The sequence below is a fragment of the Cervus elaphus genome, chromosome 25 (genome assembly GCF_910594005.1).
Source record: "Cervus elaphus chromosome 25, mCerEla1.1, whole genome shotgun sequence".
Taxonomy (NCBI): domain Eukaryota; kingdom Metazoa; phylum Chordata; class Mammalia; order Artiodactyla; family Cervidae; genus Cervus; species Cervus elaphus.
The window spans coordinates 33,633,092-33,705,180 of record NC_057839.1 but is presented as its reverse complement, the minus strand read 5'-3'; the positions used below and the strand labels follow the sequence as shown (position 1 = coordinate 33,705,180).

Below are 72,089 nucleotides of genomic sequence, written 5' to 3'. Positions count from 1 at the left end.
GTGTTGAAATATATTGTAAATCGACTATCATGAAGAGTTATCGTAGGGGCTTCCCTTATGTCTCAGCGGTAAAGAATCCGCCTGCCAACGCAGAAGACATAGGTTCCATCCCTGGTCCAGGACAATTTCACATGCTGTGGGTCAACTAAGCCCATGTCCCACGACTACTGAGCCTGTGCTCTCGAGCCCGGGAGCCAAAACTCCTGAGCCCACGCGCCGCAGCTACTGAAACACACCTGCCTAGAAGCCTGCGCTCCACGGGAGACGGCACCACAATGGGAAGCCCCCGCACCACAACTAGAGAAAAGTCCATGCGCAGCGAAGACCCAGCACAGCCAAAAGTAAGTAAATTAAACAAAAGAGATTGTAAAGAGTCAGAGCAGACACAAGACACCAGTGTATAAATCCAGAAAATAGAATGTTGTATGAATTTAACACATAGTAAAGTTAGCATTTTACTTCAGGAAAAACTGAATTACTCAATGAAATGTTTGCAGCAACTGGTTAACCATGTAGGAAAGATAAAGCCGAAGCTTTAGATTCCAGATGTACTATGTATTTAATGTAAATAGTTAAAACATAAAGGTATCCAAAGGAAATGTAAACTTTAAAAAAGTGGAGCAGCAAATGACTTTCTGAGCATTAAAAAAGACTCATAAAATAACACTCAAAAATAAGAAGAATGAAAAATTTTACTGTATAAAAAGTGAAATTCTTTCACAGAAAAATAAAACTCTGTAAAAGACAAGTGGCATAAAGGTGCATGTAGCGGGGGTGGGAGGTGTGACATTTGTAAGACAACAGACAAAGGGCTATTATGTAAAGAGATCTTGAGTATCAATAAGGGAGAGGCCAGTGACTTAATGGAAAATCTGGCTATGGATATGAACAGGTAGTTCATAGAAATAAGGCTTATAAACTTTACTCAGCATTATTCAACATTCAAAACTACTTACGCAAAAAAAAAGTAAAGTGAGATACATTTTTTCACCTATGAAAGTGGCAAATATCAAAGTGTGTAAGCTAGTATTTATCACCAGTGGTTAGGAATGTAATTTGGTGCAAAGTCTTAAGACATTAATTTGGTAATACTCATCAATTTAATGTGAAGCTATTCTTTGACATAAGATTTTCACCATCAGAGTTTATTCTATGATACAGACCACAAGTATGCAAAGATGGAAGCATAAGAATCTCATTTTAGCATTTTTAATAGCAAAATATTAAAGACAACCTACGCACCTATCAGTCATATCCATAGGGTATTAGAAAAATAAATTATGCCACACCACACAATGGACTACTGCAACAGTAAAGATAATGTATTGTAAGAAAAGACTTGGGATCCGTAAGTGAAAGGAAAAAAAAACTGCAAAGCAGTGGAAAATAGTCTTTCCTCTCTGTTTGATTTGGCAAACTGATGCTCAACCCCATCGCACATTTAATTACAGACTGTAAATCATGAAGCCACCAAAGCACTTAAAAGGACTTAGCCTGGCTCTCCTAAAAGCCATTTCAGCTGCAAGATGTTTTATACTGTTTCTAATGAATGCAGATTTCTGAGATAACACATATTCACTCACTGCCCTTAGCCTAGGCTTCAAGGATATTATAAATCTACATCTATAATATCTTGTATGTATATCTTGTATGAAATACAGATGCATGCAGACATTTTCACATGCATAGAAAATTTCTGGAATGAGGAGGGCCAAGTTCTTCCAAATGGTTGCCACTGAGGAAGGTGAATGTCTACAATGGCAGAAAAATCTACTTTTCATTGTATGTACTTTTTTATGGTTTGAATTTTTAATTATATTTGTTTTTTTAAATTTATTTTAAATCTTACTTATTTTTGGCCGTGCTGCACGGCATGTGGGATCTTAGCTTCCCAACTAGGGGTCGAACCCATACCCTCTGCAGTGGAAGCATAGAGTCTTAACCACTGGACCAGCAGGGAGGTCCTTAATTATGTGTATATATATATATATATTTTTTTAATTGCTGAGCAACATTAGCACAAGCTTAGTTTACTTAAGACAACATCTGTTTATTGGCTCACGGTTTCCATGGGTCAGGAGTCAGGTAGGACTTCCTACCTGGATCTTCTGCTCAGCTTCTGACTCCCATTAATATGTCAGCAGGGGCTGCACTTTCTCCTGAGTCTGCACTTCCTTTCCTCACTCACGTGGTAGCTGACTCATTTGCTCACAGTTGTTGCACTCCTTGTGGCTGGTTTCTTCAAGGCTAGCAAGAGGGTCTGATCTCTAGATTCTCTTTTAAAGAGCTCACCTCATTACGTGAGGTCCATCTAGAAGAATCTCCCTTTTGATTCACTTAAAGTTAGTTTTAGGGACTGCACATCTGCAAAATTTCTTTGTCTTTGCCATAGTTGACTAGAAGCAAATGACAGGATTCCAGGAAGCCAGAGTCACTGGGGTCTTAGAATTCTGTCGAACACACCAAGATTACCAACTATAAAACCATTATCACCACCACAGCAATATCTAATCCTTGTTGTTCAGTTGCTAAGTCGTGTCTGACTCTTTGCGACCCCATGGACTGCAGCACTCCAGGCTTCCCAGTCCTTCACTATCTCCCAGAGCTTGGTCAGACTCACATCCATCAAGTCGGTGATGCCATCCAACCATCTTCCCTCTGTCATTCTTCTCCTTTTGCCTTCAATCTTTCCCAGAATCAGGGTCTTTTCCAATGAGTTGGCTCTTCGCATCATGGCCAAAGGATTGGAGCTTCAGCTTCAGCATCAGTCCCTTCAATGAACATTCAGGGTTGACTTCCTTTAAGATTGACTGGTTGGATCTCTTTGCTGTCCAAGGGACTCTGAAGAGCCTTCAGCACCATAAATCGAAAGCATCAGTTTTTCAGCGCTCAGCCTTCTTTATGGTCCAACTCTCACATTCATACATAACTACTGGAAAAAAACCATAGCTTTGACTATATGAATCTTTGTTGGCAAAGTGGTATCTCTGCTTTTTTTTTTTTTTCAAAGTTTATTTCATGTGTGATTTCTTTTTTAAAATTAATTTGTTTATTTTAATTGGAGACTAATTACTTTACAGATTGTAGTGGTTTTTGCCATACATTGACGTTAATCAGCCATGGGTGTACATGTGTCTCCCTTCTTGAACCCCCCACCCACCCTCCCCATCCCATCCCTCAGATTGTCCCCGTGTACTGTCTCTGCTTTTTATTATGCTAAGTTTGTCATAGCTTTCCTTCCAAGGAGCAAGTGTCTTTTAATTTCATGGCTGCAGTCACTGTTTGCAGTGATTTTGGAGCCCAAGAAGATAAAATTTGCCACTGTTTCCACTTTTTGCCCATCTATTTGCCATGAAGTGATGGGACTGGATGCCATGATCTTAGTTTTATGAATGTTGAGTTTTAAGCCAGCTTTTGCACTCTCCTCTTTCACTTTCATCAAGAGGCTCTTTATTTTCTCTTCATTTTCTACCATTAGAGTGGTATCATCTGTATATCTGAGGTTGTTGATATTTCTCCTGACAATCATGATACCAGCTTGGGATTCATGCAGTCTGGCATTTTGCATGATGTACTCTGCATATAAGTTAAACAGGCAGGATGACAATATACAGACTTGACGTACTCCTTTCCCAATTTTGAATCAGTCTGTTCTTCCATGTCTGGTTCTAATTCTTGTTTCTTGACATGAATACAGGTTTTTCAGGAAGCAGGTAAGGTAGTCTAGTATTCTCATCGGTTTAAGAATTTTCTATAGTTTGTTGTGATCCACACAGTCAAAGGCTTTAGCATAGTCAAAGAAGCAGAAATAGATATTTTTCTGGAATTCCCTTGCCTTTTCTATGATGGAACAGGTGTTGGCAATTTGCCCTCTGGTTCCTCTGCCTTTTCTAAATCCAGCTTGTACATCTGGAAGTTCTCAGTTCAGGTACTGCTGAAGCTTAGCTTGAAAAATTTGGAGCCTTATCTTGCTAGCATGTGAAATGAGTGAAATTGTGCAGTAGTTTGAACATTCTCTGGCATTGCCTTTCTTTGGGATTGGAATGGAAACTGACCTTTTCTAGTCCTGTGGCCACTGCTAATATAATCCTTATTTAGAGCTTATTCCACAGTGGACACAGTTCCAAACACTTTGCACATCTTAAGTCCCCTAAATAATTAGCATCATCCCTATGAAGCAGGGACTCTTACTACCTCCATTTTACAGATAAGGAAACAGGTATGAGGTTAAGTAATTTATCCAAGGTTGACAGCTATTAAATATTGGAGCTAGCATTGGAACCCAGGCATTCTATGTTCAGAGTTCTGTGTTCCTTACTACACCATGTATATATTTTTCAAATGTTGTTATTTAGTCACTCAATTGTGTCCAACTCTTTGCGACCCCATCAACTGTAGCCCACCAGGCTCTTCTGTCCATGGGATTTTCCAGGCAAGAATACTGGAGTGAGCTGCCATTTTCAACTCAGGGATCAAACCTGTGTCTCCTGCATTTGGCAGACAGATTCTTTACCACTGAGCCACCCAGGAAGTCTCACATTTTTCAAATACAGTGTTAAAAAATATTTTTGGGTTGAGGCTGCATAACAAATATGCCAACACTGGTGGCTTAAACAACCACAGTATTGGGGAATTCCCTGGTGGAATTCATGCTTCCAGCTGCAAAGGGCATGGGTCGGATTCCTGGTTGGGGCATTAAGATCCCTATAGGCGGTATAGAGTTGCAAAACAAACAAAAGCCCACGCCAGCATTTTGTTTGCTCCTGAATCTGCATTTGAGGAAGAAGATGACTGACATCTGCTCCAGTTGGCATAATCTGGAGTAATTTGGAGGCTGGGAGCCTGAATGCTCTGGAGGGCTCACTCCCGTTACGGGGCAGTGGAGGCTGGCTGTCAGCTGGGGACCCGGTTGCTGTCTGCATGGGCCTCTCCACGTGACTGTCTTGTCTTTCCCACAGCCTGGGCGCTGGCTTCCAAGGCAAGTATCCCACGAGTGAGAGACTGAACCAGATGGAAGATGTATAGCCTTTTATGACTTGTCTTGGAAATGTATGCAGGCTCGTTTTCACTGCATTCCATTAGTTGGGGCAGCCACGAAGTTCTACACAGGATGAAAGAAGGAGAAACAGACTGTCCCTCTCAATGGAAAGTGGGAAGGTTCCGGAAGAGCATGAAAACCTGAGATATTGCTGTCAGCTGCCTCTAAAAGGGAAATTAATGTATTCCTCTGTCTCATAGCTAGCTTGTACCCAAACCACCCCAATAATTTAGCAATTATTTAAAAGCATCAAAAAAGACCCCACAATTTTAAATAATAAAAACATCAAAGTAATGTCCATCTTTCTTTTTCCTGTGTTTGGACTCCTTGATCACCTTTCCCCTTATGTTTTCCTTAGGGTGGAGAACAGATGAAATTTTAAGCTCCCATCAGGTCTTTGGTGCTGGCTTTGAAACTTTTAATTATATTTTCCTTTTTTTTTGGTTGACATTTCAGGAAAGAACCTTGAGTTACAGCCAAGACATGTCAATGCCTATCTTCTAAGAAGATAGTGGAAGGTAAAATTGATATAACCATTTAATCAACAAAAATGCACAGGCATACCTTGGAGATACTGAGGGTTTGGTTCCAGACTCTACAATAGAGCAAATACAACAATAAAGTGAGTCAAGCGAATTCTTCGGTTTCCTGGTGCATATAAAAGTTATGTTTATACTACAGTCTGCTAAGTGTGCAATAGCATTATATCTAGAAAAACAATGCACATACCTTAATTTTAAAATACGTTGTTGCTAAAAAATGCTAACCATCATCTGAGCATCCAGGGAGTTGTAGTAACAACAAAGACCACTGATCTCAGGCCACCATTGTTGTAGCCACGCATTCCAGGAAACAAACTCACTCAGAAGGACAATGCAGATAGTGGAGTGCAGTTTATTACACCGGCGGGCCCAAGGCAGAGTCTCCTCTTAGCCAAGGACCCCGACCAGTTTTTCTGAAAACCTTATATACCCTAAGTGTATGTGGCCAAACCCACCTCCCCAAATTCCCAGAAACTAGTCTGAACAAAGGAAAAGAAAGATACAATCAAAGTTAAACTGTGATTCATATGCCTTAAGCCTAGGTAGTTAACAGTGGACAATTATCAATAGGCCTGTGGTCATACCCCAATAAGCATAATAGAATTTATGATTCTATTCAGTTACACAGATAATGAGGGTATTCTTTTAGGCAACAGAGAGTCTAGGTATGAGCCCTGGGGCCCTTCCATCCAGGGGGCCTGGTTTTCCAGTTGGTATGTCGTTTCCATACATACTGGGCATCTAGCTCGAAGTCCACAGTCCAGCCCAGGACAGAGTCCTGCTTTCAAGATGGAGCCTGTTCTGTCTGTTTCCTCCTTCATTCCCGCCTCTTGATGCTCTTAACTCATAGTATGAGCATCATTCATAGGGATATATTGCACCCGGACTCTCTGACCTCCAATTTGAGAGAACGACATCAACCTTTGGGTTACAAAGTTCATAATACATTGTAAAATAAAGGGTCCACAAAGCAGAACTATCAAGGCAACTATAACAATGGTAAATATAGTTTTCCACCAATCACCCTTCACCCAAGATAGGACCAAAGTCCAAACAGGAAGATTATCATCAGACATAACTTTTACCTGACCTTTCATGTCATCCAGGGTGGCTGATATATAGCCAGACAAATCAGGAATATATACACAACATTCAACTTTAATTATAGCACAGGTCCGTCTCTGTTCTGAAACTATGGTTAGTCTCAGGATGATACCAGCAAGTTCTTTAGCAGCAGTTGATTGTAGAGCTTCATCCCTTTTTCTTCTTTAAGATGATCTTGGTTTCACGGGGATCAGTGGGGTCCTTTTGTGTAGTCCCCTTGGCGTCTTCCAGGTCTGCGTGGTATGAGCTCTTCACCCTCATGCAGTGAATCCAGGGAGTGACACCTGCAGTCAGGCTGGTTAGAACAGCAGTATACGGACCCTTCCAATGTGGGGCCAAGGAGTCGTGTTTCCAGTCCTTGACCACACCTGATCCCCAGGTACACATTCATGAATCTGTTTCCCAAGGGGAATGGCACCCTTTCTTGTACAAACTTAGTTACCTGATTTATTACCTTACCCAGTTGTTCTATCTGCTGTGAAATCTCACCTCCCCTTACCTGAGGCAGATTTGTTGACATCTGTTTTATTATGGGAGGGGGCCTCCCATACACAATTTTGTACAGAGAAGAGCCGTGGGACCGTGGGGTCATCCTGAGTCTGAGCAGCGCCGTCAGAAACAAATCCACCCAGGAGCAGTCAGTCTCTAAGATCCACCTGGAGAGTCTCTTCACGTGTCCGGTTGGTTCCTTCCACCATCCCAGAACTCTGGGGCCTATATGCTGGATGTAATTTCCACTTGATGTTTAACGTTTTGCTTACTTGTTAAACTAAATCAGCTATGAAAGCCAGGCCATTGTCTGATCCAATGCTGGTAGGAAATCCAAATCTGGGAACTATCTCTCTAAGCAGGCACCAGGCTACTTTTGATGCTCTTTCAGTCCGGGTAGGAAAAGCTTCTACCCATCCTGAGAATGTACATACCATGACCAGCAGGTAATGGTAGTGTTGGTGAGGTTTCATTTCAGTGAAGTCCATTTCCAGGTGTTCAAAGGGCAGCATGCCTTTTAGCTGAATCCCTGGAGGTTTCTGTCTGTGCCGAGAGGCAGCATTGACCTGTGAGCAGGCAGTGCAGTTTTGAGATTCTGTCCTACATAGGGAAGAGAGGCAGGGAACCAAGAAATATTTTCAAATGAGCTCTTCCAGTTTATCATGGCCTAGATGAGTCACTTGGTGTGTTTGGCTTACCAGCTTGGTTGCCAGCTCTTCTGGCACCAATAATGTGCCACTTGGCAATTCCCATCATCCCTTTTCAGTCTTGATGGCCCCTTCCGCTTTGGCTAGTTGGTTTTGGGCTTCAGTGTATTTTGGAGAGTCTACAGTTAGCTCAGGCAGCTCCGCCAATATGAGAGCTTTAATAGGGGCTTCACTTGTCACCCCCAAGCCCTTGGCTGCTTGTTTAGCAGTCTTATCTGCCAATCTGTTCCCTGAGCCCGGGGGATATCCTCTTTTTGATGTCCTCAGCAGTGTATGACTGCAACCCTTTCTGGTTCCCAGGCAGCATCTAATAGGGTCTTAATTTCTTCCTTATTTTTAATTGCCATTAATATTTTTCCCTTTCCCTTCTGGATACAGAACCTTGTCCAAGTAGGAGGGTCTTGAGCTAACCCTAACCATAAGTCAATATATGGATATGGATCCAGGTGTCCTGGCTCTCTTGTGACTACTGTTTAGACTGCTTCCACTATTTTTAAGTTCATAGTGTTCTCTGGTGGCCATCCTACTCCCATAGGGGGCCATTTGACCACAGAGTATGTGGAGGCAGTTAGGCTTCATCTTCACCCCATAGTCTCCTCCAAATCCCTTCTTTTAATTTTTAATCATGCACTCCAATACAGTTGCCTTAGATTCACTTCCCCCCATCTTGCTTACCTTCTTGGACCTTCTACTTTTCCTTTTCATTCTGTCTATGAAGTTCTCAGTACCCTGTGTATTTCTGATATTTCCACTCAATGACACTTAAATAGCCATTCTGCCTCCTTCCTAATTGGGGTGAGAACAGCCTTACCTGCCAGACCCCAGAAGGAGAAAGGGGATTGGCGTGTCTTCACCTGCCGGTCAGCACAGCCAAACCAGAACACCACGTGGTCCAAGACTGTTTCTCCCTTAACTTTTAAAGTCCATTCTGCCTTGGTGGGCTTGATCAGGTGCGGATGAAAATACAGATGGGTTAAATATTCCACGTCCCAGGCCATCTCCAGAAAAGCCAATTTGTACTCACTTATGTATCCCCCTCCTTCTAGCCTGACAGCTCCGAGGGGGTCAAGAATTTCATAGCAGATGGGACACCTCCTTGGGGAGGGCAGATTATGAGCACACAAAGACGTTTCTTCTCCTTACAATACCCTGGCAATGCTTGGTAATAATTTTCCCCAAGACGGCAAGACGGCGTGGACACCGCCTCCTAAATGACCTTCACAAATTTCCTTCCTAAGCCCTAACACGCTCATCAACCTGTGTACCAAGCAATCATCACCACCTGCCTATTCCAGGCTCCTGTGGGTCTGTGCCCCTTCTAATCCCTCCCAGGGGGGTGATCAGGCCCCCTCTTCCACCCTGCCGGGTGGGCTCCTCCTCACCTGAGCGCTCAGTTCCCCTGCTGCCGTCCACTACCTGCTAACATGAAAGGTCCAGCATTGAGAAGCAGAATCTTTCCAGAAGGGTGAGGCACCTTCCCCCCCAGAAGATTCGAGCTGCAAGGGCTCGGAGTAGTCCCAAATGGGACTTGTCTCCCCAAAGTGAGGAGTTTCCTGGGCCTCCCGTGTGGCAGGCGAGAATTCTACCACTGAACCACCCATGCCAATGCACCAAATGTTGTAGCCACGCGTTCCGGGAAACAAACTCACTCAGAAGGACAATGCAGATAGTTTATTACAATTTATTACAATTACAATGCAGAGTGCAGTTTATTACACCGGCGGGCCCAAGGCAGAGTCTCCTCTTAGCCAAGGACCCCGACCAGTTTTTCTGAAAACCTTATATACTCTAAGTGTACGTACCCAAACTCACCTCCCCAAACTAGTCTGAACAAAGGAAAAGAAAGATACAAGTTAACCTGTGATTCATATGCCTTAAGCCTAGGTAGTTAACAGTGGACAATTATCAATAGGCCTGTGGTCATACCCCAGTAAGCATAATAGAATTTATGATTCTATTCAGTTACACAGATAATGAGGGTATTCTTTTAGGCAACAGAGAGTCTAGGTATGAGCCCTGGGGCCCTTCCATCCAGGGGGCCTGGTTTTCCAGTTGGTATGTCGTTTCCATAGATACTGGGCATAGAGCTCAAAGTCCCCAGTCCGGCCTAAGATGGAGTCCTGCTTTCAAGATGGAGCCTGTTTTGTCTGTTTTCTCCTTCACCATAACATATAATGATGAAAAAGCTTGAAATGTTGCAAGAATTACCAAAATGTGACATGGAGATAGAGTGAGCAAATGCTGGTGGGAAAATGTCACCAAGTGACTTGCTCAACGCAGGGCTGCCACAAACCTTCCATTTGTAAAAATACACAATACGTATCTGCAAAGTGCGAGAAAGGGAGGTATGTCTGTACTGAGTCCCCACATTGCGCAGGTCACAGCTCTAGGGAGAGAGTAAGAGATGCAGATCGTGTCTTTGCCCTAAAGGAGTCCTTGCTGGTGGAGGGAGAAAGAAAACCAACAATTTCAATGTTAATTCCCAGGATAGGCTCGATCCTATTCTGTTCCTTGGAGCAAGCCCTTGGTTAACTCTGAAGTGAGGAAAATAAAAATCACCAGCCTTTCAGGGCTCGATGAATCTTTGTCCTATCTGGAATGGGTGTTTCAGAGAACCCAGGTCCTCCAAAAGAAGGCTGCTGTTGCATGGGTAATGTAGTCCCCAATGTGTGTGCCAAGGCCCACCCAGATGCTGAAACTAACTCTTAGGGATGGCGTGGGATATTCTGAATCATCAAGAGACACACAAGGACAACTCTCGCACATCACACAACTACTACTATTACAACTATTAAGTCATTTGGATCTAACCAAATAACAGGAACTATTTGGTGTTTCTTTTGGCCTAGTGGTATGTTTAAAAAATTACTGCAACATTAAGAACATCAACTGTAAGCCAATAAAGTTTGGGGACCTTGAGTACCTCATCTGTCAACTTTCCTGATACTTCCTGATATTTTTCTGCACAATGAACACATACCCTTTGAGCCATTCTTTCTCGGGGGCAAGCAGGGACTTCTCCCTGGACCTTGGGAGGGCATCTTCAGGTGGGCATCGTTTCCCATCTCAGAACCACCCACCCCAGCAGCCTTCTCCCCTCAGTGCTTTGCCATTTCAGTGTCCTCCACCCAGGCGATGGCACCTCAGATGGAAATAATCAACTCTCTCACCGGTGCCTTGTGACTTGCAAAGTTTGCATGCCTGTCGTTTCCTCCTCTGCCCAGTCACTGCCGCCTAGCAAAAGGTAAGTGTGAGGGAGAAACTGCAGGGTTATGGTAGGTTCAGAACCATTAATTCCCATGTGAACCTCTGATGAGATGAGAAAGTCCTATCCCTTTCACCGACATATCTTTGAACTGGTTTCTTGTTAATTAATACCCAGGGACTACTATACTAAGGGCTTCCCTGGTGGCTCAGACGGTAAAGCAGCCGTATGCACTGTGGGAGAGCCGGGTTGGATCCTTGGGTCAGGAAGATCCCTTGGAAAAGGAAATGGCAACCCACTCCGGTATACTTGCCTGGAGAATCCCATGGACAGAGAAGCCTGGTAGGCTCCAGTCCATGGGGTCGCACAGAGTTGGACATGACTGAGCGATTTCACTTTCTTTTCACTCTCACTGTACTAAGGTAGTGTTCGCCTTGCCGCGTATCCTGCATTGGTTATAAATGGTGCATATCCAGATCTAGTTTGCTTTTTGTTCTTTTTGGCCGCACCCTGTGGCATGTGGGGTCTTAGTTCCCCCATCAGGGATTGAACCTGCACTCCCTGCGCTGGCTAAGTGTGCAAGCCAGAGTCTTACCCACTGCACCACCAGGAAGTCCCCAGATCTGTGTAATTACAAGGCTTCTCTAGCCTTTGTAGTGGTGGTGGGTGGGGGAGGGCGAAGCACCTGAATAAGGATAGGAGAGCGTAATGTGATAACCGGGAAACAGAAGAATGCAGAACACTTCACTGAAGTGGAGCCCTTGCTCAACCTTGGAGGGTGCATTGAGAGGATTTAAAATGATTTACCAACAGGACACAGGGCTTCCCAGGTGACAGAGTGGTAAAGAATTTGCCTGCCCATGCAGGATGACACAAGATAACGTGGGTTCTGATCCCTGGGTCGGGAAGGTCCCCTGGAGGAGGGCATGGCAATCCACTCCAGTATTCTTGCTTGGAGAATCCCATGGACAGAGGAGCCTTGTGGGCTACAGTCCAAGGGGTGGCACAGAGTTGGACACGACTGAGCGTACACACGCAGGCACCTACTCGCACCTACGGGACACAATTGAGGTGAGTCTTGAAGGCAGAGTAAGAGCTACCCTGACACTTAAGTGGGGAAGGAAAAGGCTTCTAGTCCCGTGCACAAAGCTGACTAGAGCACGGTTCATTCTAGGCACTGCAGAGAATCCAGTGGTCCATGCAGAGAGCTCAGACCTGAACCAAAGGGCTGCAGTCAACTGGAGAGGGACCACATCCCTGGTCTGCTTAAGGTAGGGGTCATCTTGCTTACATGACATGGTATTTCTAGAGTTTTATTCTTAGATTATGAATAGCCAGATTCAGAGGCTAGTGGTACTGAGTACCTAAGCTTCTTCCTGCTGCTATGCCTCTACCTCCGAAGTTCTTCATGGAAAGGCCACACGATTACGTGATAGCCATCAAAACACAGGCGCTCTTGGATCGAGCTCCCAGTTAAGAGTCTCCAAGAAAAAAAGGCAAAGCTCATTATGCCAACTTCAGGCTTAAACATTTCAATGCTTCCACATTGCCCTCAGGATAAATTCCAGCTCCTTAACAGGTAAACAAGGTTTTCAGCTGACTGCCATCAACCCTCACCACCCTCTCCCCTCAAACACCCTGCTGCAGCAAATGCTGAAATTATCTACAATCCGCAATCCCTCTAGGCTTTTGTGAACACCGTTTGCTTGGGCTTTGGGGACCTTCCACCCCTCTCTCATCACCTCACTCTCACCTTCACTGGGGCCCTCCTGCTTTTCATTTGGTTTCAGGGAACTCCCCTTTCTTCCCTAGTGGGACATCAGAGACCCTGCACTTGCTCACAGCAGCACTTACCACGCTGTACTGAAAAGTCCTGTCTCCTGCATGCCCCACCACTAGCCTTGCTGTTCTTTTAGTATAGAGATAGTGTCCTTTTCACCATTAGAAGATTAGTTTTTAATGCAAGGCCTGCAATACAGCAGGGACACATTAAACATTTGTTCCACGGCTGACTGAACCAGTGTTATGTCAGGGCTGGTACAGTGTTCGTTTTCACCCAGAGGAATGATGAATGTTTAACTGGCCAAGACTTTTATGAATTAAACAGTTTTTTTTTTTTTTTTTCACGGAGAATACAGAAAGCATTTGTATGAAGATTCGGTAGTTCTACATGGAAAAAATAAAGAGAAATAACAATCAGAGGTGTTACTAGCTGGGGGAAAAAAAGGACATTATTATCCCAAGGTTAAACTTAACTCAGACAAGGCAAGTTGGAGGTCATTTCCCCCAGGCAGTGGATACCCACGATTAGGACAGGAGGTGAGGAGTAAGGGAAGTAAGAGCAGGGTTTCCCTGGTGGCTCAGGGTAAAGAATCCACCCGCCAGTGCAGGAGACACAGGTGTGATCCCTGGTCCAGGAAGATCCCAAATGCCACGGAGTAGTTAAGCTTATGTGCCACAACTATCAAGCCTGTGCTCTAGAGCCCAGGAGCCACAACTACTAAAGCCTTAGTGCTGAGAGCCTGTGCTCCACAACAAGAGAAGCCACTGCAATGCGAAGCCTGCGTACTGCAACTAGATAAAAGCCCACACAGCAAGGACGACCCAGCACAGCCAAACCATAATAGATAATGAGATCAGGCATTAAAAAAAAAAGAAAGAGCAGAAAGGGGGTCTTGGAAAATACCTGGCCTGTCACTGATTTTTAAAAAGGACGAATGGCTTGTTCAAAGACACCAGGGCTCAGTTCAAAGGGCAAGCAGAATAATGGCCCTGAAGATCTCTATGTCCTAATCCCTGGAACCCATGAGTGTTACCTTATGCAGCAAAAGAGACTTCATAATGTGATGAAGAACCTTGATGAGGAAGTTAGCCTGGATTATTTAGATGGATGCAATCTAATCCCTTGGGCCCTTAGATCAGAGAATCTTCCCCAGCTGTGGTCAGAGGGAGACATGACCATGGACAGAGGAGCAGAGAGGTGCAGCGTGAAAAGGAACCTAACCTGCCATTGCTGGCTTTGAAGACGGGTGGTGCCATGAGCCAAGGAGTGCAGGTGGAGCCTAGAAGCTGGAGGCAAGCGAACTGCTCCTCCCCTGGAGCCTCCAGGTGGAAGGCATCCAAGTCAGTGTCTGGGTTGCAGCCCAGTGAGACCATATGGGGTTTCTGACATACACAATTGTAAAGTAATACATTTGTCTGTTTTAAGTCACTGAGCTAATGGTAATTTGTTATAGCAGCAAGAGACAAGTAATACAGGCTACACATATCATACACAGGCCAGATAGGCAGGCTCCCCATCTCTACTTTCTTCTCACTCTTCTGCAATATTATTACCCTTTCAGAGAACTTTGGGGGTTATTTAATCCCATCTCACTTGGGTTGATCTGTCAAGATAGGAACATATGGTTTGTGGAGTGGTTTGCTCTGTCTCACACGCTAGAAATGGCAGAGCCATGACTCACCTGGGGATCCAGTAAGTGGTTAAGACTCCGAGATCCCAATGGAAGGGGCCTGGGTTCAATCCCTGGTCAGGGAACTAGATTCTGCATGCTACAACTAAGAGTTTGCATGCCACAACTTAAAAAAAAAAAAAAAAGATATGGCATAGCTGAATTCATTAATCAAAATACATTTGAAAACAGAAATGAGGCAGAGCCCTTCCCAGAAGGATTGGCCTGGGGCCTGTGCAATACTCTGTGAGGCCAGATTGACCAAGAGCAGCCCTGTGCCAATCAGTTTAGAATCTAGAGAAACGACATAGTCTTTGCTGGCCATGGGACAGGCCTAACACTGAGAGACTATTGTTATCGACTGGGCAAACAGCCATGAAGTCCGGGAAGAGGGAACTATGATATTTGCACATGGCTTTCCAAGAGCAGGGCCTCTGCAGCATGCATTGTGGTCCTGATAGGATATCTTATGAATGCTTTATATTACCCCTGTCTATCAGTTCAGTTCAGTTCAGTCGCTCAGTCATGTCCAACTCTTTGCGACCCCATGAACCACAGCACACCAGGCCTCCCTGTCCATCACCAACTCCTGGAGTCCACCCAAACCCATGTCCATTGAGTCAGTGATGCCATCCAACCATCTCATCCTCTGTTGTCCCCTTCTCCTCCTGCCCTCAATCTTTCCCAACATCAGGGTCTTTTCAAATGAGTCAGCTCTTCCCATCAGGTGGCCAAAGTATTGGAGTTGCAGCTTCAACATCAGTCCTTCCAATGAACACCCAGGACTGATCTCCTTGCAAAAGTCTTCTCCAACACCACAGTTCAAAAGCATCAATTCTTCGGTGCTCAGCTTTCTTTATAGTCCAACTCTCACATCCATACATGACCACTGGAAAAACCATAGCCTTGACTACACGGACCTTTGTTGACAAAGTAATGTCTCAGCTTATTAATATGCTGTCTAGGTTGGTCATAACTTTCCTTCCAAGGAGTAAGCGTCTTTTATTTTCATGGCTGCAATCACCATCTACAGTGAATTTGGAGGCCAGAAAAATGAAGTCAGACACTGTTTCCACTGTTTCCGCATCTATTTGCCATGAAGTGATGGGACCAGATGCCATGATCTTAGTTTTCTGAATGTTGAGCTTTAAGCTAACTTTTTCACTCTCCTCTTTCACTTTCATCAAGAGGCTCTTTAGTTCTTCTTCACTTTTCTGCCATAAGGGTGGTGTCATCTGCATATCTGAGGTTATTGATATTTCTCCCAGCAATCTTGATTCCAGCTTGCGCTTCCTCCAGCCCAGCATTTCTCATGATGTACTCTGCATATAAGTTAAATAAGCAGGGTGACAATGTACAGTCTTGACGTACTCCTTTTCCTATTTGGAACCAGTCTGTTTTTCCATGTCCAGTTCTAGCTGTTGCTTCCTGACCTGCATTCAGGTTTCTCAAGAGGCAGGTCAGGTGGTTTGGAATTCCCATCTCTTTCAGAATTTTCCACAGTTTATTGTGGTCCACACAGTCAAAGATTTTGGGTATGGTCTGTTATATAACCTTTATACCACACTTTATACTTTATCATCACCTAGATATTTATGGAAATTTCGTCTGACTTCCACTTTATGAGCATGGCATCAATACTGCTGATCTGAGAACCTGGACAGTGCTTAAGTCAAACGAATACTGAATGAGTAGGGATGTATGAATTCAGATGGGTGCTCTCTAGGTGAGCTCACACAGATGTCTGAAGAAGACTGGAGTGTTAGAGCCCTTATCTGACATTCCCCTCCTGTTCAGCCTTGGGGCTGATGGGATTTGAATGTTGCCAAGACCTTGAAGCAGCATTAATTGGTGCTGCTGGGTATGTAAGCTAAATAACTCCTTGCAAGGTCAGTCAAAAGGGTAAAACGCTTCAGAAACCCTTTGGTTATAATCATGATTCCTGGGAAGTAAAAAAATGCCAAGGGAGACATGTGGCAATACCTTGGATTTATGCAAAGTAACTGTGGAGATTGATTATTAACAAGAGTTTCTCAGATCAGTGGAATGCTTTGAGCCTGGCTTGTGGCTGCATCTAACATGGACAGACATTCTGAGCCTTGGCTTGTCCAGTACAATATTTTGGGGAAAAAACTGTTCAGCAGTGAGCAAAGTACTAAATACCCAGTTGAAGTTAGTTGGCATGAACTGTAGTCAGCGTGGTTCCATAACTACTTTAAAGACATGTGATCTTAAGGAGAAAGAACTGGGGAAAGCAGACTAAGGATTATTCTGGGTTGACTAACTGGATCGTACACAGGGAAGTCTGGAGTATTACGGTGTTGCAATAGTAACTTACAGCATTGCACACGTAGAGGCCAGGACAGAATTAAATGTACCCAGCAACTACCCGCTCCAGAGTATTCTGGCCTGGAGAATTCATGGGCTGTAGAGTCCATGGGGTCACAAAAGAGTCGGACATGACTGAGTGACTCACTTCACTTTCAGCAGCAGGCTAGTGGACCTGCTGATAAAGGAAAGTTAAGAAAAAAGTTAAAGGTATCACTGAAGAGAAGGGATGGGAAGAAAATGAAGTTAAAGAAACAGGATGGGTCTGGAGTAGTGGCTCTTAAAGGATGGTTCCAGAACAGCAGCAAGAGCTGCTGGGAACTTTCTGGAAATGCAAATTCTGGGGTGGGTCTTAAGCAGTCCCTGTTTTAATAAGCGTCATAGGTGATCGTGTTGTATGTTAGAGAACAACTGGTCTAGAAAAAGGAAACAGAGTTGGAGATCTCAGAGGTGTGCGGTGTCACCTGAAAAAGAGGCATGGAGGCCTACTGTCCTGGTCGATGGCTGATGTGATGTGGTGATGAGAGTCAGTGGCACAGAAGAAGAGGAGATACTGAAGTCTAGCTTTCTGGGTCATCTGAAGACTGAAGATAAAATCAAGGTTAAAATAAAAGGAAAAAAGTGACCCAGTTGCTCATATCATCAAAGAAGGTGAAGCTTGAGTCTTAAGAAGGTCGTTGGAGTGAGTGAGGAGGATTTGGAGCAAATAATATAATGAGATATCAAATGAAGCAGACTGAGAATTGTGATGGATAAAAAGTTTAGCTGTGACAGTAGTGAGCATGTACCAGAACAACCCCTATTCCTCTCTCCTTCAGTTGGGAAAATGGGAAAAGACTAAGTAATTGTTCCACCAGCCAAAAGAGAAAGGAGCCAAGAAGTATGTGCCTGATTGGGAGGAAGAGGCTGCCTGGGAGAAGAGAGGTCTAAGTTAAAGAAGGGAAGTGAGGATAAATGGGAGTTTTAACCCATACACTACAGGGGTTCTTAGTCTACTGCTAAAAGAAAGTAGCCCTGGGATGAAGAGAAAACAGTTCATTGGTGGAAGTTCTCCTGAGTAGCCAACATAATGGAAATGGCTCAAGAAAACAGTAGGCTGAGAGGTCAGATCAGTGATATAGTCAAGAGAGAAACATTACAAGAAAGGAGAATGTCTAGAGAATAGAGAAAACACACACGTACAAGGAAGATAGAACATAAGTTGTATTGACACAAGCTCTTCCACTAAGAGAAGGAACAAAATGGTGGCATGAGAACTTGGTCACTACATCTCTACAGGTTACAACCACTGCTTTCAGAGATCACTCAGAGGACAATAAATGTTTCTGATGGTAGAGGCAGGAACAAAGATAAACCCACACTTAAAATCTGAAGTTACTGTTTAAGCAAGGAGACATGGTCAAAGTGAGTTCCCACTCTAATAAAGTTAGGACAACCCCCAAAATGCCCATGTGACATTCTTATTTAGGGCCCTATATTTTTATGATATTAATTTGTTTAATACAGAGAAGGGAAAAAAGGGAGAGTTTTGTAATTCAGTCAGAAAAATTACACAAGATAACTTTATTTCCATGGATTTCTAAAATCATATGCTTTTAAAAAATCTCTACCTTAATCAATTTACCCCCACTATATAATGTATACTATTAAACCAACCAAATTGACACAGTAACTGCTCTGGAAAGACAAGAATGGGTTGTAAGGGTGAATTATTTTATAAAGTACAACAGATTGCAACCAATTAGTTAACAAAAAGAAGAAAAACTAAACAGCCTGACCCTTTATAACAATTTACAGAACTCTGTTTAACTTAGTAAGAAAAATCTGCTTTGGATAAGGCATTGCTTCATCACTTCTCAGAGATTAAGGCACAAAATCACCAGCATGACAAACTCAAACGTGTAAGAAAATCTGAAGACAGCAGCTAGTACAAATGCTACAAAAACAAAAACAGGTGCTTTGGGGACACTGACTTATATCAAAGTAACATTAAACTGCAAATGTAAAACTTACAGCAACTCAATTTTCCTTCTCCAATGAAGGTTAATCATTTTTAACAGAAGATCAACTTAAAGAACAGAGGAAAAAGCCAATCTCTTAATACTCCTTTTTTGGGGGGAAAAAAATTGTCTCTCAGTATCAGGCAAATTTTAAAAAAATGATTTAGCTGGTATAGATTTTAGAATAGCATATAAACAAATTGATAGCAACTAAAGCAATTTTAATGGCACATTCAGGAGCTTACATTTGAAATGACATTATTGGTTAGGTCCTTTCTTGTGAATTCTACTGTGATGGGTCAAGTATCAATATTTTGTTAATGTTAACTTTAAACAAATATTTTGTTAAGTTTAGCTATGTTTTTCAAAACAGTTAAAACTCCAACACATGAGATTTGAGGGCAAAGATACTGAAAAATCATACTTCAGTAGACTGTTACTACAGCCAACATATTATAATAATTTCCCAAAGTTATTTCTGAAACAATAACTAGGTCTGATGCTATTGTCTTTTAAGAATATTGTAAGTGCACTAAAGCAGTTTCTGCCCGTAATCACAACTCACTAAAGCACTTGGCAAATGAGTCAGGATCAAAACAGATGAAGTGAAGAAACGCTAGCATTCATTATACATCTTATTCATAATCTCATTTACTTTGCCCATTTTATTGTTTCAATATCTCAGGAAAACTTGGATCCAAATAACATGCTAACGTTCCACAAATTAATTATCCTAAAATTTGAGCTGTTTTTCATCAGGAAATGAATTACCTTAAAGGTATATTTCCAGAAAACTTAATTGGATGTTAATCTAATAACATTAGTAAAGCCAGATAAACAAAAGAAATAATCAAATATACCACGGAGTGAATGAAACTCTGATATTACACTACAGTGTTATAGAAGAAAGGAATACAACAAATACAGATAATTTTTTAAGAAATGTACATGCCTCCTGAGCAAGAGGATTTAGGAATTACAATAATTAATATAAGTACCTAATATGTGTTTTAAATTCACTTTAATGTTGGTTGTCATTGTCTCAACCAGTGGTTCTCAAAGACTGCCATGTGGTTATCTCACACATCAATATGAATTCCATGTTTTGAAGACATCATTTGTCTGGTCCCTGTGAAATACATAACGAGTGAACAGATGTGAGGTAGAGATGATGTGATTATTACATAAAGCCAAAATGGCAAAGGAGAAGTTTTTCCAAATGGGCATATCCACAAGCCATGGCGAATTCCATCTCGGATGTGGTGTGAGGTCCAGGATATAAATAACATCCAGGGAAGAAAGCACCATGAGTCTTTGAGCTTGAAAAAGTGCATTGTAAACTTTAGGGTCAGAACCACAGTGGGGATCACAGTAGAACAGTGAAGGAAAGGGCGTCGTGGAAGACTCAGAGCAGCCTGCAGGGAGAAAGCGATGGCTAGTGTCATCTCCTTCTTGGCAAACAACACTTTATAAATGCTGCCTAACATCATAAGTATGTGTTTTCCTGCGGGCTACTGGAAATGCAAAGGGAACATTTTCTATGTCACCTCCAAATACACTCTGCACTAAAAATGAAATCAAGATCTCAAGAACATATGACTAACTTTTTAAAGTTTCCTACTATGTGCTCAGAAAAGTCACAATACAATTTATATCCTACATGTATGGTTAGAGTAAATTTGGAGTTTTAAAGAATTGTTTGGGGCCTCTAAGAGCAATGAAAAAGTCTCACATTTGAATAAAATACTCTTCAACTAAACATAAAAAACTACAGTGCTATATTAATTTCAGATACACAACATAGCTATACAATATTTTTATTGGTTGTATTCCATTTAACATTGTTATAAAATATTGGTTATATTTCCTACTCTGTACATTATATCTTTGTATTTTAATTATTTTATACTTAGCAGCTTGTACCTCTTAATCCCTTTTCCCTATCCTGCTTCTACCCCATTCCATTCTTCAATTAATAAATGCATAAAAGGGGAATATTTTTTGTTGTAACTATTGTATGTTAGCCCTGAATACTTTCAAATTTATTTACAAAAGCATTAGAAAGATCATTAAACATGATTTGAAAGTTGAGTTAAATAAACCAATAGAATTTCTAAACCATTGTAAAAATGTAATCAACATCTAAACAAATGGAAGTTTTTCAGGCTTAATTCCTGAATGATCCAGGGGAAACTCTTGGAGATGATGAAGGACAGGGAGGCTTGGCGTGCTGCAGAACATGCTGTCGCAGAGTCAGACATAACTTAGAGACTGGCCAACAACAACTTGCTAAACATCAGTCAGAGTTTGTTTATTCTACATTCTTATTCCCGCTCCCTTCTCCATACTTTTAGTTGCCTATTTCTATTTTGTCAAACCATAAAACATTTCTGCATTATGCCAGTTTAGTCTCTACCTTTAAGTTCTACGCTATGCTGTACTTAGCAGCTCAGTCATGTCTGACTCTGTGACACCATGGACTGCGGCCTGCCAGGCTCCTCTGTCCATGGGGATTCTCCAGGCAAGAATATTGGAGTGGGTTGCCATGCCCTCCTCCAGGGGAATCTTCCCAACTCAGGGATTGAACCCAGGTCCCCTGCATTGCAGGTGGATTCTTTACCATCTGAGCTATTAGGGAGCTACTGGAGAGAGGAGCCTATCCCTTCTCCAGGGGATCTTCCTGACCCAGGAATCCAACCAGGGTTTTAAGTTCTATGCCCACAGCCTAACATGCTCCCCAACAACAGGGTGGGGTGGGGGCGCCTATGGCAGTCACTGCTTGGAGGAGAGCAACAGCCTCCTGTTGAGATGATTAGTAGTTATGCTCTGGATGTGTGGACAGATATTGACTATTCACACTTTCATTTGTGAAGCCTATTTATATTAATAGTTTCTAAGGAAGAAACTTCCCTGGTGGTTCAGACGGTATTCTGCCTGCAAGGCGGGAGACCCAGGTTCAATCCCTGGGTCAGGAAGATCCCCTGGAGAAGGAAATGGCAACCCACTCCAATATTCTTGCCTGGAAAATCCCATGGACAGAGGAGCCTGGCAGGCTACAGTCCACTGGGTCGCAAAGAGTTGGACACGACCGAGAGACTAAAACACACACAAGGAGGAAACAAGATACTTCTGTTGCTTGCCTGATTCCTAAAATATTCATGCAGAACCTTTATTCATAGGTAAATAATAAAAGAAGGATATATCATAAAATCATAGAAGTAAAAATAGACAGGGCTTCCCAGGTTGCATTAGTGGTAAAGAACCCACCTGCAATACAGGAGACTTAAGAGATTGAGGTTCCATCCCTGGGTGGGGAAGAGTCCCTGGAGAAGTACCTGGCATCCCACTCCAGTATTCTTGTCTGGAGAACCCCATGGACAGAGGAGCCTGGTGGACTACAGTCCGTAGGGTCACACAGAGTCGGATATGACTGAAATGACTTAGCTCGCATGCAAAACTAGGTAAATTCCTACCAGTCCTGCTCTAGGACATGATTTTTCCTGGTTCTGTTCTTCACTTAGTTCATATCCTGTGCGTGTCAGGAGTATGTGAAATGCTGCTCAGATATGATTCAATTAGCATTTGTCTTTATATTGGTGCCCTTGCTTACTGCGTATGTCACTTACAGAAGCAGTTTGAGAGGCTCTACAGGGCTGGAGAAACCATGCATTCAGGAGGCCTGTGTGCAGTTGATAACACCAGATATATGCCTTATGAAGGCAGTAGACAGGTCTGTAGGCTTGCTTCTCCACATTCTGATACCATGAGCTAGTGGGAACAAGGTTTGGGGGGTCTCAGTGTGCTAACGGGCTTTCCAGGTGGCTCATCAGGTAAAGAAATTGCCTGCAATGCAGAAGATGCCAGAGACATGGGTTCGATTCCTGGGCTGGGAAGATCCCCTGGAGGAGGGCATGGCAACCCACTCCAGTATTCTTGCCTGGGGAATCCCATGGACAGAGGAGCCTGGCGGGCTACAGTCCACAGGTTGCAAAGAGTCGGACACGACTGAGCAACTGAGCACAGCACAGCACAGAACTTAATCTTTCCTGCAAGACTTGGCTAATGGATAACCCACAGTGTCCTACCGTATAGCACAAGGAACTCTATTCAGTATCCTGCAATAAACCATAATGGAAAAGAATATTTTTTTAAAAAAAGAATGTATATATATATATATATGTGTTTAACTGAACCACTTTGTTGTACAGCAGAAATTAACACAACATTCTAAATCAATTATACTTCAATTAAAAAAAAAAAAGACTTGGCTAAAACATCTCCTATAAAGCCAGAATGGAACCCCTCAGTTACAATTATTGAACCTTTGCTCTGGGCACATCGACGGCACTTTGTGATGTGATATAATGTGGTCAGTAACATATCTGAACCCTCAGGAAAGTGTTGGGTGCTCAAAAAAGTTGGATGAATGGGCTTTCTTATTCTAAAATAAGGCTAATCTTCTCTAGCTCTAACTAAACTGATGCTATAAATATCAATATCATGGCGTCAAAGAAATCAAAGGCCAGAAAAATTAAACATATGGGCTTCTTACCTTTAAAGACAGGGATCCAGATAGCAAAAAGTGGTCTATATCAATAACAGAGGCTAAAAACCCAGCTAAAATGATTTCTCCAAAGTCAGTCTTCTTCCTGATTCCAATGACTACTGCCCATGACCACATGCCGATCACGCAGTGTACTGAGTTATCTGAAAGTGCACGAAGCCAGGCATTTTGTTGAATTATGGGAAACTGAAGAAGTCTGTCAGCTACTGCGCAGAATAAGCCCAGACCAAGGCTGGAAAGAAGAGATTCAGTGCTGCAGGACTGGAGTAAAGCATGAGACTTCTCCGTCTCCGATGCCATCGCAGAGCAGTACGTCAGCACATGCTAAGCGCCATCACAAAACAGACAGCTCGTTCCTGTGTACATTCCCAGTCATCCTAAAATAGAAAGGAGAGAAAAATATTAATGAAGACTATGGGATGCCATATGATACATAAATTTAAAAATACCAGCAGTAATTCTAGAAGTATAAAATCAAGTTGTAAAAATTGGTATTTCTTTTCTTTAACTGTTTGCTTATTTTTGGCCGTGCTGGGACTTCACTGCTGCTCCGGCTTCTCTCCAGCTGTGGCGAGCGGGGGCTCCTCTCTAGCTGTGATGCAGGGGTTTCTCCCCGCGGTGGCTGCTCTTGTGGAGCTCAGGCTCTAGGCACAGGGGCTTCAGCAGTTGTGGCAGCTGGGCTTAGCTGCTCTGCAGAACGTGCAATCTTCCCGGACCAGGGACCAAACGAGTCCCCTGCATTGGCGGGTGGACTCTTACCCACTATACCACCAGGAAAGGCCTTTTTTCTTTAACTGTTACCTGTAATTCCATTCCACCCCCCCCAGCTTTATTGAGATATAAATGATACACAGCACTGTGTAAGTTTAAGCTGCAGAATGTGATGATTTAATATACGTATATATTGTGAAATGATCATAATACAGTTAGCATATCCATTACTTCACATGGTTACCTTTGAGTGTGTGCAGTGAGAACATTTTATGATATACTGTCTTAGAATCTTTCAAGTATTGAAAGAAACAGTATTTCTTAAGTTTATATATAATAAGCCACGTGGCCCAAAGAGAACAGACTAGCCTTGTAGGAACAACCGTTTAGATGGTAGCGTGTATCAAGGGAAATTTAAGAAAAGCCGCTGACTAATCTATTACTTTGAAGTCATCAAATCTTTCTTTCAGCAATGTGTACTACAGAGTAGTGGGCATCCACCCCAGCAACTGCTTTCCATACTTTTTTCTGATAACAGCATCACCTTCCTTTGGGAAAAGTGCTTATCACAATACCCAGACTCTGCAGCTGATCAATTAGAACTGTCTCCCTTACTAGTAGTAGTGATTAAATAGCAATGACTAATTAGTAATAATTTTATAGTAGTGAATAGTAGTGATTACTCTGCTGAAGAAGGTGACCCCAGCTGGGCCAATCGGACTCCTTATCAGGATTTTTCCAAGTGGAGCTGATGGAGAAAGTTCCTTTACTTCTTATAGAACATAGACTCAACTACATGGAAGAGCCTAGGAAAAACGAATCATAAGGACATCAAGTCCTCAGGACCAATCTCTAAGGTTCTTAGAGCTTCCCTGGTTCCTGCAACTCACCTTTCACTTCTATGAGCTACTTCAGGATTTTCTCAATAAGTCCCCTTTTCCTTACTATTACCTCTAATCAAAGAACCTTAACTGACATAAAAAGGCAATTGTAATTCTGAGTGCTCACCTGGCATACAATATTGAGATCACTTATCCAGTTAAAGTTATTAATATTGTGTGATACCTGAAGTTTTTGCTTTGTATTGTTGTGTCTTAGTTCTGAGCATTAAAGACTAACTAAATGATTTATTGAGAATGATTCAACTTCCATTCTGTAATGAAAACTATACATAGATCACTGTATATATTCTAACAATTTATAGAGAAATGCAAAACACCTAAAATAGGACCTTTAAAAAGGTCTAAGTTGAAGGACTTGTACCATCTGACTTTAAGTCTTACTATAAAGCTACGTAACCAAGAATGTGGTACCATTATGAAGATGGACAAATGAATCAATGCAACAGAATAGAGAGTGGGTTCACAAACAGATCCACACGCATGGTCAACTGATTTTTGACAAATATGCAAAGGAAAGTCAGAAAGGACTTTCTGACTTTGAAAGGAGAAAAGACTCCTTTCAACAAATGGTGCTAGAACAACTGGATATCCATATGCAAAAATAATGAACCTCAGTCCATACCTTCCTCCCCATACAAAAATTAACTCAAAATGGATCACAGACCTAAAAGTAAAACAAATCTATAAAACTTCTGGAAGAAAACACAGGAGGATATCTTTGTCCTTGGGTTATACAAAGAGTTCTTGGTAGCAGTATCAAAGCTCCATTGTTTAAAAAGTTAACAAATTAAGCTTCATTAAACTAAAGAACTTCTGCTCTTTGAAAGACAATGTTAAGAGAATTAAAACACAAGACATAGATTGGGAGAAAATATTTGCATATTTCATATTTGATAAAGGATTTCTACACAGAATAAAGAATTCTGAAAACATGATAACAGAAAAACAGGCTGATACAAAGATGGATGAAAGATCTGAAAAGGTACTTTACAAAGATGATATACAAATGGTCAATAAGCACATGAAATATGCTCAACATCATTAATTATTAGGGGAATGGAAAGTAAAACCACAAACATAACTATCAGAATGGCTAAAATTTAAGGCTGACCATTTCCAAATGTTGGCAAAATGTGGAGCAGTCAGAACTCTCATACATTATTGGTGGAAATGTAAGATGATACAACCACTTTCCAGTTTCTGAGAAAGTTAAACATGCTCCTACCATATGACTCAGTCAGTCCATTCCTAGGCATTTACCTAAGAGAAATGAGAGCAAACATCCACACAAAGACGTGCATAGCAATGCTCATAGCAGCTTTGTTTTTTTTTAATATTAGCTTCAAACTGGAAGAACCCAACTGGATAAACAAAATATGGGGGGAAAAATAAATTAAAAAAAAAAAAGCCTACAGTAAAAGCCCATAGGGTGCTTCCTAGGTGGCACTAGTGGTAAAGAACCCACCTGCCAATGCAGGAGCTCTAAAGAGATGCAGGTTCCATCCTTGGGTCAGGAAGATCCCTTGGAGGAGGGCATGGCAACCTACTCCAGTACTCTTGCCTAGAGAATCCCTTGGACTGAGGAGCCTGGCATACTCTAGTCCATGGGGTCACTAAGGGTTGGACATGACCGAAGCAACTTAGCACAAAAACTTATAGAACTGTACAAAGAATGAACCCTAATGTAAACTGTGGACGTTAGTCAATAATAATATATCAATACTTGTTCATTAATTGTATCAAATGTGTGTGTGTAATGTAATGTATGTGCATGATCAGTTTTGTCCAATTCTTTGCAACCCTGTGGACTGTAACCTTCCTGGACTGACCCGGGAAGATCTCCTGCATCTTCTGCATTGCAGGCAGAGGCTTTACCGCTGAGCCATAAGCCAAACAAACATGCCACACTCTTGGAAAAAGTTAATAATAGGGAGAAATGTGCAGAGGAAGAATGGCTATATGGGAATACTTTCTACTCTGCTCACCTTTTCTGTAAACCTAAAACTGTTATAAAACAAAGTATTTTTAAGAAGCAAATAAAGTATGGGAAAATGTTATAATTGTTACATTTAGGTAATGAACATACTTTAGTTCATTATACTCTACTTTTATGTTTGAATTTCTTATCTAGAAATGTTTTTTAAAAATGTACCTAGTATGATCCCACTTATTAAAATTCTAGAAAATGCAAGAAAGGAGGGGCAGGAAGGATTAAAAAGGAGCATAAGAAAACTGGAGAGACAGATTCATTACTTTATTACCTTGATTGTGGTAACTTTCATGGTTCATAGTTTCATACCCATACCAAAATATATCAAACTGCACATTTTAAATATATGCAGTTTATTTTGTGTCAAGTATACTCCAATAAAGATGTTAAAAAGTTAGGAAAATATACTTTATTGTCAGTAACAATAGCAGCCTTTCATGTAAGGAGCAATCTGAAAACAAGAAAGAGATTATGGAAATAAAAAACCTGACTGCCCAAATAAAAAGTCAATACAAGCAACGCATAGTAAAATGAATGCTTCAAAAAACACAATTAATAAAAATACATTCAAAGAATTGTCTAAAAGCCTGAGGGTGAAATAAAGGACAAAGAGTTGGACATTGAGAGAAAAAACAAAAAAAAAAAAGAAAGAAAAAACAAATTCAAAAAATAAGGAGAGGGACTTCCCTGGTGGTCCAGTGGCTAATACCCCATGCTCCCAATGTAGGGGGCCCGGGTTTGATCCCTGGTCAGGGAATTAGATCCCACATGCTGCAACTAAGATCCAGAGCAGCCAAATAAAAAAAATTATAAATATTAAAAAATAAATAAAGAGAAAATCCTTAAGACCCAAAGCAACAACAATAGTTATCTGCAAAAGAAACAGAATGCAATTAACACCAACACCGAACACTGTTGGACAACAATTACAGAGCTCTGAGAGAACGGGATTATGACAACAGGAACTCTAAACATAACTAAGTTATAGCATCTATGTGACAATTATAAATTTTAAGATTTTTACCTTAGAAATTGTTAACACTTTTATATAATGTTTTGGGAAAAAATAATCAAGGAGCAGGTCTTTTAAATTTTTATGGGAAGAAGAGAAAAATACATAAAACTTGCTCAATATAGCAAAGTAGAAAAGTAATCTATGAAGAAGAAAATTTTACTCCCACCCTTACACACCAAAAATAAAAAAGAAAACAAACATGTCAAACACAAATACTATAATCGATGTGAATGTATTAAATTTCTCTATAAAGAGACAGCTTGGAAAAGAAAGAAACATCTATGAAGTTACTGTTCATAAGAAAACATCTCAAACAAAAAGTCTCAGCAATATAGAAAATAAAGAGCTGAGAAAATATCTATCTAGAAAACACAAACACAATGAAGCAGCAGTGGTATTAGGCTGGTGCAAAAGTAATTGCAGTTTTGCACTGTTGAACTTTGCCGTTTGATGTTGGAATACACTCTTAAATGTGGTTATGTTATATACCATTTTAATGTACATCTCTCGATTTATGTTTTTCACCAATGACTTATTACTTGCTATTTCCGTTCAGTTCAGTTCAGTCGCTCAGTCGTGTCCAACTCTTTGTGACCCCATGAACCACAGCACACCAGGTCTCCCTGTCCATCACCAACTCCCGGAGTCCACCCAAACCCATGTCCATTGAGTTGGTGATGCCATCCAACCATCTTATCCTCTGTTGTCCCCTTCTCCTCCTGCCCTCAATCTTTCCCAACATCACGGTCTTTTCAAATGAGTCAGCTCTTCGCATCAGGTGGCCAAGTATTGGAGTTGCAGCTTCAACATCAGTCCTACCAATGAACACCCAGGACTGATCTCCTTTAGGAGGGACTGGTTGGATCTCCTTGCAGTCCAAGGGACTCTCAAGAGTCTTCTCCAACACCACAGTTCAAAAGCATCAATTCTTTGGTGCTCAGTTTTCTCTATAGTCCAACTCTCACATCCATACATGACCACTGGAAAAACCATAGCCTTGACTAGATGGACCTTTGTGGACAAAGTAATGTCTCTGCTTTTTAATATGCTGTCTAGGTTGGTCATAACTTTCCTTCCAAGGAGTAAGTGTCTTTTAATTTAATGGCTGAAATCACCATCTGCAGTGAATTTGAGTTCCCTTAGGGTTCAGGAATTCACAATGGAGAACTGGAGCGGATGATGACTGTGATATCCTTGTTTACTGGCAGAAAATACTCCATTTCTTGGGGCTTCCATCTGCCTGCAATGCAGGAGACCAGGGTTTGATCCCTGGCTCAGGAAGATCCTCTGGAGTAAGAAATGGCAACCCACTCCAGTAGGCTTGCCTGGAGAATTCCATGGACATAGAAGCCTGGTGGGCTACAGTCCATGGGGTCACAAAGAATCGACACAACTGAGAGGCTAACACTTTCACTCCATTTCTCAGAAGAGACAGAGGGAGGGAGAGTGAAAATGTATCATTATACTCCTCAGGAAGAAAAAGACAATTACATTAATTTGTAAGTGAAATGACTGCCTATACAAGATAATAAATTGAAAATTGTTAGAATTTAGAGCTTCCCAGGTCTTGCTAGTGGTAAAGAACCCGCCAGTCAATGCAGGAGACATAAGAGATGCGTGTGGGTTTGATCCCTGGGTTGGGAAGATCCCTTGGAGGAGGGCATGGCAACCCACTCTAGTATTCTTGCCTGGAGCAACCCATGAACAGAGGAGCCTGGCAAGCTACAGTCCACAGGGTTGCACAGAGTTGGACACAACTGAAGCAACTTAGCCTATCCTAGAATTTAAGTTGCAAAAGGTGACTTAGCCAAGCCTAGAATTTAAGTTGCAAAAGGTGGCTAATTCAAGATAAATTATTAATATACCAGCAATAATTGAAAGGGGAAACTACCAGAAAATGAACATTCATAACAGCAATAAAAACTCAAATATCAAGGATAAACTAAACAGATAATGCACCGCATGTGAAGAAAATGACAGAACTGTATTACGTCAATCAGCTATGCCGAGCTCTTGTGGCTTTGTGCTATGTTCCAGCTAAGCTGGAAGTATACTTCCCAGAATCCCCTTCCTCGTTATGTGTCGTGCTGGCTACAGGAGCCTCTGTACATGGAACTTGGAAAGCAGAAGTGAAGCAGCGGCCATGTTTTTTAACTCTGAAGCTTGGTGCTGGACACACTGTGGGGCTTGCACGTGTTGTTGCTGATCTGTCAGCTCACCTTACTGGCATGGGCAGGTGAGGCCTGCAGCTCCTCAGCTCCCACCACGTCTTCCTTCACCCTCTCCAAGTCCTGGGCCTCTCCTGCAGGTCACCCACAGCATCAAAACTGAAGCTGGTGAGAAGTCAATGCAGATTGCAATGTCCTTGTTCTCACCCCATCCACCTTCCCTTCCCAACAGTCTAGCTGACATGCTTCAGGCCCAAAAACAGACTCAAAGGCAACAGCCTGCTCTCCCAGTCCCTACAGTTACAGAAGGTCTTTCTTATTTGTTAGCATGCAAAGTAGTTTTGCTTCTTTGATGGAACTTCACTGATAACAAGAGCCAGACCATTTTACTAAGGAGAAAACATGGATGGTGTTACTGTCCTCAAATTAATCTATAAATTTAATGTATCTCTAATCAAAATCATAACAGGGATTTTCTTTTAGCAGCTTCACAGAATGTTTTCAGACTGGCATTCAATCCCAGGTGGCGCTAGTGGTAAAGAACCTACCTGCCAATGTAGGAGACAAAAGAGAAGCAGGTTTGATCCCTGGGTTGGGAAGTACCCCTGGAGAAGGAAATGGCAAGCCACTCCAGTATTCTTGCCTGGAGAATTCCATGGACACAGGAGACTAGCAGGCTACAGTCCATTGGGTTGCAAGGACATGGCTGAATAGACTTGGCAAGCAAACTTGCAAAAGCAGAGTGATGTGAACACTGAAAGGTGAATCCAAAATCCGAGACAGATCAAGTGTGTGTTTCCAGAAGGGGGAAATGTATGTACCATTCCAAATTGGTAAGGAACAATTATTATTTTACTCAGATCTTGTGTCAGTTAGGTTTCTTAAGTGCATGGAATAGAAAGCACTCTAGCAATAAAAGCAAAAAGCATTTATTAAAAGGATATTGGGAAATCACAGTCTTGCCTGGTTTCAAGAAACAAGTTTCAAACTATGCCTCGAGCACCTGAGTGCACATGACACCAGACACCTGCAGTGAAGACCTCCCTGCCCCTGAACCCCTGAACCCAGCTTGCACTGCTTAACCCATCACCAGATATTATCACTGGCATTGCTGCTAGTTCTGCCTCATCTGCTGCTGTTATAAAGATTCTTGGAGTTCTGTTTCTTTGCTCTCAATACAAAATTCAGAGTTGGGCACTGGCTGGGCCTAGATCACATGCCCATTCCCTAGCTGCAAGGGAGGCTGGAAAAGATAGTATTTGGCCTTTTCAGCATAACTAGTAGAAAGTGATTCTTTTCTCCTTCTACACATGTTAGAAGAGGAATCTCAAAAGTATACTATGCTGAGCAGGATAATGACCAGTCTGCAATGGTAACGGGTCTGTTACAAAAGGCTTTAATTGCTAAGTAGTACTGAAGAGTCAATCATCAGGTGAAACCTGAGATTGGATCATCTGTGCAATGCTCAGTTTTATACGGCAGAGTTGTTTAAACAACTTTAGATTTCAAAATGTCACATTCACAAGGATTAGAGTTTTATATTAATAATACAGACCATTTCTCTGGTTAAATTAAGAGAGGGAATCAGTTTGACTGACTAGATGCCTGGAAATTTTCCACAGTCAAGAGAGCTTTTGTAATCAGTTTGGTATCAAACTTGGGATATTTACATGAATTTGTAAACAGACTTCTACAAAGTCCAGCTGGCTAGACTTTTAGAGAGGAGCTCAAACATATTTTAAAAATACTGATAGACATGACTGTATCAAAATGTAAACTCATGCGCGGCAAAGTTAAACACTAATACATGGAGGAAATTTTGAACATTTATGATGGAGAAAGATAAGAAGCCTTACTTTACAAAGGGTTTTTAAAATTAATGAGAAGATGGGACTTTCCTGATGGTCCTGTGGTTAAGAATCTGCCTTGCAATGCACGGGATGCAGGTGCAGTCCCTGGTCAGACGGAACTAAGATCCCACATGCCACAGAGAAACTGAGCGCCCACGCCACAGCTGCTGAGCCTGTGAGCTCTGGTGTCCGCATACCACACACAGCTAGGGTTTGTGAACCACAGTGAAAGACCCCACAAGACACAGTGAAGACCGGAGGGCTGCAATGAAGACCTGATGCAGTCAGATAAAAAAGAAAAAGTAAGTATCTCAATAATAATGTGGCTATGTCTAAGAAAAGGCAATTTGGAAAAGGAAGAAATACAAAGATCAAGAAAAGTATTAAAATATTTCAACTTTATTGGTAATCAATTGAATTTAATTTAAAACAATAAGATTTCAATCTAAGATTGACAAAAGATTGCTAATGATCTGTTAATGGTGGGGAAATGATCACCCTAATAGAGTATTAGCAGTTGTATAAATTGGCATAACTTTTCTCAAACAATTTGATAATATGTACCAAAAATGATTAATAAATGAGCAAATACTTTTGACTCAGCATTTCCATTTCTACAAAATTATCCTAAGAAACTAATTAGATAAATACAAAGAGTTACACATGGATGTTCAGCATGGCATTGTTTATGAGGAAAAGTTAGAAACTATGTGCCCAAAATACAGGACTACTGAAATAAATTCCATATTATTATGCAGTCATTAAAAAATACTTATTCCCCAATTTATTGACATATTAGATATTAAAATTTTAAAGGTATCCTATAAAATCATACATAAAATATTAAATTTTTGTTAAAAATACATACATACATGTAAAAAACCTGGGAAACTGTTCATTCGGCTTGTCTGTCACTGGTGGGCTTACATGTGATCATTATTTTTTTCCTTTCTTTGATTTCCCCCAAATTTTCAATATCATGAACACAAAACCAATAAAATTCCTCTGAAAAGTTAGTTAGAAGTAATTAAACTCAGACCACAATGATAAACTCAGCTTCATAAAAGTGTAATTTTTTAAAATGTAGAAATATATTTATAACATTATAAATATTAAGAAAATGTTAGAATATACAACATTAATAAACATTAATAAAGTTGTATGCGTGCATGCATGCTGTCACTTCAGTTGTGTCCGACTCTGTGTGACCCTATGGACTGTAGCCCGCCAGGCTCCTCTGTCCATGGGATTCTCTAGGTAATAAGACCAGAGTGGACTGCCATGCCCTCCTCCAGGGGATCTTCCCAACCCAGGGACTGAACCTGTGTCTCTTACATCTCCTGCGCTGGCAGGAAGGTTCTTTACCACCAGTGCCACCTGGGAACCTGTCAAGTTGTATGCAAATCTCATAAGTCCAATTTATAGTACAATATAAAAATAATGTATTCACATTTATGTATTGGTTGGCACATGAAAAGTCTATATGAAAGAGTTCCATATCTCTAGATGAAATAAATTTATGAAGGTTCCATTAATATTTTTAATAGTGTGAAGAATACTTGCTTTGTAGATAACAACTATTTTGTTAATGATACTGGACCCTACAACAATCCTCAAATTCTTTTGTTGTTGTTTAGTCCCTAAGTCGTGTCTGACTCTTTTGTGACCCCCTCATGGACTATAGCCCACCAGGCTCCTCTATCCATGGGATTTCCCAGGCAAGAATACTGGAGTAGGTCGCCATTTCCTTCTCCAGGGGATCTTCCCAACCCAGGGATTGAACTCTTGTCTCCTGCATTGGCAAGCAGATTCTTTACTACTGAGTCACCAGGGAAACTCCCTCAAATTCTTAATCATTTGCAAAAATGAAAATTATTCTCTAAAGCACAAAGATTGAGTTATAGTCTACAGATTCTTCCAAGATTAGGAAATAATGATTTCAAGGTATTTTCAACCAAGAGATACAACCAAAATGCAAGAGACCTCCAAGGTCATGAATCCTTTCTATATACCTTCAGATTTATAGCTCCATAAGTCATGAATCATTTGTGTCTACTTTGCAAAGTAAGCATTTGACACCTGAATGGATAAAGATGTCAATGTGTTTAAAGGCTCAGTATATATAAAGTTTATAAAATATTCCTTGAATCAAGGATAACATCATTATCCACTCAGCTGGATGGAAACTGGGACACACAAAGCTTGAATTAATGACCAAGCCAGAGAGGTGCCACACCATCAACATCGCCCTCCTTCAGTAAGCTGTGGACTGTAAATTAGTCCTGAGGAGAAAGGCGGCCAGTCAGGTTCTCCAGATGAGTGTGAGGAGAAGGTAGGCTGGGCACAGTATACACAGAGGCCTAACAAAACAGCTCTTCTGCCATTCAAACTTTGCTTCTATATGCATTTAATTACAGATTCACTGTCAAATCTCATCCCAGAAAGCACACAGAAATAAAAGGTCATCATCCACCTAACTGCAAATTGCATCATGTCTCTGTAAAGCCATTTCATTACATCCATCTTTTTTTACTCACTAAACAATTTTCAACCTTCAATAAATATATTTCAATGTTACTCACCGTGTATTTTACTTGATGAATTCAGACACAAAAATGACCAGGTAGCTAATAAAGTGTCATGAGCAAAATAAAACAAGATCACTTAAAGTATTTAAATGATGATCCAAATTTAAAGTGATCTGAAAAAGAAAAAATTGTTTACAAAATAACTATACAGTAGTTTATGAATAGGAACAGATACACATAATAGGGTGACACAAATTGCATTTTAAATGGAAGGTGTAAACAGCTTGCTTGATGAGAGAGAAATAAAAGGCACACTTGAGTAAACTCTGAAGCAGATCCTTCAGCCCCAGTCAAGCCTTCAGATGCCTGCAGCCCTGCCAACATCTAGAACTACAACTTTGAGACCCTGAGCAGAACCACCCAGCTAAGCCTCTTCCAAAAATCCTGGCCCAAAGATACAGCGAGGTAACTGTTTAGTCTTTTAAGCCTAAAAGCTTTGGGGTAGTCTGTTTTGCAGCATGGATAGCTAAAACAGTAGTTTCTCTTTTCAAGAAAGGTATAATTATGGCCCCAGAAACACACAACTGGAACATCTATTCCACTAAAACTATTTGTGCAGATGTATAGAATAGATTCTGGGTGTAAGAAATTTAATAGGTGTACTTCCTCTTATTACCTCTGATTAGAACACCCAGTCCATGGGGTCGCAAAGAGCGATGTGGTCCACGGGGTCGCAGAGTCTGACACGACTAAACGACTGAATTGAGAACACCCAAGTGTCCCATTTGTCTTCATTCCCCTTCTTCCTGTTTCCCCATTTCCTGCTCCTCCCCCATAAACAGAATGGGCTCTAGAACCTCTTAAACTGTAAAACAGCTTTATGTTTATTTTACATACTCACTTTTGTTGGGCAAGTTCATTACGAGAATTGTAATTTTCTTTTAAACTTGTCATGCATGAAGCTAATGTGCTCAAGGTGTTTAATATCTCATTATACTAATACAAGGAGAAAACAAGTTAGCAATCCTCAGCCTGTGAACTAAAGATACTATCTGTAATGATATCTGCCATAACCGCCAGTTACCCAGATCATAAATTTCCATGACTTGCAGGAGACACTTTCTGCAACAGCCAAAACTCTACCACACACCATCTCCATTACAGTATAATGCCATCAACTATGGGGCCTTCAGGGCTTCCCAGGTGGCGCTAATGGTAAAGAACGCGCCTGCTAAACCACGAGACCTAGGTTCAGTCTCTGCGTCAGGAAGATCCTCTTAAGGACACGGCAACCCACTCCAGTATTCCTGCCTGGAGAATCCCGTGGACAGAGGGGCCTGGCGGGCTACAGTCCATGGGATCGCACAGAGCCGGACACGACTGAGCGACTAAGCACTTGAGCCCGGGGCGCATTAAGGGCCCTCGAGCCGGGTAAGGATGGCAATGGGCAACTCAGGCAAAAGCGCCGGCACCCCGCCCAGACCCAAGGAAACCCAAGGGGCGCGGAGCTTAGGTGAGGGCTGGACGCCTATGGGATCTAGAAGGCGCGACAAAGCCGAAGGGCTCCGGGCCACTGCCGGCCGACCACACTTCACCTGCTCCCGGGTCCCGTGCGCCTGACGCCCCGGCACGCCTTCCCCACCGGGAACCTGGATCTTCTAGACTTTCAGGTTCAAGTGGTCCCCGCTTCCGGCCTCGCACCTCAGGATGCAGTTTCGTGGCGTCCATACAGTCCGTTTCTCGCTGAGGACCAAAGGCAACCACCATCTGCTCCGCCCGCTGAAGCAAGCCTGCGACGCGAACGGCGCCCCCCCCCGCCACCCGCCCATACCCTCTCCACCCTCCCGTCGGTACTATAGAGATGCCGGCCGCAGGCCAGAGCGGCTACGTCACCTCACCACTCCCCCCTACGCCGTTACGGGAACCGAGAGGACGCCGGGATACTGGTTCCATTCCCCCGCCGCCGGAACGCTGCTTTAGTGTTCGTTAGCTGAGAGGGTGGGTATCTCGTGTTACCCCGAAAGTCGTGCTCCCCAAAAGGAGACATTTGGGACAGTGGGGTGGGAAGTGAAAAGTGACTTGTTGGTTTCCATCTTGAACCTGAGGATTTGTTTTTCGGCTTAACCGCAGCTGTCCACAGCGCACCCAAGCTGCGGCGGAAGCGGGGACAGACACGTAGTTAACCTCACCAAATGTGGGAAGCGTGGCCTTAGACGCTGGAGCTCGGAGACACCGGCTGTCCCGGGTGTATTGAGATGTTTCCGACTTCCTGCAAAGGATCCTTTACGGCGGGCGTAGGAGTTTTTCACTCTGCGAGACTGCGCGACTTTGCAGGCCTGAAGCTCTTTTGTAGCGCTCCACCGCCCCCTTGGGGAGTTCTTGATAATTATTCTGCGTTTGTGCAGTGGACTTTGGGGGCCGCTCCTTGTGGTCGGCAGTGACAAGGCCGGAAGGCTTAATCGTGACTACTAATTCCCCCGAGTCGAAAAAGACAACATAAAAGGTAGCTTGACCTTGATTAACTGGGCTGACAAGGTGCAGGTGTTTAGTACGTCTGGCCAGTTCCCATCACGTCTTGGGAGTGGTGGGTGCTCTCCAAGCACCAAGGAGACATCTAGCTTGACATTTGACCCTAGGAAGTACTGGCCCAAAAGAGGGGACTCAAAGAGGAACATTTTTTTCTCTTTCTTACCTACTTTCTCAAAACAAGTGTTGGATGTAATGCAGGGGCATTGTATCAATACTGATAGATAGTGGAAGGAGACGGTAGAAAATTGGACTCTTCCATCTCAGGTAAACTTCTAGGTCTCTCACAGAACCTTAAGGTGTGGCTTAGTTTTTGTTATAGAAGTTTTCATTGCTTGACACACTTTTGGTTCTGAGCTAAGGAGGGAGGAAATTATACATATTTTACCTGCACAGCTTAAAAGCTTATTAAACATATTTATTGCTGAATACATTAACCACAGTGCTTTTAGTCATGTTAAGGGCAGTTTTTTTCTGTCTGAATGCAATAACAATTTGGCATTACCCTTATGGCAGCATGGGTACATGTATTACTATAGTCGAGGCTTTCTGGAGTTATTTAGGGACGACATACGGTTTCCTGCGACCAAAACAGAACTTAGTTATTTCTATAGTCAATCTACTGCCCAAAGGGGCTGTTCATTTACACACACTGAGTGTTCGCAACATGCCAGACACTATGCTTGTTAATAAGACTATAAAATAACTTTATGGGGCTCAAATTCTAGTGGAAGATATAGACCACAAAGAGTAAATATGGTGATGTAACAGTAACTGGGGGAAGCCCCTCTGAGGGATATTTGTGCTGATACTTGAAGGTGGCAGGGAGCCCAGTGTGAGAGAAACTGAAGAAAGCATTGTGCTCAAATTGCTTACATTTTATCTCCTAACCTATTACACTCTTTTTTTGCTGTTTTTCTTGTTTCCTGTGTTACTTCTTTTATGTGAAGAGGCTGGTCTCCTCAAGAAATCAGAAGTTAATTTGAACATTTCTTGTTATATTTGGTATAATCCTGAAGTCTTTTTGGAAGTATGGTTTTCTTCTTTCTCAATAGACAGGTGCAATAAATAGTACTTTTGGTGAGCTTATTTCTCTTTTGGTCTCATGTATTTTGTAACATAAATCTTTTGAGATGTTCAAAACAAATGAAAATATTTGGTAACATGAGACAAATTCAGATAAAATTTAGTCTTAGCTGAAGTGCTCCATTCTTAGCTTGCAGTAATATTGTCCACATTAAGGTTTTTTTTTGAAAGAGCTGATTCTCTTTTCATAGATCTGCTGAAAAATACTTGGTGTAGAGAGACTAAATAGCAAATGACCAATGCACACAATTCTGCATATTAAAATTAAAAAAAATCTTGATTAATATTGAATGCTCCACAAGACAAAACAGCAACAACTCTACAGTTTTATAAAATTTTCTCAAATCTGAGATAAGAAATTGTTCAGATTTTTTAAATGGTTCTTTATTAATAATATACAAATATATATTTTAAAATTTACAAATTAGATAAAACACCTCCAAAGTTAGATATCATTTCTCACATACTCATTGTACACAAGTCATGTATATATATAATTTCTTGGTTTTCTAGTAATATTCTACCAATCACTTGAAATAATATCCGCAGGGTTTAATAATATATTGTACTAATTCCATTTTTCACCATTTAGAGTTTGATAGAAGATTGTCAATATCCTGAAGGATTTCAGAGGTTTTTTTCAATGCCACTGATACACTCTTTTCATTAACTTCTTTTAGCAAGGTTTCTGAAGATTTTGGTTGACAACAGTCCAAAGACTGTTCATTTTTCTTGTGAGAAATCTGGTTTAGGACACCACTATTCTCCAATAACACTAAGTTGCTTAGTTAAGGAGCTTTCCTCCTATACAGAAAACCTAGCCTTCATATTAAAATATTATTTTTCTATTGGGAGGAAGATCTCTTGGATTCATAATAAAGTTGGGACTTCAGAATTTATCGTCTATCCCTTATATAGATGAAGAAACTAGTTAGAATGTAAGAAGGGGAAAGGAAAAGACTATGTATGTCTGTATTTGGATTAAAGTTTGGTGACAGGGAGGAAATAAAAGAACTAAAATCTCAGTAACATTTCTTTAAGGGCTTCCAGGTAGCTAAGAATCTGCCTGCAATGCAGGAGACCGAGGTTTGATCCCTGAGTAGGGCAGATCCCCTGAAGGAAATGGCAACCACTCCAGTATTCTGGCTTGGGAAATCCCACGGACGGAGGAGCCTAGGGGGCTACAGTCCATGGGGTCGCAAAAGAGTTGAACATGACTTAGTGACTAAACATTTCTTTAAGTGATGAAGTGATTCGGGAATGAAAGGGAACAAAGTAGGGGTGAGAGGAATATGAACAATCTGTGTAGGGTATTTTTAAATAACTTAAAACATCTAGAGTGAAAATAAATGTGTCTGCTATTTCAGAGCTACTTTATTATTTGAATAGGATTATGGAAAAATAAGAGGGTAAAAGAAATTTAGATGAGTGGGGTAGAAATGCACAGAACAAAAGGTTTAACAACAAAAAGAAGTAGGAGTCCAGTCTAAGCTGGTAACAGAGGAAGTTCCTGAACTCACCTCCTCCCACAAACACACTGAATTTATGCTACATACAGAGCAATTCTCACTGTCAGAAATGCAGGAACTACCCAAGTGACTGCTATACACTGAATGAATAAGAAAACATCCACAATGAAAGAAATGGGTAAGAATGAGACAGGCGTTCACTATAAACCCCACCCTCAGCACAATAGCGGGGAATTCACAATTCCCAGCTTCACCCTGAGGAGTAAAGGGTTTGGACCCAAGATCTAATGCCTCAATTTTTTAAGACTTCCAAGTGTGGGACAGGCGCGTAAAACTCCTAGCTCTGAGCAGACACTCATCTCCCAATCTTTCCCTAAAAGCGGCCCATCTGCTGCTTTCAAAGCTTCTAGGACTTCCCTGGTGGTCCAGTGGCTAAGACGTCACTCTCCCAATGCAGAGGGGCCTGGGTTCCATCCCTTGTCAGGGAACTAGATCCCACATGCTGCAACTAAATATCCTACGTGCTGCAAAAAAGATCAAAGATCCTGCACGCTGCAACTAAGACCCAGCGCAGACAAATTTTTTAAAAGTTTCTAATTTAGCACACACCTATGGGCAGAGTATGATCCCCCCCAGAGGAAGGCTGGCAGATGATATCTCCATGTTCCTTCTCTGGCCTACTCTAGGTTGTTTCTGTCTCCCTGGAAGGAGCTTATACACAATAGAAAAGATCAATGAAAAAAAGCTGGCTTTGTTTTTTTTTGGGCAAAGATAAACAAAATGAACAAAACTTTAGCTAGACTTATCAAGAAAAAAAGAGAAATAAATTAGTGAAAGAGGAGAAATTACAACCAATATCATATAATACAAAGGATCATAATATACTATGAACAATTACAGACCAACATATTGGACAACTTAAAAGAAATGGATGGATTCCTAGAAACATACAACCCACCAAGAATGAATCCAGACCAACAGGTAGTAAGGAAATTGAATCAGTAATCAAACACCTCCCAACACAGATGGTTTCACTGGTGAATTCTACTAAATATTTAAACATGAATTAATACCAATCATTTCCAAAAAATAGAAGAGAAGAAAATACTTCAAAACTGATTTTATGAGGCCAGGATTACCCTGATAACCAGAACCAGATAAAGACACAAGAAAAGAAAATTACAGGCCAATATCCCTGATGAACACAGATGCAAAAGTCCTCAACAAAACATTAGCAAATTGAATAAAATTATATTAAAATGGTCATACACATGATCAAGCAGGATTTATTCCAGGGATACAGGGATGGTTCGACATATGAAAATATGATACACCACATGAAAAATGAAGGACAGAAGTCATATAATCTCAATAGATGCCGAAAAACACTCAACAAACTGGATATAGAGGCAACATACTTCAGCATAATAAAGATCATATATGATTATCCCACAGCTAATATAGTCAACAGTGAAAAGTATACCACAACCGAAGATCCTCATGATGCAGTGAAGATCCCATATGTTGCAACTAAGACCAGATGCAGCCAAATACATAGACATTTTTTAAAAATAAAATAAAAATAAAGTTTTTATATATATATAAAAGACATAATGAGTGTTGGTAAGGATGTGGAGAAAAGAGAACCACTGTGTACTTTGGTAGAAATATAAATTGGTACAGACACTGTGGAAAACAGTATGGGAGTTTCCTCAAAAAATTATAGACAGAACTACCATATGATCTAGCAATCGCACTTCTGGGTATATATATCCAAAAGAAATGAAAACAGTCTACAGAAGAGAGATCTGCACTCCTATGTTCACTTTAGCATTATTCATAGTAGTTAAAATATGGAAACAACCTATTGTTGTCCATTGTTGGATGAATGGATAAAGATGATTCCCACATATATACACACAGCCGTGAGAAAAGGCAATCCTGCCATCTGCAACAACATGGATGAACTTTGAAGGCATTTTGCTAAGTGAAATAAGTAGAGAAAGACAAGTATCAATACTATATGGTGTCCCTCATATGTAGAATTTTTTAAAAAGTCAAACTCATAGAAACACAATGCAGAGTAGTAGCTGCCAGGGGCTGGGTGGTGGGGGAAGAGGGAGAAGTTAGTAAAAGCATATAAACTTTCAGCTATAAGATGAATAAAGTCTGAGGATCTAAGGTATAACATGATGACTGTAGTTGATAATATTGTGCTGTATGACACTGAAGATGTTCTCATCCCTCTTGTCCCCAAGAAAAAGAGAGGCAGAAGATACGTGAAGTGATGCTTGGGTTAATTAACAAGATAGGGTGATCCTTTCACAATGCTATGCGTGTCAGGTCACTGTGATGTACTATTTAAATATGTTACAGTTTCTTCAATTATACCTCAATGAAGCTGAAATTAAAAAAAAAATAATAGTAAATAAAAGTCATACAGATTTTACAAAAGAAAGAAGTCAGAGACAGTTCTCAGTTATAATGTTAGAACATAATTATATAAGTGTGAAAGTCTCCACAGGCTAGCTTAAGCCTACAAGGGAAACAGAGAAATTATGCAGGACATTACATTATGCTTAAAGGATACAATTAAACTTCTGTATCTTTTCAAGTTCAGAAGCCACAGACCTGTGCCAAAAATAAAAAAAAAGGTTAATGCCAGTTGTCTGATTCTCTTATATCCACAATATTTCAAATAAGCATAGTTATTTTTTTCATAATGATTAGAATTTTTAACAGAGAAGAACCTAGAAATTAAGCATTCTCTTTATATTGACTTTAGCCACAGATCACCTTGACTCAACTGATAGTCTTTCATGAGTCAGGAGGGCTTCCCAGATAGTGCAGTGGTAAAGAACCTGGTTGCCAATGCAGAAGCTGCAGATTTGATCCCTGGCATGAAGATCCCCTGGAGGAGGAAGTGGCAGCCCACTCCAGTATTCTTGCCAGGAAAATTCCATGGACAGAGGAGTCTGGCGGGCTATAGTCCATGGGTTGCAATGAGTCGGACATGACTGAGTGACTGAGGGGATGCACCCAAGCATGAGTAAGGCAAGTGAATAGAAATCCTCCATCTCAAGGACTTCTGAACTCAGTGTAGAGGCTGGGAGGTAACGAGCCGTCCTGGTATAACTCGGTGCTGACCTGGCACACCTTCTACTTTCCTCCACAAGGTTTACTCAGACTTTAAAACCTACTAAAATCTCATCACTTCTACGACAGAAATGCTCTCTCCTTTGAATTCCTATACTGTTATGTTAATTAATCATAAACTTCTTTGTAATGCCTTTTCTTGAACTATTTACCTTTTTAATCTTCATACCTAGATAGTTTCTTTGGAGGAGAAGGAATCTTACAGTAAGACTTCATTTATATGGAACTTTTAGGGAATGGATGGTCTCTAGAGCTAATTTCTTATACAATTGAATTAGGTGTCCAAACATAACTGTTTTCTATTAAATTTCTTCTGGAATAGACTAATTATTTCATTGTTTTCTTAAGCGAAGTATACTAAACATTGCCTTCTCTTTGACTTGAAGGGTTAACATATGAATACTGACTCTTACCATGTTCCATAGAAACAGACACTGCGGCAACCAGTATTGAGTAGAGGGCTGAATGTATACAAATCCAGGAGAACCTTTTATGTGTATGTTGCCTTTTCCCTCATCACTAGGTGAAACATGAGCACTGGCACACAACTAGAAAATAGCATAACTGGACTAGCTCTCTGCAAAATTAATGAGGACATTCACGTCTAAAATATCTCTCTATTTAAGTCACTAGAAAAGTCTTTTCACAGTTCACAAAAGGGTATAAGACTTGTCTGCTTTACTGACTTTATTATATACAATGGACCATATACATCTTGTCAGCCTGCACTCTTTCCTTGTACTCCAGCCTATGGATGGAGAATAACAGAGCTCTATCATCATTTTAAGCATCTGTAGTAAAGATCTGGATGTGACTTACTCTAAAACCTGCTGACTCTTCATTATTGCAAAACACACACCCCCTCCACCCTTTCACACATGAGAAACATTTTCTGGGTGTAAGCAACAACACAAACTACCTTTAATGCTGTTGCTCATACGATAAGCCAATTTCTTATGAAATATTCTCCTATTTTTCGACAAGCATCCTTATTAAAAAGTTGAACCAGTAAGCTAATAATAGAAGTTGAATTGGAAAAAAAATACTGAAATACAATTTAGGTAGTTGTTTATTATGTGACCTCTTTTCTTCCTTCAACCCTTTCACTTTTATAAGACAAGAATCACAGTGCAGACGTCTTAGGCTTTGCGAGGGGAATGGAGCTGTTGCACACACTGTATTTCCCTTCCCCACTCCTCAATTTCTTGTCTCCCCTCTGCTCCGCATTGCTTCCACCCACAGCTGCTTTCACCAATCTGTACTTCTCTCAACTGCTCAATTCTCAGTTGGTTTTGACAGCTACCCTCTTCTAAGCTTTCATACAAAAAGGCTAACGTTTTACAAATTTTGACAGCTAGGCAATAATGAAGTAACCAATTTTATAGCCATGCACAATTTCCCTTTCTTCCCAACCATATTTTTTGCTAGCTACTGAGGCAACTTTTTTTGTGTGTGTGTGAAGCCTAAGCTTTTATTTTTATTTTTTTCATTTATTTATATTAGTTAGAGGCTAATTACTTTACAATATTGTAGTGGTTTTTGCCATACATTGGTATGAATCAGTCATGGATTTACATGTGTTCCCCATCCTGAACCTCCCTCCCACCTCCCTCCCCATCCCATCTCTCTGGGTCATCCTGGTTCACCAGCCCTGAGCACTTGTCTCATGCATCAAACCTGGACTGGCGATCTCTTTCACAATTGATAATATACATGTTTCAATGCTATTCACTCAGATCATCCCACCCTCGCCTTCTCCCACAAAGTCCAAAAGTTTGTTCTATACATCTGTGTCACTTTTCCTATCTTGCATATCGGGTTATCATTACCATCTTTCTAAATTCCATATATATGCATTAGTATACTGTATTGGTGTTTTTCTTTCTGGCTTACTTCACTCTGTATAATGGGCTCCAGTTTCATCCACCTCATTAGAACTGATTCAAATATATTCTTTTTAATAGCTGAGTAATATTCCATTGTGTATATGTGAGGCAACTTTTCTGTTCCTACATAGCTGAAGAGATGGACCAAAGCTGAATCCTTAAGATACCTGGATATTCAAATAACATCCACTGATTTGATTGTACCTCTTTCTCTAAGTAACTCGAAAATGTTATCACCTTAATGTTTATATTTTTCATCACACTATGCTAAGTACCTTACAACTTAGTTTATTTTTTGGCCACACCACGTGGCATGTGGGATCCTCCTCAGCAAGGGACTGAACCCACACACCCTGCAGTTGGAAGCATGGAGTCTTCCACTACTGGACAGCCAGGCAAGTCCACAACTTACTTAAATTTAAAGCTTCCTAAATTTTTCCTGGTATCCTTCTTTTGTAATATACCCACAGTGACACTAGCTTTCCTAAGGATCTTTCTTCTTGTCATTTTTTTCCCATATAGGAACTTACAGTTCTGTGAAGTCTGTATTCCCCTTGTAAGATCTATTCCTATCCATCACGGTCACACTACACCCAAAAGACAAGTGTCTGCTCCACAAAAACTTCTGTTTCCACAAGCCAAAATATCCTTTTTCATTTCTACACTTGCTTCCTCTCTAAATGTCTTAACTCCTTCAAAGCCCAGTTCCAGTCCTCTGCACACAGGAGGGACTGAAATCTTGCTTTATTTGTTGATTTGTCAATTAATTTGACAGAGACAATTAATAGAAATTATTTAAAAATCAAGTTTTTCTGAAAGCTTGTTAGTCAACATTTTATTTCCTTTAATATTACTAAAATATATATACAAAAAAACCTCCTCTAAATTTTTCTATAAAGTATCCAGGATGAACTTTTTACACTAAAAGAGTCACCCATTTTGATATGAAGTTTTCAATGCAGTTTTCTGATCTTTAGATGAAACATATTATGATGAAATGTAATAAATGAGATATCCAATTAAATATAATTATTGTCAAGATTTAAGCTATCAAAAAAAAAAATCAAACTGGTTAAATATATTTAACTAAGAGAAAGTTTTCTTGGGAAGAAGAGTCAGTTTACCATTTAACATTTTAATAACTGAGGATTAGTTGGCTCTTCTACACTGATTAAGTTTAAAATAAATATAAATACCAGCTTTCTTCAGGAACAGAAGATGAAGGATGTATGGGTATTTCTTGTTGACTAATCTGGGTCAGCCTTCTGCACCATGATATTACTGTTGTCACATACCTAGGTTGAACACATTAAGAGAGGTTTAAAAAATGAAAATGTAGAATATTTATAAAAATCTTCAAAAAATTGTAAAAATTATTAATTTGGGGAAAAATTCTAAAGTAGGGCTATTTGGAAAATTTTTTTCATTGGTAAAAGAAAAAGGCCAGTTTTTCTCATTCATTAGAAATGATTTACATTCATGATTAATAAAAACGAGATTTAAGAAACAGAACAAAGGTAACATTTAGAGTTCATTCAAAGTTCAAATGCCTAAATTCTCCTTTTAGTTTCTAAAGTAAAATGAGGTTCATTAAATTTTATCACGAAAATATCTCTACATATATCATGAAGTGAGCATTTGCTTTCTAAAATTTAAACCAGAACACACCTAGTAACACACACACACATTCATAATTATATATAACTCACTGGATTACAAAGTATCAAGTTCAATAAAATGAATGATCTGGAATAACTGGCTGAAATAAACAGTATGCTTGCTAAATACAAATTTGCTTATCTTTTGAGGCAAATTATTCAAACTACCAATAAATGTTGGAGCATTTAAATTAAAATGCAATAAATCCCAACAGGAAAATAAATTAAGAGGTAAAACAGCAGTTGTTTTGTGAGGATCCTCAAGTAAAATTGCTAACATGTCAAGAACATCACAAGAAGAATGATTATTATAACAAATTCCATAAGCCAAAAAAGAAAAAGCACACTCATGAAAAAGCTGATTTCAATAATCTTCTCAATTAAAAAAAATTAATTAATTTGTTTATTTGCTCTTAGTTTGCAGCATGTGGGTTCTAGTTCCCTGACCAGGTATCAAACCCAGGTCCCCTGCATTGGAAGCACAGAGCCTTAGCCACTGGACCACCATGGAAACCCTAATCTTCTCCATTTTAAGAATAAGCATCAGCTAGTTTATTTCTCTTTATAGAAATATACGTAAGTTTAGCTATTTGTGGCTGTAAACTTTATTTCAAATCGGTTAGGGGATTAACAGGCTTCCCAGGTGGCGTAGCGGTTAAGAATCCACCTGCCAATGCAGGAGATGCAGAAGACATGGGTTAGATCCCTGGGTTGGGAAGATCCTCAGGAGTAGGATATAGCAACCCACTTCAGTATTCTTGTCTGGAAAATTCCAAGGACAGAGGAGTCTGGAAGGTTACAGTCCATGGGGTTGCAAAGAGTCGGACACGACTGAGCATGCACACACTAGGGGATTAATTACTTAATTCGTTAACACAGCTGACCACAGTCCAACCTCCACAGCAAGCCAGTTATAACATATTTATTTCGAAAAATCACTAGAATACAAATGGAAATGATTAAAGCTGACCTGATCTATTTAGTTATGCTAGAGGACAATATAATTGTAAATTCTGAAACCTGGTGAAATGACTTCAAGCCACATGGAAAAACTAAAAGTATATATATAACATTTAAATGTTTATATGCTTCCTCTTGGTTTAAAACTAAGTTAAATAATATAAATGCGTCCTCCATCTAAAAGGAAGTTATTTACTAACATGAAGTTATTTTTTAAAATTACTTTTCAGTACCTTTCATATGGTCTGGGATGTTGAACTTGAATTAACTGATTTTGTCCATCAGGAAAAGTTAACTTACACCAACCTAAGGTGAGACCTTGATTTACCTGAAGAAACAAGGAAGAAAGGTAAGTTTTATTATTCCAGAACTGAAAAAAAAATAAAAGAGAGATTTCAACCTGAAGTATAATTACCTGTCTCTTTTCAATAAAAGAGCTGAAATTCCAATTCAGGGTTAAAGTAATGCCATCTAAAAAGATAGCATGTACTTTGTCATCTGAGTACGCAAGAAATCTTCCCACGCCAGGCATGAAGGATTCTCTCAAAAGCAAAGGCAGTACACTGCTGTCATTTATCCCAGGTACCTAAAACCAGACAATAAAAACAGTAAGAAATAGAGTTATACACTAACAAGACTGAAATGATGAATTAACTAACTCTGAGGCAACTTCAGATTCTCATTTAGAAGTTTAATATTGCAGAATCCTTAGGCATGTTCTGACTTTTCCAGAAGTGGCTATCCAAGAGTCCATTATAAGCAGATTAAGTTCTAGTATCTTTGGAAAGTCACCATTCTGCTAAACTTTACATAGAAAATAGACAAAGAATAGGAACTACAGCAACATAGAGATTTATAATCAAAGTAGTATAAATACAGAAATCAAGGTCTGAGAATCACTTCCTCCAAGTCAACATTAAAAAAAAAAAAAACTTACTTTTACAGTTACGAACATAGAGTAGTGTAATATGTTTTAAAAGAACTATGTTTTTACATACTTCAAATCCAATCAAGTCCCCCGCCCTTCCCCCTCTACTAAGAAAAAAGAAACAAAAACAAACTACATACAGTAAAAGCATAATACAACAGACCAATTTTGTAGTGTTTATTAAGTGGATTTTTTAATAAACCAGTATTAATGTGACAAAGAATTTCTCACATGACTTGGATGAAAGTAATTTGAACTTATAAGTATGTACACAAATAACAAAATGATTAAAAATATCTTGCTTTTAAAATAAGATACCATTTTCCAGCAGCATATACGATAGTTATGGCTTAAAGAGAGCCTCATCTTGGCACAATGCTGAAGAATTCTGTGAACAAGAAAAATACTTAGACATTTGCAAATATGGTCGTTTTCCAATTCTAGCAACCCATGCTCACTGCTATACAACTTGAGGCAAGTAACTCATTTCCACAAAAATATGTTTGGACCTCTTTTCTTCCTTAAGCCCCTAAAAGGGAACTACCACTATTGCTTCTCTTTGTGCTAATCTTACACAGTTAAGGTTATTCCTCTAATTTTTGGCAATGAAAAGAATCCAAATGGAGGGAATTTTCAGAATTTGCTCTTTTTAAGAAGTGACAGACGCACAGCACACGGAGTTGGTGATGGACAGGGAGGCCTGGCGTGCTGCGATTCACGGGGTTGCAAAGAGTCGGACACGACTGAGCGACTGAACTGAACTGAAGGGTGGTGGGGATGTGAATCAACTGTCCCTGGAAAATCAAATGACCAATTCTGCTCCTTCAAATCTACTTTGGAAGTTGCTTAGACTTAAGTCTATAAAAACAATTTAGTTGAACAATCCACTTTCATCCCTCTAGGCACCACAGATTGATTAATTAATTAAAAAACACATGAGCCAGAGAACCAAACTACAGTTTGTCTTCCGTGCACTCTCAGAAATCAAGATCACTTCTAGGACAATAAAGAAGTATGATAATTTAAAAGTATCATCACACCTTCAGCTTGATACCAAGGAACGATAATGACGCCACACGTGCCCAGAGAAAAGGCACATGTTTCCTAGAAACATATGGATATTTCTCCATATTTAACTTCAAAGCCAGAAGTACTCTTATAGTGACATGGTGAACACTTTATTTTATAAATGATGAGAAAAGAAAAGCTGACAGATTTTACTAAAGACATTTCTATTATACCTACCAATTCTTAACCTTATCCTAAGCACTAGAAAATGCATCATGTTTCTCAGACACACAACACTGAATTCAGTTGAACGGGAAGCACTTACCTGGTTGCCTGTTTAATTAGAGAACACACAGAAAATGGATTTCCTGGCCTATCCGGAGGAAGGTTATTTACTGAGTAAGTTTTCTCTTCTCTCTGAAAATTAGTTTAAAATTAATAAAAAAAAAAAAAACAACAACGAAAACCAAAAACCTCAGTAATAAAATTTGGCCATTATAACTTAGCTATTTTTTTCTTGAAATATTTATCTACATAGTGACAAGGCAAGCAGTTATTTTAACTTAATCAAAAGTCCATAAAAGGTAAATTTTAAAGGTATTTTGTGATGCTTTTCTACTTTCCCAATTTTTTTAAAGTCTAAAATTCTGCCTATCAAAAGTCATCCTATATAAAAATTAGTCTAATAGCCTATAACTTACTGCTCAGTTTAAATCTTGGCTATAGTCAAATTAACAAACTAATTTCCCTGTGCATTAATAGGAAACCTACTACATAAGTGCCTCAACAGCCTATAATTTACTGCTCAATTTAAATCTTGGCTATACTCAAATTAACAAACTAATTTCCCTGTGCATTAATAGGAAACCTACTATATAAGTGCCCTTTTCTCTTTAGATATACCCAAAAGGCTACTGTATACCCAAAGATATACCCGAAAGGCTTACAGAACTATTTTAATTGAATGAATATATCATTTTGTCATTAAAATTTTTTTTTAATTTATTCGGTTGAACCAGGTCTGTGTCGCTGCAGGCAGGATCTTTAGTTGCAGCATGTGTGATCTAGTTCCCTGACCAGGGATCAAACTGCACTGGGAACACAGGAGTCTTAGCTACTGGACCACCAGAGAAGTTCCCATTTTGTTGTATTTTATTAGTGGAAGAACAACTGCTTGTTTGTGTAAGATGATATTATTATTTACAGGCTCAACTTCTTGAATTAGAAAAAAAAATGTTTTTTGTTACTCCTTTGAATAAAGAACTATCACAACAGCAACAAGTAACATTTATTAAACAGATACTATGTGCTGGGTGCTATGCAATGTAGTTTGCAAAGGAGTATCTTATTTACTCCTCAAAAAAATCATGAGGGATATGAACCTAATGCTGGAGGGCGAAGTAGCAGTAGAGATCTGAACTGAACCACAAGTGAATGTAGCTCATAGCTTACTATCAGTGATAGAAGATGGGCTTTGAAGTCAGACAGAGCTGGATTCATTTCACAGGTGTGCCACTCACTAAACTACAATGATGGGCAGGTTAGACAAACTTTTGTAAGCCTCAGTGCCCACAACCTATGAAATGGGAATACTACCTACAATCCAGATTGTCCCAAGGATTAATGAAATAATGCATTTACAAAGCACCTGGGACAGAATTTAGTCTATAGTAGGCAGGCAAAAAACAGTCTCTCCTCATTTATCCTGGACTATAGACTCGAGTATCCAAGTCTCTACTGGATATCACAAAGACATTTCAGCTTCAACATGTCAAAAATGAAATTACCTTCACTTCAAAATCTGCATTTTTTCCCTGCTTCTTGGTTTTCATTATAATTTCAATAGTTTTATACTGAATGTTGGTCTGCCCAGCTAGAATGGAGCTCCGTGAAGGCAGGGGCTTTATCTGTTTGCTGACTTCAGTATGTGCTGTGCTTAGTCGCTCAGCCACGTCTGCCTCTGGATTGCAGCCCGCCAGGCTCCTCTGTCCATGGGGATTCTCCAGGCAAGAACACTGGAGTGGGTTTCCACGCCCTCCTCCAGGGATCTGCCCAACCTCAGCATCTATTAGCACAGTGTGCTAAGGCACACGGTAGGCACTCAAAATATCGCCCTTCAATTATTTACGTTTTTCTCTGTTGGATACTGAGTCCCTTGAAGGTACTTATCTTTCCCACTGCTCTATTTCATCAATTCTAAAATGCTTATTTTTCACAATTCAACCTCTCGGAAATAAAGACACATATTATAATTATGAGTTTCTTACAACTGCTATCATGAAGATGGGAACGAGATATAATAGAATTTAAATCTTTTATGGACATCTCTTGGTAAGACCAAAAAGGGCCGTCATCAGTACACTTTAGGCTTAACAAGTTTTTTATTTAATCTAGTGCCTGGTACCCATACTCATTGATTAATTCAATAACTTGGCATTATTTTCAACTCCCTCCTCATCTCCAATATCCCATCAGTCCTTAATATTTCTTGGGTCCATTCTTATCTTTCCATTCTCAGGACCACTGTCCGGCCCTCACACTTTCTTGTCTGCACTACAACAATTGTCTTCTAACTGGTTCTATATCTTGAAGTGCACCTCTTCCTCACCTCAGTGCATCTTCCTCTGAACACATCTAACAAAAACAGGATGTCACTTCCCTCCTTAAATCCTTCAGAGGCTCTCCAAAAGCAATGCCCCATTTATAAACTGGCCTACCTTAGGGTCCAAGCTCTTCTCTGGACATTTCCCCTACCATCCTACCTGTTTTAGTCTACTACAACCTACCACAGCATTTCATTTCTTTCAGTACTCAATACCTGCCCCCAGCCTCTAGCCTCCACTTAAATGGCATTTATCTACCGTTCTATGCACTAAAAAAATAGTGTGTTAAACAAGACAAGGGTTACCTCTTGGTGGGTAAGTTAGTAAACAAACATCAATCAATATGAAAATGTCACAATACTAAATGTCCCAAGAAGAAAAAAGAGGAAGGTGTTAGCAGTAGCTTCTTTAATTTGGACAGTCAGGAAAAGCTTCCTTAAGGTGACTCTTAAATAGAAATTATAATGACAGGAAGCCAGACAGACAGAAATCAGCAAAAACAGTGTTCCCTTAGCTATATGCTCCTCAAACTCTGCCCTCTTCTGTATAACTCCTTTAGAATGATAAACCCTAGCTTAGCAGAGACTTCCTCCAGAACGCTTTTCTGGAGCCTTGGAAACTGGTCAGGTACCCCTCCTTAAGTGGTCGCAAAGCACCAAGGTTTTCTCTCTATGGAAGCACTTACATTGTAAGTTCCTGTCAATCTTTCCTCTTTAATTTTTAAATTATATAAGCAATGATACATTATTATATTTTGAGAGGGGGAGAGGGAAAGAGTTAAAAAATACAAAATTTAAGTCCCTCCTGACTTCTCCCTCACAAAATCCCAGACTCCTCACCAAAAGTAACCACTTCAGTTTTTTTATCTCCCCAGATCTTTCCCTGTGTTATATATACAGTAATATAATTGGGTTTGGAGTTTGGTTTTTGTTCTTTTTGCAAAAGATATCATTGTACATGCTTTTTTCTTTCTTTTTGGCCACTCCACGTGGCTTGTGGGATCTTAGTTCCCTGATCACCAGGGATTAAACCCAGGTCGACAGCAGTGAAAGCACAGTCTTAACCACTGGACCACCAGGGAATCCCTGTACATGTTCTTATGTAACTTTTTTTTTTTTTCACTCAACAGCGTCTTGGAGATCTTTCAATTTCTTGTCTTTCTACGTGTCTACATCTTCCTCATTCCTTTAAATGGCTCTGTGGCATTCCCACGATCTGCCAACCATAGCTTAGTTCACTGTTTTCCTACTGATGAACATTTAGATCGCTTCCAGTGTTCTGCTACTGCAAACAAGACCACAGTCCACATCCTTGGCCATGCTTCTCCGAATGTATGTGCTAATATTTTTCTAGGATAGATGTCTAAGAAGAATTTCTAGCCAATTTCACTTAATATTATCAAGTTGGCCCTCATGAAGGCTGTAAATTGATTGAGGAGAGCACCCCTTTTCACATACCTTTGCTAGCAGTGGATATTATCAACCTTTTGACAATTTGATGAGTGAAAAATGTTATATCATTGTTATCTTAATTTGCATTACTTTGATGCAAGTAGTAAAGTTGAACATGTTTTCAAATACTATGGGTTACACAGCACAACCATTCTTATCCTTTACTCATTTTCTATTAGGTTTTTTTTTTTTTTTCCAGTCTTATACTTAGCCTTTTAATCCATCTGGAATTTATTTTGGAGTGTGCATTCAAGTAAGGAACAAACAATTTTACTCCAAAAGGAAAGCCAACTGTTTCTAGATCTTTTCACTCAAGTAGACAGAGAAGAGTGAATGTGTTGTACACAGGGGTCTGAGATGTGAACCCAAAGCAGTCCACCACAAAGGCACAACTTGTCTCCAAGTTCTGTTTTATCCCCAAAACACATGCTGCTATTCCATGATACATTTGCTTCATTATAAAAATTATCAGCCCCTCCCTATGGTACCTTTGAGTAAAACTGAAGCTCCAGGAAGATATTCTGTATTTATCATGTAGTTTTTTGAACTCTGACAGACGGAAGTCAGCAGTGTAGATATTTATGCATACCACTCTATTTGCCTGTTTGTTATCTCACGCACTACATGTGCACATATGCACACACACATACTACTGGTCATGATTTTATCTCATCTGCCCGTTTGCCTACTGACTGACCACTAGACTGTGGACTCTTGAGGACAGGAGCTCTTTGTCTCTACCCAGTACTTAGAAGTGTCCTGTCTTTGAAAATTCAATTAGTATTTACTGAATAAATAAATACTTTCCTATAAATAGACTTCAGGAGGGACTCTGCTCTAATATATAGTAAAATATTTATGAATGAAATGATTTGAGGTATTTACTTAAAAATAAACAGGGAGTAGAAGGGGCAGCGGGAAGTACAGATGGAACATGCTGGGTAATGGGTCATGAAGGTCAGTTACACTTGTCTTTCTACTTCTGCATATATTTGAAATTTTCCCTAGTTTAAAAAAAAAAATTTTGCTGAAGTGTTAAGTCTCCTCCCTAGCAATCTAACCACTCAAATATGCCACTCTGTAATAGAGACAGAAAACATATTATATTCCATCCTGCAAAGCAAAGCTGTGTGATACTATGGTGACCCTTATAAAAGGGTGGATTTCAAGTGTCAGACTGGGGACAAGTAAATTTAGATTATTAACAAAATTTCCACATGATTATATTTTGGTCTGATATATTAAATATATCATGTTGTGTTTTTAGTGTTTTCAGTGACAGAACAATTCTGTTCAACTTCCTAATTGTATATAAAGATTTAAGAGTTAAGAAGTGTTTTAAATACCTGTGGTGGGGGAAAAAAACAATGTGCTTCTTAATGTGCAAATATTAATTCAAAGAAGTATCTGTCCGTCCATCCTAAGTTGTGTCCAACTCTTTGCAACCCCATGGACTGCAGCCCACCAGCTCTCCAGGCAAGAATAATGGAGTGGGTTGCCATTTCCTTCTCCAGGGGATCTTCCTGACCCAGGGATCGAACCTGCGTCTCTTATGTCTCCTGTACTGGCAGATGGGTTCTTTAACCACTAGCACCATCTGGGGAGCCCTCAAAGAAGTATACTGATTCAAATATCACTAGTTTCAGTGTTTCCATTTGATGAGGTCTATGACAGAAGAAGTACTGGCAGTAAAATTATATTAATTCCCTAGACTAAGAAGTAGTAGCAAGAAATGTTATAAAAGATCAAAGTTCCCATATATGTATTCAGAATTATTTGGAAACAGCTATCTATCAAAAATCTTCTTGGACCTCTCTGGTGGTCCAGTGATTAAGACCCCTTGTTTCCACTGCAGGGGGCAGGGATTCAATCCATGTTTGGGGAAGTTTCCCATGCACACACTGTGGCCAAAAAGAAAAAAAAAAATCTTCTTGATCTTATTGTCAACATACCTCTTCTGATTCTTCTTGAACGGAATAATATGTAAAATAGTTCCCCAAATAAGCTCCTTCTGATTTGAAAACAGATCCATCTCCAGGATAAATCTCTATTGAGTTCATATGTTTATGGGTAAGTCTAGGAAAAAGAAATAATCATTAAAAAATTTTTTTCTTATTGAGATTAAAACATACATGAAGGCAGTTTATAGAAGTCAGGCATCTTATCATCCTGGTATCCCATTGACAGTCATAGTGGCTGGCACAGTAAAGTCACCAAAGCAATGCCTACTGTATAGGAGTTAAATATGACAACTCTAGAACCTAAAAATAATATTATTCTGTAATAATGAAACTAGCAGAATCAATACCTGATGAATGAGATTAGCTATGTGTAAATGGAGCCACCCTATAAGAAGGTGACTGACTGTACCTGGAACAGCCAGGTACAGTAAAGGTATTGGGTATATAATGTATAAAAACTCTAGCCAAGTCAATTTATTGAAACATGTATGAAGAATATATTATCAGAAGTGGGTGGGTTTAGGTCCCATTAGTTTATTTTTATTTCCATTACTCTAGGAGGTGGATCCAAAAAGATACTGCTGTGATTTACATTAAGAGTGTTCTGCCTATATTTTCCTCTAGGAGTTTTATAATATATGGTCTTACATTTAGGTCTTTCAATCCATTTTGAGTTATTCTGTATACGGTATTAGAGAATGTTCTAATTTCACTCTTTTACACGTTTTCTAGCACCACTTCTTGAAGAGACTCTCTTCCATTGCATAGTCCTGCCTTCTTTGCCGTAGATTAATTCACCATAGATGCTTACATTTATTTCTGGGCTTCCTATGTGTTCTAGTGATCTAGTGTCTGTTTTCGGTCAGTACTATACTGCTCTGATTATTGTAGCTCTGTGGTATAGTCTGAAGTCAGGAAGCCCGATTTCTCCAGTTCTGTTTTTCTTACGATTGTTTTGGCTATTTGGGGGTCTTTTGTGTTTCCATACAAATTTTAAAATTATTTGTTCCAGTTCTGTGAAAAATGCCATTGTTAATTTGATAGGGATTACACTGAATCTGTAGATTGTCTTGGGTGGTATAGACATTTTATCAATGTTGATCTTTTAAATTCAAGAACATGGTATATCTTCCCAACTGTTTGTGTCATCTTCAAATTCTTTCATTCAGTGTCTTATAGTTTTCAGAGTACAGGTCTTTTGTCTCCTTTGGTAGGTTTACTCCTAGGTTTATTGTTTTTGATGTGATGGTAAATGGGATTGTTTCCTTAACTTCTCTAAAAGAAATTTCTCTAAACCTAATTAAACATAAGAGGTTTTGCAGAGCAAAGGAAATCATAAACAAAATGAAAAGACAACCTATGAACTGGGAGACAATATTTGAAAATGATGCTACTGACAAGGGATTAATTTCCAAAATTTACTAACAGTTCATGCAGCTCAATATAAAAAAAAAAATAACCCAATCAAAAATGGACAGAAGATCTAAGTAGACATTTCTCCAAAGAAGACATACAGATGGCCAAGAGGCACATGAAAAAATGCTCAAGATTGCTAATTATTAGAGAAATGCAAAACTATAATAAGATATTACCTCACAGCAGTCAGAATGGTCATTATTTAAAAAATGACCACAAATAACAAATGTTGGCAAAGATGTGGAGAAAAGGAACCCTTATACAATGTTGGTGGAAATGTAAATTGGTGCAGTCATTATGGAGAACAGTATAGTGGTTCCTTCAAAAACTAAAAGTAGAGTTACCATATGATACAACAATCCTACTCCTGGGCACATGTCCCAGGAAAAAAGATAAACACACCCCAGTGTTCAATGCAACACTATTACAATAGCCAAAACATGGAAGCAACCTAAAAGTCCATCTACAGATGAATGGATACAGATGTGATCTACCTATCTATCTATATATATACAATGGAATGTTACTCAGTCATAAAAAAGAATGAAATACTGCCATTTGCAGCAACATGGATGGACCTAGAGATTATCATACTAAGTGACATAAGTCAGAGAAAGACAAATACCATATTTTTTTCACTTGTATGTGAAATCTGAAAAAAAAAAAGATACAAAAGATACAAAGGGACTTATTTATGAAACAGAAATAGACCCACAGACATAGAAAACAAATTTATTGTTACCAAAGGGGAAAGAATCAAGGGGGTGGATAAATTAGGAGTTTAGGACTAATAGATACAAACTACTATAATAAAATAGATAACTAACAGGGACCTATTGTATAGCACAGGGAACTACACCCAATATTTCATTATAAACTATCAGGGAAAAGAATCTGAAAAAGAAAAAAAGAATATATACATATGTATACTGAATCACTTTATAGTACACCTGAAACTAACATAACATTATAAACCAACTGTACTTCAATAAAATTATTTTAATAAATTTTCTTTTTTAAAAAAGAGAGAAGGGGGTGGGTTTTCATGCAGGAAAAGGAGAACCCAAAAGAAAAAAAATTTCACAAATTTCTTCTAGCATTATTTACAGAAGTGAAACTGAATCTAGCCAACACTAAGTACTCCAATCACTAGAGGTATACTTTGTGGTGGAATAGAGATAATTCTATAGAATAGTTTAGATACAGAGGAGACAGTCAGCGAATATTTGCTGCATGAATGATGTCCAAAATCTCTCCTGGGCTAGTGAACTTCTTCCCTAATTCCATGCTCAACAGGCAACCCTCTGATATGTCTAAGATGACAAGGTCCCCTTTTCTTAGAAGGGGTATCCTAAATAACTGGCAAAACATTTCATTCTCAAGCAAAACTAATCCCTCACTGGCTCTGGTGCTGTCACAAAAATCTTGTGATTATGGTTAATGTGAGTCAGTCACAAAACCCCTAGGTGCACTATGAGACCTGTAAAACATATGGCCAACATAGGAAAACAGTGGTCCTGGCAAAACAGTATCCTCCTGGGGGAGTCCATCCTCGAGGCTAGTTCTATACCCTCTGTGATATTGCTAAATAGTTCCAAGTAACAGAAGAGCCTTACCTATAGGTAACACCCTTGTACCAAACCACTTTGACTAGTTCATGGTAGGAATATTCTTCTTCACCAAACTGTTCCTGTGAAAGTGAATCAGAAAAGCTCCACCTGTGAAGGACAAAAATCCAAACTATTAACTCTGCCTGCTTGATAGAATTACCTTTAGAAGTCAACAAAACAGTGCTGCTGTAGTAAGACTTATTTCTTGCTTATATTAGATTTAAAAAAAAGTAAAAATACAAAAGTACATTAGTGAAATTTAAAACTACAGTTGACCCTTGAACAACATGGGGGTGGGGGCACTGACCCCAGCTGTAGGGAAAGAGCAAATTAGCCAAGATGGCGTGGTCAGGCTCTCTCCCCATGGCCTCTTGCTCTTGTGCCGTTTTGTAAATAATGATTATGTAACAGCTGAGATCATTTATAATCATCAGGATTTTATAATCATCAGGAGGTACTTGCTTGGTCACGGGTTACTCTGTGCCATATGCCTGTATGAGCTCCACCATGAAAGCCCTGGCTGCTGCTGCATCAGGGTTACGTTGGAGGGGCATCATGGTCATGTTATATGAGGTCATGTTATGCCTGCGTTATGGCTACACTATGGTTATGTTATGGCTACACTATGGTTATGTTATGGCTGCTACTCCGGCTGCTGCATCAGCCAGGAGAGACGCTGTGTTATGCCAACCAGGAGAGAATAACGTGTCTGCCGTTTGTTCCTACAGCTCCTCAAGTCTTCTTCCAGCCTCTTAACTCATGCCTTGCCTATCCTAGGTTCAGCAAACAGTGTGAACAGCAAGACAACTGGTGCTGTGAACGGGATCAGCACTACACCAGTGCAGTAGGAAACCAAGTACTGTTATCTCTGTTTCAAAAACAAAGGAGCTGATAAATGACTCACCCACGGGCAGGAAGCTGAAACACTTTGGCTAAAATCAGGACTCAAACCCTAGTTCTGCTGATTCTACAAACTGTGATCTCTAATCAAACACAAACTCTCCCCCACATCTAGTAATTTAAAGATCTAAAAAATAAAAATGCAGGTACTATATTTATTGAAAAAAATCCGCATATAAGTGGACTCACATAGTTCAAATCTGTGTTGTCCAAGAGTCAACTGTAATCTTATTTTTTCACATATTTTCTTAGTATTTTTAATAATCTCATTGTTGAATCTCAGCATAAATACATGTTAAGTTTTACAAACCTTAAAAATTTAGGATTCAAATAATAAATATTTACTGAAATATGTATGGTGGGCCAGATATTGTGCTACACACACTGTGGATATTACACTCAAGAAAGCAGACATGGTCCCTGACCTCAGTGGAGGATTTTATCTAGCACAGATATTAAACAGTAGATACTGAACATAAAGAAAGGAGAACTACTGGATGCTATGGATTGTATGGGCTTCCCTGATGGCTCAGCAGTAAAGAATACCTATAATGCAAGAGACCCAGGAGACGTGGGTTTGATCCCTGGGTTGGGAAGATCCCCTGGAGAAGGAAATGGCAACCCACTCCAGTATTCTTGCCTGGGAAATCCCATGGACAAAGGAGCCTGGTGGGCTATACACCAAATGGTCGCAAGAGTCAGACACAACTGAGCGTGCACACACACTCTGGGCTTCTCTGGTGGCTCAGTGGTAAAGAATCTGCCTGTATACAGGAGATGTGGGTTCAATCCCTGGGTCAGGAAGATCCCTGGAAAAGGAAATGGAAACCCACTCCAGTACTCCTGTCTGGGAAATCCCATGGACAGAGGAGCCTGGCGGGCTACAGTCCATGGGGTCACGAGTCGGACACGACCCAGCAACTAAACCACCACCATGTATTGTATACAGTCTAGTCCTATCTAGGAAATGAGGCTTATGCTAAGACCTGGAAATGAGCATAAGTTAGTGAACTTAGAGGGAGAAAGGGAGTGTTCCAGGCACAGGAAAGAGCAGGTGGTAAAAGAAAGTGGTAAAAGAAAGCTTGGGCAAGCATTTGAGGGATGGTGAGAAGTTCAGTTTAGGGATTTCCCCAGTGGTTCAGTGGCTAAGATATCATGCTGCCAATTCAGGGACCTGGGTTTGATCCCTGGTAAGGGAACTAGATCCCATATGCTGCAACTAAAAAACATTCAGCATGCCACAACTAAGACCCAGCAAAGACAAACACACACACATATTAAAGTCCAGTTCAGTATAGAAGGAGCAAGGGCAAGAGTGGTGAGGATTACAGATCCAGGAATGGACCAGATAATGGAAGGCCTGTTAAGTTGTGTTTAAGGATAATCAAGTTATTGAGAAATTGTTCATTTGGAAGCGTTAATCTTTTCATGTATACTAACAATATTGGAATTCCCCACTCTAACTAGATAATCATGACAAGCCTAAAAATAGGTCCTGCATTTTGTTTTTCAGTAACAAATAAGTACTCAGAAAAGGACCTGAGATCATATCCCAATTCTTCAAGTACCAGCTGTGAGACTTCGGTTGGGTTAATATTTCCATGTCTCAATTTCCTCTACAGTGTGGGGAGTGATAATAGTACTTATCTCGAGGGGTGACTATGAGGATTAAATAGGTGAAGTATAACTGCACTTCACACAAAGCAGTGGTTTGTGCTAGCGATGATCATTATTACTACACCACTTACACAGCGTTCATGTTATAAATCTGTACCCATTAGGGTATCCATCTCTTAGTGATGGTAACAGGTTGGTACCTGGCCATCCGGAAGCCTCCCTGTGTTTACCCCTTTTGAAATGGACACATTCGTGCAGCTGCTCACGTGCTCAGCCACTCCAGCGTGTCCGGCTCTGGGGTAACCCTATGGATCACAGCCCGCCAGGCTCCTCTGTCCACGGGATTCTCCAGGCAAGAATACTGGAGTGGGCTGCCATGCTCTTCTCCAGGGGATCTCCCCGACCCAGGGTTTGAACCCACATCTCTTATGTCACCTTCACTGGTAGGCAGGATTTTTACCACTAGTGCCGCCTGGGAAGCCCAGACATATTTACACTGAGTTAACCAAAGACAAGGGTGTTCTCTGAGGCTGTGTATGAAGGAGGAACCCATGATCACAAGCTTGTCAGGTCCATGCTCTAGCAACAGAAGTTAACAGGTGCCACTGAGCAGCAGCTGACATGTCGTAGAGCTGGTTCCCACAGAATTCTGTGCCATCACTTACTGCACTTTAACAAAATTTTTGGTGACAGGGATCCTTACTAGACTCTAAGCTCCTAGAGAGCACAGACTCTGTCTTAGTCATCTCTACAGTCTCTGTGCTTAACAAAGTACCTAGTGTAGTATGTAAAGGAAGAAATATGAGTAACACATTAGCTAGGGACATTATTTCCTATCTATTATGAGCAAAGTTTAAGATCAACTGAACTTTCCTTATGCATGGTATCAGATGATTCAGATAGATAAATGATCCTCAGGTGAGGTCTGGTTTTGACAAAAGTGTTAGGACAAATAAGTCATTCTTCCATTACCTGTGCAAGTGTGGGGCAGGACAGCTCAGCAACAGGGCCTTGGGAAGAACAGAAACTTCTTTTCCTCTTTCCTCAGAAACATCAGAAGTTAACATTCTCTTCTGGGTGATATCTGCATCAATTCCAGACATACTCCTGATTTTATTATGAAAACGAAGTGCTAAAGACAAAGGGTATTTCCATTCCTCCGGACAGGAGGCCACAGACCAGCACTGCTTTACCCATGTGTATACACATGTGTCTTTCGTACCAGGTGAAGATCGCACCTCCCTCCCTTCGGCTGCATTCACACAACTCTTCTCTGAAAGTCCTTCGGATTTCATGATCTGATGATAAAGTTCATTTTCTTTATTCTTCAGTTTTCTTTGTCCTGATAAACTTCCATGTGTACAGATTTTGCCAGCTTTTTCAACCTGTTTGTCCTTTTTGCCTTTATTATTTTTTTCGGACACTACTATAGATGAGTCTGGCTTCTGGCTTACTTTACACAAAAAATGTACTGTAAATTCATGCTGAGATTTGGGCAGGCAAAGGTATGCGTGACCATCTAAAGATGATATCCTCACAGTGCCATTCTGCATACAGGTCATGCCATCATCAGTGTCAAGACTGGGCCATCTCACTTCTGAGACATCAATCAAGATACGCTGAGATGAGGGGGAAAAAAGGAATGGTATTTTCTGTTAACAATCCACGTTTTCCATCCATTTGATACTTAACATATTATGGAAGCAAGCTCTTAAAAGTTTTGTCCTTTACCATTTAGAAAGAATGAAAAATGTCAATCTATATATGGTTTTCCAGAGAACATTTGATATTATTATCTCTCTCAGAAAAGTAGAGACAAAACACACACACACACTGACAAACAGGACAGAAAAGAAAAACAAAAATCATCTTGATTATTTTTAATGTCAAACATATTCTGATTTAAAGTGTACAATGCATCAGAGATACATAGATTTGCGGCCCTTCCCAAAAAGTCTATTCTGAAAAAAGAATATAAATGAGAGAAGACCAGCACAACTATATGAAAAAGCAATCACACAGTAAATGGTATGGAACTAGCATAAAAATCATCAACAGAACAATTTAGAGAATAAAGAAACAGACTCAACCATATCGTAAAATGTTACATATGGTAACATAAGGTTTTCAGAACAAGGGGGTAAAGGGAGAATTAAGTATTTAACAAATGGTACTGAAATTATTCAATAGCATTGGGAAATGCTATCTCAAAGGATTATCACATGGACTAAATAGGATAACATATATAAGGTACTTGTCCTACAGAGGTACATCACACACTAAAATAAATTCCAGGTGCCTTAAAAGGTAACATTTAAAAAAACAATCAAATTGCTCAAAGGTAAACTGATCTGAACCAACAGGAAACAGATTTGTAATAGGTAACGGGGCTTGCTGCATCTTTTCATATAAGATAAAAACAGTGAGTGTCATATAACAGTCTTTTAATCAGTTAAGCTTGTCAAATCACACATTTCATCCTCCATTTATATAAAACCTTAAACTTACAAAAACTATTGTCAAGAAAGCCTTGTAAATTTACAATGCTGTCTGTGTGTACAGATGTTAGTGTGCTAAAATTAAGGGCAGTAGTCACGTCATTTGCAGCAACATGGACGCAACTAGAGATTATCATACTAAGTGAAGTAAGCCAGACACAGAAAGACAAATACCATACGATAGCACTTACATGTGGAATCTAAACTGTGGCACCAATGAACCTACTTACAAAACAGAAACAGACTCACAGACACAGAGATCAGACTTGGTGAGGGAGTGGGGGAGGGATGGACTGACTGGGAAGTTGAGGTTGGTAGATGCAAACTATTACATTAGAATGGATAAACAATGGATACTGCATAGCACAGGGAACCAAAGCCAATCTGCTGGGATAAACCATAATGGAAAAGAATATTTTTAAAAATGTATATACATGTAAAGCTGAGTTATTCTGCTCTACAGCGGAGACAGCAGAGACTAACACAATATTGTAAATCAACTATACTTCAATTAAAAGAAATATAAAAAATTTTAAAAGGCCAGTATTCATTGATGGCAAAGCTGCTTTATAAGGATGATCAGTTAAGACAATTGTTTTTTCTAGACTTAGACTATCGAATGCAGCATCAGCAGCATGCTATGTAGTTTCAGTGAATTGTCACTCAAAAGATATAGTGGAAAAATGGCCCTGTAAACTAAGTTACTGGCTTACAATTTTTGACTCCTGTGCCATCAGACAATATAATAGAAAATTACTCAGCAGGCAGGCAAACATCATGTCTATAGCAGAAAGTGGTTAAGAGCCAGTCTTCAGAGTCAGATAGACTGGGTTCAGATCCTGACTTTGCCATTTAGAAAAATTTCATGGACAAATTAGGTAAACTCTCTGAGATTTAGTTCTCTCATCTGTAAAAAGGGGCTGGTAGTAGTCAATACACCTGTTCTGATTGTTTGAACATCCATTTTGATTAGCAGATACCCATGCCATATTGAAGCTATTAAATTTTTCTATATCATTCCTAGAACTTGGCACATAGTAACCCCTCAAGAAATGATGGCTATTATTACTCCTAAAAGTTGAAAATAGAATAAAAGAATAAAACGTGTATACCCATAAGTAATTACACATCTCTCCTACACATTAACTACACATAAGCTACTGAAAATGGCCACATAATTTCTTAATTTTGATACCTTTGAGAATCAGGAAATCACCAATCTATAAAGTTCTGAGTATAATCCTCTGATACAAAAAAGAGAAAAGGGAAAAAAGGCACAGAGATACACTATGTAACTTCTGTGTCTCAAGGAACAAAATATCAGCTGAAAATGTCAGTCTGTTGAAATGTACGGCCTATGCATTGTATAGCAACATGTCTATGCTCAGTGTCATGAAGAAAAAAACCTAAATATTAAACTACCTGTTTGTAATCACTTGTCCTCAAATATTTGTTTTAAAAATGAGGTTTAAAAAATATTACCGTTTTCACTTCAGAAGGTATGATGCTTTCAGATAAAAAAGGACAGGTAGCAAAAGAGTTACGAAAATCGAGGGCTCGTTGTAACTGCTCCTACAAAAAAAAAACCCAAAGTAATTTTAAAAAATGATTTGAATATCAATTTAGAATGACAGTAATCCAGAATACTAGCCACTTTCTGTATTCTGGACACCTCAACAGTATTTTAGTATGAAAAAGAGTAGTTTTTGTGCCATCTTTACTTACTCGGTAAGCGCTAATAACAAAGTGTGTCCTTTGGCGAATTCTTTCCGGCTGTTGTAAAGGATGTGCTGAAATAGGAGGTGCCTTTTCAAATAAAAATTCAGAGCCACAGGGAGAAAGCTGCAATCTGGAACCATCAATATATTGCACTTGCACTGAATCATCTTCATAAAGTACCATTTGCACTTCAGCCGCCATTACTGTGACTGTTGACAAAATTTCCTCCCAAGGCAAAGGCTGAAGGAAATAGCAAATACAGTAGCACCAATAGTTCTCTTCACATACAAAAGTTCTATCAAAATAAATGGATGAACATAAGCAAAACACACTGCCACTGAGCTTACTTTTTTGGATGAAAAGTGATTATCTTACCCTGATCTGACCTGAATACCTTGATTAATCCCGAGGGCTTTACCTCAGTAGTGTGGGAAGATAATTGGGAGGGAGAAGACAGCCCACCAAGTTATAACTGCCCTTATCATTTTAGTAGCTTTACTTCTGAAGTTTAACTTCTGAAAATTGGATGCTCAGGATCTCACTTCAAATAACAAGCAAATTCCATCTTTGCAAAAAAAATACATCAAATCAGAGACTTCCCTGGTGCTCCAGTGGCTAAGACTCCACGCTCTCAACGCAGGAGTCCCGGGTTTGATCCTTGGTCAGGAAATTAGATCCCACATGCTGCAAACAAGACCTGGGGCAGTCAAATAAATAAATAAACATTTTTAAAAAAGAAGAAGAAAAATGTAGCAAATCATCTGTAGTACATGTAAAAGGGGGGCCAAAAGTAACTATTTGGCCCACTTGAAAATAACACCTGGATTCCTGTCACTAGCCTGGCATTACGGAAGTAGCTCCACGTCATAACTCAGAAAGCTAACTAACCACCTAGTGAATTAGATTCATCTTGTTCACTGAATTCAATTTCCTCCTCTTTACCTCTAAAATGTCTCTGTATTCTCACCTATGCTTTCCACATAGGTATGATGGAAGGGGAATGAAAGGGTTGGGTTCCATTCACACTCTCCCAGTTCCTAGCGTTGTTTCCTTATTTGTAAAATGGGGGTAGTGATAGGATTGCTGTGAGGATTAAATGAGACAACATATGTAACAGTGCCAGTAGTGTGAATGTTGCTTTGCAGGAGCTCAATAAATTTTATAATTCTTTCTAAAACTAACTGCATCCCCTACTAGGACATTATCTCCTTCTGTTACCCAGGTGATCAAGTTTCACCTGACCGAAAAAAAAAAAAAAACCAAGTAGTAACTTTCCATAGATACCGTTTTCTCCAGCTTACCTCTGTTTCCTACCAATAAACCTCTCAGGTATAGTATTCACTGTGTCAACTTTCTTTTTTCTTTTGGCCGAGCTTCGAGGCATCCAAGATCTCAGTTCACTGATGAGGGATCCAACCCAAGCCCCCTGCATTGGGAACATGAATCTTAATCACTGGACTGCGAGGCAAGTCCCAGCGTTCACTTTCTCTCCCAACAATCTTCAGTGCATTGCAATCTCAGCTTTCTCTGTCACCTCACTACTGAAATTGTTTCACAATGGTCACCAGTATCTTCCTACACCCGATGACTTCCGTCTTCATCCTACTAAACTAGCCAATATGTGATGGTGTTGTCTGTCTTCCTTTGCACCAAACTCTCTTCTTCTGCCTTTTATGTAAAAGGGTTGGGGGTGCCATGGTCCCTCCCCCCAACCCCCTCTATATCTGTTCTTCTTAATAGTTTAACCACTGCTTCTTCACCATTCTCTTAAATCAAGGGATTCATCAACACCTGACCTTAGTTAGTCCCCATTTTATCTCTTCTTACTAGATACCCTTATGTTGCTTTTATGCCCACCCTTAAAAGGCTTTTATGCCTTTTTAAAAAATCTTACGCATTTCACTGTATGTAATTAGCTACATATGATATAGCCTACAATCTTTGGCGGAGTATGTCAATATATAAATATTAAACCACATGATCTCTCCTGAGGAAATTCACACAACTTTAATCATTCTCTTTCTCTAGAGAGCTTCCAAATTTACCTGACCTCTCTCCAGAGCATCCAGCTGCCTGCAGGACCTTTCTCCATGTCCCGGTTCCACAGATAAATCAAACTCAACATCACTTCCACTCAAGGAAGACTTATGTTAATACCCTCGAATTCACTTTCATTCTTAACTCCCTCAAGGCCAATCTACAAACAGTAGCTAGCAGGACCTTGTAACATAAAAATGATATTTAACCCCTTCTGCACTTTTGCACTTAGAATAAAATCCACTTAGAATAAAATCCAGATTCTTAACCACAGCCTATAAAAGCCATATAATCTGCACCTATCTACTTCCATGTCTTCTCCTAACTCTCTCCTTGTTCAGGACACTTTAGCTACATTGGCTTTTTTAATGTTTGTTTGTTTTTTTTAAGAAGCTGTAACGCATCTCAGAACCTTTGCACTGTTCTTTTTGCCAGCATGCCATTTCCCCGACTCATCACATGACTGGCTCTTTGACACCAATAATATCTCAGCACAAATATCTAACTTCCTCAAAGGCCTAAACTTACCAGTTAAAAGTTGTTCCCAACCATGACTTTTTATCCATTTAATCGTTTTTCTTCATAACATCTATTACTATCAAAATGGGTTCTATTTATGTACTTGCTTTTTGTCTTTTTTCATGGGACTTCCCTGGTGGCTCAGATGATAAAGAATCTGCCTGCAATGCAGGAGACCCGGGTTCGATCCCAGGGTCATGGACAAAAACTCAAGGAGAGCAGGGACTTCATCTTTCTTAATTACAATTGTACCCCTGGCATCTAAAACAATACTTGGCCAATAATAATAAGGGTGCAATAACTATTAAGTCATAAATATATAAGTAATATATAAGAATATATAAGTAAATTTTAAAATTCTTGCTCCTCCTGAATTGCAATTTGAGTCAACGGCATCTCAATTTGACTTCTTAGTGTTTCTCTTCACACCCTTGTGACAAGTCCTGTTGATTCAGTATGTCTCTCCCATAAATCTGGCTCTTCCTTTTCTATTTCTGGTCAACTTTTCTCTCCACTCCTATAAACTGTCTGGGACCTTTTCCCAGTTTTCCCCCCTCTCCAATCCATTTCCAGTATTCCCCTCATTGGTAATTTTCCACACCCCAGACCATACCAACCACTTTACATCACTTGTTTACAAACTTGTTAACGGGCAATAAATATCACAGCATTAAGCATATTTATATTGCGGCTATATGTATCCTATATATATACGAGGTCTACTTGCTATTTCAGAAAAAAACAGGTGCACACAGTCGAAAAATATATTTTCTCATACCAACTGGGAAAAGGCCTCTATCTTAAGCCAAGATTTTTTTTCCAACAGCTTATTCTGGTATAATTGTTGCTTGGATTATTTAAATAATCAAGCAGACACAAGAAACAGAATATCTTAAGTTCCTGCCATCATTAATAATAATAATAATCTGGCTCCAGCCCACATTGCCAGCGTCATGTCTACTTTGATCAAAAAATTTGTTCTCGACATTAACGGGAACTTCATCAAACGCCTTTCTACAGAAAAAGCCTCATCCAAACCACCAACGTCTTCGACTCACACAGCAAGCAGTTCTGAGCTTTAAAGTCGTGGAAACGAGGCCAATCAATGGCCCTTGTGCTTTAGTTTGCCAAAATACTCGGAGTAGCAGCTTGTTCTCCTGCCTACGACGCTTCTCGAGGAGTATTTCTTGAATTTGACAAGTTACCAGCAAGTGATGTTTCTCGATGAAAGAAAAGTCATAACCGAGAGGAGTTAAGGCTACAGGGAGGTTTGGCGGCCTCTCGTCAAGTCCGAGTAGCCGGAGACAGCGGCAGCTGCGACCGCGAAGACGAACCGAAGGCAAACAAACTGCCGCAATTCAAACCTTCCCGCACCCTAGGAAACCCGCCCGTTTTACAAAGGGAGACCGGAAGTCCTGACCTAACCGAGCCCTCCTCTCGCAAAGGGCGGGACCGGAAGTAGGGGAGGCAGGGGCTCTCAGTCCGGAAGTTGGTCTGATACTGTCCGGCTTTTACTTCCGGCACCCCCCACCCCCGCCCCGCCCAAGGAACCGGCCAGACCTGGTTGTGCTAAAGGTGGTGAGGACGCACGTTCTGATGCTCTAGCCGAGAAAGCTAAAGATTTGGAATTTAGTGGCGTGATACTATTTAAATAATCTAAACAATTATACGTCAATAAAGCGGTTAAAAAAAAAAAACTTGACCGAAGATAGAGACCTCTGCTTTCCTAGTTTGATGTCAGAAAATGTCGTTCAGCTTTCTTTGCACCTTTAAAATTTTTGTTTACGATAGCAAGTGGACGCGTCTGCTATATTTATTGCCACTGAAACAAACATTTGTGGAGAGTCTATGTACTAGGCGTGCTGTGGATAAAGAAGGGAACGCGATCCATGGTCGAGGACGGGGGCTAGAGATTAACTGGAAAGAAACGACTAGACAATAATTTAATCACAAGTTTGGTAAATGTTCCTAAAATAAAATACAGAGGTCTGTGAGAGTTTATGTGTGCGAGTCGCTCAGTCGTGTCCGACTCTTTGCGACCCCATGGACTGTAGGGCTCCAGGCTCCTCTTTCAGTAAATTCTTCAGGCAGGAATACTGGAGTGGGTTGCCATTGCCTTCACCAGAAGATCTTCCCCACCCAGGTATCGAGCCAGAATCTCTTGCATTGCAGGTGGATTCTTTACCGTCTGAGGCACCAGGGAAGCCCTGGTGAGAGTTTATAGCGGGCGACCTAAACCGCGGTTCCATGGTGGCTCAGCTGGTAAAGAATCTGCCTGCAATGCGAGAATCTTACTTGGTTGGGAAGATCCCCTGGAGAAGGGAATGGCTACCCACTCAAGTATTCTGGTCTGGAGAATTCCAGGGAATGTATAGTCTGTGAGGTCGCAGGGTCGGACACCACTGAGCAACTTTCACTTTAATCCAGGCTGAGGAAATATTTCCACTGAAATCCAGAGTTAAGTAGGTGTTAGCTAAATACAGTAGAGGGGGAAAGTGTTTCAAGGTGAGGTTACGGCATATGTTAAGGCCCTGAGGTCCAAAGGAAAAATCTGGCCCCTCCCTTAAAAGTGTTGAAAGAAAGCCAGTTTGTTCTAAGTATGCTTAAAGAGGATAAAGAGACTCTTCTTGTGGGAGAGAAGCTTGAAACTGGATTATAGAGATAGGCAATACAGGTTTATGAATTATTTACCTTATCTTAAAAGCAGTGGTAAACTATTACAAGGGCTTTAAACAAAAGGTGGCAGCACTAAGGGATTGAGAGAAATATGACTCCTTAAATTCATCTCCATTTTAGGAATTCTGATATGCAAACTGACTTCAATCTTTTGTAAGGTGTAATAACCTCAAATAACCATGATCTGTAACCTCAGTTTTATTACACACTGCTAACTTAGGTTCTATCAAAACCCATCTTTTCCCCCTTCCACTGTGTTAAGAAACTCCTATATATGAATTTTGTCTACTAGAGGGGTTTGGTGGTACTTTTTGCATTGGATTTTTTTTTGCCAATCCAATACTTTAGAAAAATTCCTGCAAGTGCTGAATGGAGAATGAATTGAAGGATATGAGAACAGATGTGTGGCTCTTTCAAAAGGCTTTTGAAAGAGCAACAGCAGAGATGAGGGCAGTTCAGACTCAAGACTAGACAGTGAGAATGGAGAACACAGTTCCAATATTTAGATCAACACTTAAATCTTGGGGATGACTTAACATCAAGAGTTAAAACAATTCCAGGGGTTTCTGGTTGGGGAAAGTGGATAGGTGTCAGTGCCCTCAATGAGAGGCGGGTGTAAGAACAAGTTCAGGGAATAATAGTATGACAAATTTTGTGAGACCTCTCAGTGGAAACACCTTAGTAAAGGTCTAGAATCAGGATATTAGAAATAAATATGGAGGTCAGCAGTGATACTGACCTCCATATTTATTTGAAAGTGACAGCTGCTAATTGAAGCTTTGGGAGAAGATGCTAGTCCAAGGATATTGTGACATGAGAAAAGAATGCTCGGGATTGAGCTTTGAGGAACACCAGTACTGAACATGAGAAACAGCACAAAGCTATGGAGGAAGCAAGCCGTTGTCTTCTAGATGCCTGTGTGTGTGTTAGTTGCTCAGTTGTGTTGGACTCTTTGTGACCCACACAGACCAGAGCCCATCACGCTCCTCTGTCCATGGAATTCTCCAGGGAAGGATACTGGAGTGAGTTACCTGTGCCCTCCTCCAGGGGTTGAACCCACATCTCCTGGGTCTCCTGCATTGGCAGGCAGGTTCTTTACCACTAACGCCACTTGGGATGTTTTCAATTTTGGTGTTGACAGTGTCAGATATTGCCTAGAGAACAAGCTAAAGAATTAAGTGTTTATTCAATTAAATGGCATGGATGTCATCATTGACTGTAACAAGGGCTGTTGTATATACTAGTGGCAGAATATATAGTGGGTTTGAAGAGCAAATAGGTAGGGACGTCTGATGAGGAAGCAGAGACAGGACTGTTATTGGGGAGAAATGTGAGGGCCAGATTTCTTTTGATGAGAGGAATGGCATATTCAAACTCATGCAAAGGGCCATGGAGAAATATTTTTTTTAAAAAATACAGACCAAGTAAGAACAGAGTTTGTGAGAGTGAGAGGGCAGGGAGTTCAAGCACATGTTGGAAAACTATTCTTTAATAACAGGAGGGATACTTCCTATAGAGGAAGAGGAGGGATGAAGCATATTCAGATGCATTTGTGAACATCTCTCTGATGACTTTTTTTTTTCTGTGAAGCAAATCATCAGGGAATAAAGAGGCAGACAGAGTCGAGTCTCTGAATTGAGCAAGAGAATGAAGAATCACAGTTAAGATTACTGGCAGCCTAAATGAAGGTGGTGACTATGGATTTACAGTAGTACAAACCTAACAGAAAACCATCTCCCACAGCCTGGATGCAGCAGCAGTGTCCAGTTCACCCCGGGCTGGCATTTTGCTAGGCTGACACAATACGGCAGT

The 72,089-nt window shown here is 40.1% G+C and overlaps 2 protein-coding genes and 1 long non-coding RNA gene across 11 annotated transcripts; 1 reads left to right on the top strand and 2 right to left on the bottom strand.

The window, feature by feature from the left end:
- Positions 1–18,391: 18,391 nt before the first annotated feature.
- Positions 18,392–36,412, bottom strand: TMEM267 (transmembrane protein 267). 5 transcript variants are annotated; one of them, XM_043887350.1, is made up of 5 exons: positions 36,189–36,383; positions 34,648–34,766; positions 30,267–30,380; positions 23,418–23,806; positions 18,392–20,280 (listed from the first exon to the last, which is right to left on the bottom strand). In XM_043887350.1, the coding sequence occupies exons 4-5, from the start codon at positions 23,727–23,729 to the stop codon at positions 19,945–19,947; spliced, it is 648 nt and encodes a 215-aa protein (XP_043743285.1). In that variant the 5' UTR covers positions 23,730–23,806; positions 30,267–30,380; positions 34,648–34,766; positions 36,189–36,383; the 3' UTR covers positions 18,392–19,944. The 5 variants fall into 5 exon arrangements, with proteins under 5 accessions (XP_043743285.1, XP_043743282.1, XP_043743283.1 ...); XM_043887347.1 differs by lacking the exon at positions 30,267–30,380 and having other exon boundaries at positions 36,295–36,412; XM_043887348.1 differs by lacking the exon at positions 30,267–30,380 and having other exon boundaries at positions 36,189–36,386.
- On the top strand, positions 36,413–38,208 carry LOC122683615. Its single transcript, XR_006337789.1, has 2 exons — positions 36,413–36,591; positions 36,724–38,208. It is a non-coding gene; the product is annotated as an uncharacterized LOC122683615 (long non-coding RNA).
- A 359-nt stretch (positions 38,209–38,567) lies between these two features.
- Positions 38,568–69,075, bottom strand: C25H5orf34 (chromosome 25 C5orf34 homolog). 5 transcript variants are annotated; one of them, XM_043887344.1, is made up of 15 exons: positions 68,660–69,075; positions 66,347–66,471; positions 65,421–65,742; positions 65,052–65,285; positions 64,809–64,898; positions 61,801–62,447; positions 58,318–58,419; positions 55,277–55,400; positions 49,596–49,687; positions 48,581–48,650; positions 47,750–47,920; positions 47,568–47,662; positions 45,913–46,011; positions 42,265–42,305; positions 38,568–38,980 (listed from the first exon to the last, which is right to left on the bottom strand). In XM_043887344.1, exons 4-15 carry the CDS (start codon positions 65,244–65,246, stop codon positions 38,787–38,789), a joined length of 1,920 nt encoding a protein of 639 aa, XP_043743279.1. In that variant the 5' UTR covers positions 65,247–65,285; positions 65,421–65,742; positions 66,347–66,471; positions 68,660–69,075; the 3' UTR covers positions 38,568–38,786. The 5 variants fall into 5 exon arrangements, with proteins under 5 accessions (XP_043743279.1, XP_043743280.1, XP_043743281.1 ...); XM_043887345.1 differs by having other exon boundaries at positions 65,646–65,742; XM_043887346.1 differs by lacking the exon at positions 65,421–65,742.
- Positions 69,076–72,089: the final 3,014 nt, after the last annotated feature.

What these genes read in the sequence shown, in the direction of transcription:
- C25H5orf34 (XM_043887344.1), bottom strand. Translation starts at nt 65,246, where the DNA reads ATGGCGGCTGAAGTGCAAATGGTACTTTATGAAGATGATTCAGTGCAA. An exon ending in CCTGCCCCACACTTGCACAG is followed by an intron (nt 58,420 to 61,800) that starts GTAATGGAAGAA and finishes TGTCCTTCACAG; the next exon opens with GTGGAGCTTTTCTGATTCAC. An exon ending in TTCAAGAAGAATCAGAAGAG is followed by an intron (nt 49,688 to 55,276) that starts GTATGTTGACAA and finishes ACTAATTTTCAG; the next exon opens with AGAGAAGAGAAAACTTACTC.
- TMEM267 (XM_043887347.1), bottom strand. Translation starts at nt 23,729, where the DNA reads ATGGCATCGGAGACGGAGAAGTCTCATGCTTTACTCCAGTCCTGCAGC. An exon ending in CTGGATCCCTGTCTTTAAAG is followed by an intron (nt 20,281 to 23,417) that starts GTAAGAAGCCCA and finishes TTCTCCCTGCAG; the next exon opens with GCTGCTCTGAGTCTTCCACG.